The sequence below is a fragment of the Borostomias antarcticus genome (assembly GCF_949987555.1).
Source record: "Borostomias antarcticus genome assembly, chromosome: 9".
Lineage (NCBI taxonomy): Eukaryota > Metazoa > Chordata > Actinopteri > Stomiiformes > Stomiidae > Borostomias > Borostomias antarcticus.
In genome coordinates, this window is record NC_140242.1 from 9,969,548 (window position 1) to 10,041,636 (window position 72,089).

General features: G+C 44.7%; 1 long non-coding RNA gene across 1 annotated transcript; it reads right to left on the bottom strand.

Annotated features, from left to right (window-relative positions):
• Positions 1–30,373: 30,373 nt before the first annotated feature.
• On the bottom strand, positions 30,374–31,367 carry LOC311313027. Its single transcript, XR_014630588.1, has 3 exons — positions 31,228–31,367; positions 30,911–30,982; positions 30,374–30,485 (listed from the first exon to the last, which is right to left on the bottom strand). It is a non-coding gene; the product is annotated as an uncharacterized lncRNA (long non-coding RNA).
• Between the last annotated feature and the right edge of the window lie 40,722 nt (positions 31,368–72,089).

Genomic DNA, 72,089 nt, shown 5'->3' on the forward strand with positions numbered 1-72,089 from the left:
CTTCATTTCCTGAACTTATCTTTAGCTTAGCGTGCAGCCAGGTTATGGGTTACTGTTTACTTCAGATATAACTCTACATTTCAACTAGCCCTTCTCAGTCCCGTTGTCGCATTCTGCTTGCTCACGGGTCTATTTTAACAAATGCTGGGTTTTGAAGCCTTGGTGCTACCAATAAATAACTTATTTAGACGCGTTCTGTCCGAGTGAAATTATTTTTCTTCTGTGGTGGTAGCGGTGCTTTGAAGCTTCAACCCAGCATTTGTTAAAATAGACACTTTTGCTTAGGTAAGTGAAGTTTCATGTTTATCTCATACTTGTAAATGTGAGCGCCTCTCCTAACTAGGCCGACACCGATTTATTTTGACGGCAAAGTGAATGGACCAGCAAAGGACTGTTGTCTGGCATGAGCGAGCGGAATGCAACAACGGGACTGAGAAGGGCTACATTTCAACCAGACATTCCAGTGAAACCAGGTAGTCAAAATAACTTACCTGATATAAAATGGGCACCGCAAACGCAGGCATTTTTGATGATGTCCTCAGTCCGGTCCGTACCATGGATGTATTGGTCCGTACGCTTAATAATGGCGATATTGTCTGTCTTCCTCTGCTACTGTTTCAAGAATGCGCGCGCATACTTGTGCTGACTAGGCTGTAAAAGGGTCTATAATTAACAAATATGACCCACGCTTGTTACATAACTTCTACAACATCCAGTGACAAAATATGTCAGGTACCTTGGTATGTCCACACCAAGGATTGAATTCACAACCTTCGCGGTGATAGACAGCGCATCCACTCGGCCACCGCTGACCTGGGAAATCTGTGGAGTCTTTTTCTTTTGATGTTCTGGCACCACTGCCTCTTGTGGTAATAACATAGAACTGCAGGTCAACAACGCAAGCAGGGACCGAGGAAGGGAGGGACAAAAAGGATTCCCTCTTCTAGGTGTGTCGGCTTACAGCCAACACACAAAAATAAAATCAAAAAGAATGAGTTTTTTTCCCCAGTCTTATGAATATGTGAAATGTGTATTATTAGATTAGTAATAATGTCATCTTTTTACCTTGCTTCCGTCAAATTTTGAAGCAATGATTTTTGGTGCATGGTTGCATGTGGAGATAAAATAATCTTTAGTTTGTTAAATTTCAGGCATCTTTATTATGCTCCACCTAGTGGAGATAATAGATTACTTCCTTTCCACATGTGTAGCATTATGTTTTACCAAATGTATTTGTGATTATTCTTTTATTATATTATTTAATTTGATTAACCCCATTGTTGAGACTTTCATTTTTATTATAGTTGTGGATGGTTAATCCACAAAACGGGGGAAATTGTTAATGAAATTTCAGTCTCACTAATGTGTTACCCACACCATTTGTTTCTGTTTTCTTTCCTGACTGTACTCCTTCAGTTAATTAGTTTACAACTTCTGTGAAGGACTGAAAATCTTTCAGTCCGTTCTCATAGAAAACTACCATTTGTTTCTGTGTGACATCACTTCCCTGTCCTGTTCGTCCTGAAACTGATGTCACTACCTCTCCCACATTATAAGACAAAACTCCATCCTCCATTGACTCACTCTGTGCGTGGGAAACACATCTCCGTTCAGAGTCCGCTTTGCAAAACGTAACATCAGAATAAACCTATTGTCTTTGTTTAAACCCATCTTGACCGACCACTCAGCGTGTTCTTGAAATCTACCTAAAACCAAGTAAGAATTTCATCCATAGTTCTCTCCTGGTGTGTGTCTCTCTACACTCTTCTCACACAGATATACTGTACATGAGCAAGCATATACAGTGTGATGGTTGCTGGCCTGCCTCTGGGGGGGATGTTTGTACTTTGTCTCCCCCTGCAGGTAGGTGGGACCAGCAGACCATCGGGTCTAATCATGGCCTGATGTAATACACCTGACGCCGGTGGCAGTAGGCTACTTAGCCCCACGCTCCCCATTTCCCCGGCCTCTCTCCTCGCACTCCTTTGATTCATTTGTGGCATTTCATGTTTGTGGCAATTTTGGTTTTGCATCTAACAACATCCTGCCTTCATCTTACTATTCACCCATCCACTCACATACACCACACACACGACTGATTTACTGACGGACACACTCCACTTAATTTCTGTAACTACATTTTTTGGCTTTAGTTTGTTAGAATTAAAGCATTTGTTATATTTTTCCCTTCATCTCCGGCTTGGCCTCCCCTTATTTGTCATTTGTCCCAGAGCCGGGGCGTGACAACAGTAAGGTCATGACCACTGCCACCCTGGTCCAGAGGCACCCCGCAGCAAGCACATTAAACATGATTTACTCTTTCTAGAATCATTATATGATATGACTTTATTTTATGGTTCATTGAAGCACACACACATACTGTGTGGCATGCAGATAGCTGATGGACTATGATTTTAGTGAATTTGAGATGAGTTGTAGTGCTCAAATGCTGAAATAGTCATTGTACTGTACTCTATCTCTTCTAAATGATCCACTTTCACAAGGTGGTTTTAAGATTTCTTGATTTTCATCCAAACTGAGTGCTCAGTTGACATATACTTCTTTGAAGAGAAACTCTGCAGTTGCTGCCCTGTTAGCTTTTGATTTATTGAAATCCGCTGTCAGCCAGTGTTGAGTCACTACTCTGTGGTAAAAGCCAAACTGATTTTTTAGAGACCTTGTCCCCTACTCAGTCCACTTAACGGCGTCAAATTGTCAGACATCCTTGTGCGTCATTTATCAAGCAAACCGTCGACTGACAGTGAGTGTTTGGATACTGTGTAAGTCCCCGGAAATGACAGAGAATGCTTCCCTGCTCCAGGTTTTCGGGACGCTTGTTTTGTGCTTGTTTTCACTTAAAGTCCAGGTTAACCCAGTTCAAATTTTTGTTATGAGCTTCACACACCACAGGAAAACATGTCATTAACCACCCAGACAAATCTGAGTGATTAAAAATGTCGCTAAGTATATAAAATAAGGCTTCAAATCGGTTAAAAATCAGCAGCATTCTCTGGTCTGAGACTGTGGGGGCGTGTCTGCTGAAGGCACCGAAGCCACACCCAATTGCGTGGGGAGGGGGTGTGGAGGGAAGAACCTGTCAAATAGTACCGTTCTCTGGTCTGCATATTGTCACACTGGCACGCCGTCTCTTTTGTGGTAGGAAGGCACAGCTTTGTGAAAACAGAGAGGAGTTGAAATTACACTTGTCTAATGAGTCAAACGCACAGATGCTTCCTCCTAACCTACCTCCTGACAAACAACACAGGTAAAACTGTAGCTACTCTATACCAACGCGCCAGTGTTACTGCCCTTAGATGCAAAAATACAAAAACAGGCAACGAGGAATGTATGAGTCTGTCCCTATTTTCTCCCTGCCACCTCCGGACCCATCCCTATCCCTCCCAGGCGATCCTGTCGTCCCTTGGGATCAATGGAAAAAGTTGTTTAAAATGTACCTTTTAGTCACTGGTTGAATAGCGCTGATAGCGCGAAGAAGCGTACACTACCGGAGTTGATAATCGGGACAGACTCATCCACTCTCGTTGGCAATGTTATGTGTGAGAATAACGAGCACTCGGCTTCAACTTTCCCGCAACATATCCAACAGAACTGGAATGTTCAGCCAGTAGCCGCCGAGCACCGCTTCACTGGGAGAGGGTGCGTCTTTCTCCAGCTGCAGCTGGTCTACCTAACCATCCCCCTCGCTCCCGCCTCCCGGTCTCCCGCTGGAGAAATATACTGTCTGTAACCATTACCGGTGAACCCATACGCACATCAGGTGCCACAAATATGGCAGGCAGTTTCTGTATAGTTAACGCTTATAGTCATAATATATCATCCGTAACGTTATTTGGTGGGTGGTCGCCTGGTCGGTGCTGCTAGCTATGTTAGCTAGACTAAGGTTATATACACACTCCCATCTGCAACAAACTACATAGCTAATGTTAGCTATAATTCCTCCTAAGATTACATATAATTCATCATAGCTGACATTACCACATAAATGTCAAGACACATATTTTGTAGATTAACGTAGCAGTGTATTTTCCTATTGCTTACGTTACCTAGCTAACATTATAACGTTAATTAGCTATAAGCACACAAGGCAGCGGTGTCGGCACCAAAGGTTGATGCGACAGGAGGAGAATGGAGGCCGGGAAGAGAGATGGTTGGCTCCGCCGAATTCACCAGGACCAGTCGTGAGTCCGTGAAACCCAAAAGCCTCATATTATAATTGCAGAAGCTTTCGGGAGTGAAATGTTTGCTGCAGAGGCGGGCGCTAGCGGTGACAGACTTCTCTGTAACACCATGGCTCTTCAAAAATGCTAACCATTTGCTTCTCATTTCAGTTTTACTCGGGAGTTGAAAGAAGGAGACCTTATCATCCCATTCTTGCTGGCATCCAGGAAGGATGCATTTTCGTTTAGTTTTATGCATAGGCATTGCTAACTAAGAAAAACTAGCTAATTCTAGACTGCTGGTTAAAACTAGCTAATTCTAGACTCAAGATTGAGCAGGAGAACCGAAGATTCAAATCCGTTCTAGCTTTATATAGTGTTAGGGCGGGGATATGCTAAGAACACCGCTCTACGTCATCCGGTACCGTTTTAAGCCCGCCCAGAAAATCCAGAAATCAAAACTGGTCAAAAACACAAAACTGGTCTAACTTCACAATTCAGTACTACACATGGTTCATCCCATTTTTACATGTTATCAGCAATGCATCACTAACACATAGAATGTGTTTTCAAGCAAATCTCTGATTTTGGTTAACTGGGACTTTAAGGGGAGACACCCCAGGTGAATAGGAAAAAAAAATCCTTAATAGGTATCACCATCAAACTCCCCCAGTTTGTTAGGTACATTAAGTAGCATCTTTTTTGTATTACAAAAAATGGATATATATGCAAATTAGGCATTATATGCGCTAATTTGCATAATTTCGGGACATCCATTTTTTTAACTGGTTCAAGCCAGATTCAAAGTTCTTGTTTCATTTTGTTCACATATCCCTATTCAAACTTTGTCCAAGGGGGATTTTTGATATCTCTTTTCTTCACTTCAGAAATCAGAAAATACTGTCAACAGTCATAAAAAGACCAATTTTCACCATGTTTTAGGGATAAACTGTTATATAAATCAGGCTATGAATGAAATTTAAAAAATCCCCCTTGGCCAAACCCTTCAGAATATGGATTGGAACAAAACTGGAAAGTTAGGTGTATGTAGGTGCTACTCAAGTGGTGGTTTTGATGTCCCTAAGATGAGAAATAACTCTTTTTGAGAAAACGGGCTTTGAAAATTTGTATTGTAAAAAAACATACATTTGCATTGTAAACCAATATTTACAAACACAGTATCCAATCACATAATTAGTAACAACATTACACAACATCTGAAAACACATAGAAACTGAATAACACAGCATGTTGTGGATTCGGAATAGTCCAGGGGCCTCATTTATCATTGAGGTACGCCTTCTTTTACACGGTCTTTTTCGCGATTTCAGGCGTACGCCATTTGCCCCCCCCACATTGCGATTTATCAAGCCGAAAGGGCGGAAATTTAGTCGCCTTTCTCCGCGCTTTTGTAGGACACCTCTCAACTTGTCCTACCGATTTACACGGTGTTCTACGCCCTCTTTGAACACAGGGGGAACTGGCGACGCAGGTGGTGCGTCGGTGAATTACTATGTTTGACGGAGAGAATAAGAGCGACAGTTCATGAACGCACAAACATGTAGGCTAATAGCCCAATTCAGCACAAACATATATCGCAATGCAAGATTAGACGTGTCCTCTAACCGGCTCATTCATGCTCCGATATGGATTTGTTCCCCAAACTGAATCTATGCGCTGTCCCAAACCTTTCCGCGCTATATGTCCCACACCTAATGCAGGCACTCCATCAAACGGCAATAATTGACCAATTAGATTGTCAGTAATATGTGATCATGTGGACCTGTTTGCTGTTTGGTAAGCATATAAATGACAGTCCTCCTGTGCGTAATGCGAGCCTAAATGAATCCGGCGCTACTCGGCCTATAGAACTCCAAAGAGGTGACGGCGATGGCGACTGCACCCACATAAGGGCACCATCAGTGAATGAATACGTCTATGTGAATCGCTAAAATGTGCACACTATAAATACCCAAATCATATGTGACATGCTCATCACAAGTGTAGTGGCACGGTGGCCTGGCTCCACGCATGACTCATTCATCCTGGCGCACAGCAGGGTAGGGCTAGACTGGAGGCAGGCGCTGCGCGTGACGGCTGGCCTGTTGGTGTGTGCATAGCCAAGATACATATTCTTTGTCTTATTTACTTTAATCTTTATTAGCATTTTCCATCCATACAACGACAATACAATAAAACATAAAAACTTACAATAACAGCTTATGGGTACTTCCATCCATGCAGCTTTTTTTTCTTACTCAAATATGACAATTTTAATATTAGTGGTATCATCACACTTCCTTCTATAATCCATCCATTTTTCCCATCTCCCTTCAAACTTTCCTTCATGCATCCTCAATGCATGCGTGAACCTCTCCCTAACATACATCTCCTCCACAACACCCAGCCACTGCTCCTTGGTTGGGCGTTCCACCTTATACCAAGCCCTCGTTATTGTCTTTTTACTAGCAACCAATAGTACTTTCACTAGGTATCTGTCCCCTCCTTGTACATCATCCCGTGTTATGTTTGCCAAGATATATATTCAAAGCTGATAAGAAGGTGGAGGTCGTGGCGCTGGATGTAGAGGCTACAACTCGCGGGGGCACGACCGTCAGGTCAAGGACCACTGCAGACTCCCCCTCCTCTGAGTCCGACCCCACGTCAGAGTCTGGAGAAACAATTTCAATCATTTTCTTTGAGTTTGTCTGTGAACTTGATTATGCATTAAACATTTCATTGTGCAGCCATATTCATTTGATATGTTTTTCTGTTGGCAGTCAAATAAATGCTGTGATTTACCGGGTGATTTAGATGAGTCTTAATTTCCCAGAGGGGAAAATGTTTAATGTGTTCTAACATTATGAAGTGGTCATCTGCGTTATTGTTCCCTGTTTTTGGTCCTAATTTAATCATAGCCTACCACAGAATGTTTGCTTTCCTCACAGCCACATGTTACAGTATGTCCGTGTATGCCAAATCCTAGATGCACAAAACGTAGCTAAAGTAGGCTACTAAGCTGTAGGAGCAAACAGACAAAGGTAGGCTATTAATACCTTCCGAAGAGGATTGTCTTCCTCGCGTGGACCTCACCAACTAGCACATGCACCTCCGTCTCCGAGAAGTTCCTCTTCTTAGCTCTTCGTTCCATGTTTCATTGTCCCGCCTGGGTGCTCCACGCTACCTTTTTAAGCCGGTTCCTTCCGGGAAACCACGTTTGGCCACTCATGGTTTTGACCATATATGGTTGGATTAGGGCGTGGCGAGGGCGGAACACGGGGCGTGTGCGCGTACGCTCTCTTCCCCGCCAGTCTCGGATTTCTCGTGCAGAAAAGGGCGTACGACCTTTTTGATAGATCTGAAAAGCGTGTATACTCGTCGTACGCTCGATTTCGCATTTTCCGCGTTTTCGTCGTACGCCCTCTTTTACACCGGAATTTACACGCTCTTTGATAAATGAGGCCCCAGGAGTAGACATTTTGTATAGAGAAGCAAGACCTGTTTAGTTGGAAGCCCACTCACCACGTCAAGGTACAGCCCACGAGTGGGATGTTAGTAAGACGAGACTAGAGATGAGACAATGTTAGTAGGGAAGAGAACATTCCCTTTTAGAAAGCTTGTATTATTTTGTTAAACAGATCATGGACAAAGATAGACACATTTGATCAGGACATGCATGAGAAAACAGATTATCTTTTATTATATATTATTTACTTTTTGTGTTTTTTTAAGCGTTTTACATGGAGAAAACATGAATGAATGAATGAATGAACATGAAGAGTAAGCTGATTCATAAATACACAGGACAAGATGTGGTAAACAATGCAGGGTAAACACCAATAGAAGCTAAATATAGATTGCCAAACAAACAAGTGATATAACCATCGTCAAAAGCAACACCATAGGAGACATCAAGCTACGCCGTCATAGGTCTACAGAGTCACTCCTCAGATGGCACCACACTAGCTATCAACAAAACTGTTCTAGGCAGCTGGTTTGTAGAACCCACTCAGCTGCAGTCCACAAAACTGTTCTAGGCAGCTGGTTTGTAGAACCCACTCAGCTGCAGTCCACAAAACTGTCCTTAAACCACAATATGTTCCTGGTGCGCATGGGGTTGTCATCAGTGAAGCAGACTTCCCCATATTGCCGCCTTCATGTTGTCCACTGAACGCTGGTTATTGAGAATTATTGTAATAATTCTCAATAACTAATAATTTTGTAACATTTTGCATTTATTGGCAGTCAGCTTACCTACCTCTGGGTCCACACTTCTGTGCAAGGACTCCAGACCTCTCTCTATTTCAGCAACTGAAATTAAAACAGTTTATTTGGTCAGTTTATGGATGCATGTAGAAATGCCACAGGTAGAGAGAGGGAGACTACTGTGCATATGTATAGGCTTCTGATATTGGCTAGAGAGAGAGAGAGAGAGAGAGAGGGAACACGTTTCAATAGCCTACCTGTCACCCTCTTGTCACAAACTCACAAAATCACAAACCGCATATTGCACCTTTAAAGGACAATGCTCGTTTTTGACAACCTGGACCTTATTTACGACATATTATAAGACGTTTGACTCACCGAGATCACTTTGGTGTAGTTCGGAGGCATGTAGAAGACATTTAAAATCCAGCGCGAGCCAGTATATCCATGTAATGGCGGTGGTCGGGGCACTTAGAATGCAGTTTCTAAAAATCTATTGTCTGCCGCGAAACGGTTGTTTTCATCAATCTGTCTTGATGAATCGCTAGTTGTGCTTACATAGAGCATAAGCCTGTTGTGGTTTTCACATGCCATGATCTTTAGAAACGTCTTTCGAAACGAAATAGCTTCCTCACTTGCTCCAGCACAGCGCGCAATCGTTTCGTCCCCCTTGGACAAAGTTTGAATAGGGATATGTGAACAAAATGAAACAAGAACTTTGAATCTGGCTTGAACCAGTTAAAAAAATGGATGTCCCGAAATTATGCAATCGCAAGTGAGGAAGCTATTTCGTGTCTAAAGATGTTTCTAAAGATCATATTACAGAGGCATGTGAAAAACCACAACAGGAGTATGCTCTATGTAAGCACAACTAGCGATTCTGTCAGGACGGACAGCACTGCAGGAGAAAGGCCACAGCCTTTTCCTGTTTGTATACTGAAGCGTTGCTTGTTCTCTTGCACAGACTTGCCCACACTTGCACAGACTGCATTGTCAGACTATTGAATACTGAGCCGAGTACTGTTGTTATTACCTTTAGTATTGAGCTGGGGACTGTTATTACTTTGTTGTACACTTGATCACAATGAACACTATGCACCTTGTCTATAAAACAGACAACTGACTGTACACTTTAACACTTAGACTGTTGCCTTTTTTTGTACACTTTACTACTTATGCTTGTACTTTATATCATGTATGTGACAATAAAGAACGTTAAATTTGAACTTCATCTTATATTGTGTTGTGAATGCAGTTAAGAACAAGATTAATACTGACTCAAAGAGTGTGGGGTCATCAGTGAGAGAGCACCCCACTTGGCAGCCACTCTCAGGTAATACCCCAAGTTGACAGCCACTCTGACAGATAATACCCCAAGTTGACTGCCACTCTGACAGATAATGACAGATCGTCCAGTGGGGGAGTGGCTGGGGGTGCGGTTACCAGGCTATTGTTCACGCCCATTACCTGGCAGTCAGAGGTGTGAAAATGTTGGAGAACTTCGGAGGAGGATTTCTCAGCTAAGTTGATTTGGCAGTACTAGCATTCAAATAAGCATATCTTCTTCAACTATGTTCAGATTTCAATGTATGAGACCTCATTTGAAAGCTTACAATATGCACTTTCATAATCTGTAAAAAACTGAAAAATGACCTTTGCCTAGTTGAGGACCAAATTACCAGCGGCGGTCACAAATTACACTCGCTAAGCAGGTAGGTAGGTTGACAGGCAGTTATTTCCTGTTAGACTTAGGAAACATTTTGAAAGATTTTGAATAATGCAACAGACAAAATCTCTGCCCCTCGCTTCAAAAAAAGCCATTCCTCCAAACTGGGGGAAAACAAATTACACTCGCTAGGCAGGTTGAAAGGCAGGTAAACCATCCAATCATTTCAAGTTGGCAACTCAAAATGATTGGACACACGTATTACAATCCTGTGACTTCCGGATTAATTTCACTGTCATGTTAGAGCAATTTATTTATTGGTTGCTGTCGGGATGTAATAAGAATTGCCAAAAAATATAACAAAAAGTACTTCTGAGCCAAACCACATACTTCACCTTTAAGATACAGTAGGCTTATATATCCATATAGAAACTGTCGAGTGATATGTTCCAGGCCTACAGTAATGACTGTTCGCTGCCCTGAACAGAATGGTAGTGTGCATATGCTGGTATTGTGTAAGCTGGTATGTAGAAGCCCTCGTCTTCTGCCGAGCAGACCAATTTAATTTGGATGACTTGTTTAACCCACAGCCACTCGCAAACAGATGGAACCACGTTGTGCTTACAGTAATTAAAATGTTAGAGAATGTTCCCAATTCATTAGTTTTACCATTTTGAATACCAAGCTGTCGTGAGAACAGAATGTCCAACCAAGGAATCCTGTTCCTAAGCATGAGGCTAACATAGATTTACCATACCAGGGTGCAGGTGATGAACCAAAAGCTGTATGTAGCATCAAAGACCTTGACCAAACAAAATACCTAATGAAATATCAACTCAATTAAAAATGATCAAAGCTATACTTTGTTCAACATAAATATACAGTAAATGTTTATAAGTAATATTTATATTAATTTATATCCAACTAATATTTATAGTTAAAGAACTATATCCTATATTATATAGGCATGGTAGCTACCTACTGTATGCTACTGTATCATCATAACATATTGAGGCCTGAACTGTAGTGGTTATGTAAAGGACTCTATAGTCACTTTCCCTCTGCTCCGCAGGGCATGTGGGGCCTTTGCTAGTCATTGAAATGTGTCATGACTGTGAGTTTACTGTGAGATCTGTAACCAGACAAAAGAGGGAAAGAGACTCTGCAGATGGTGCTTTGTCTGTCTGGGCTGATTTTTTGACACTCCCTCTGAAGGGAGCTTCAAACGCGGGGATGACACCCTAGCTGTTCACTCATCAATGCTCCTGCATTTGATACCAGTAGCCTGCTGTGCCTATCGGTGCACACCTGAGAAGGCATTTTTGCATTAGGCCACACTTAAATTAAATAATAAAACTATTTTCCATCAGTGAAAAGCCATTGCAGTGTGAGGAGGGCTGGTGGGGGGTTCTGTTCCCTGTGTAGCCTGCTGAGAAACCTCATCTAAAACGAGAGACACACATTTGAGTTTTTGTTGTTTATTTTTTTGCATCACGCCAGTCAGCAACTTGGTCACGATTTGATTAACAACCATAACATCACACTCTCCAGATAAATTTAAAGGAAATCCTAGGGAATCTAATACTCTAAATATGGATTGATTTTCGGCTTTGAGAAAGTGAATTATGCTTCGATAAAGTTATGTAGTTTTGACTCACATTTAACTCTCAAGTTATTTGTTTTGATTTATTCTCTCCAAGAGTTTGCGTTTAGCTTGTCCATGAGACAGACATTTGAGGCAACACCATCATTGTATTTACTGATAAAGTCTAGGCTGATGTAGCGCAGTAACTTATTACTCCTTCCCAGGAACTCAGATTCCACCACGATCGCTGGATGGATGGATGGATGAGCAGCTTTGTGTATCTACCTCATCCCTCTGGCATTTTGAATATTAATAGAGATGGCAGAGATTGGAGGTTGTCAAGTAGCTATAGTATGAATAGGCGTGTGGTTATATTCTGAGCTCATCTTGCTGTCATCTGGCCCTTTGATTGGATATTTGTCACTCTGCAGGTCTTGAATTCTGACGTCTTATAGGCCCCAGCTTGTTCAACTTCCCCACACCTTTGTCAGGCCTTCTTTCTGCATCTTAATCCTACAGCTACGTTCTCTTCCTATCTGTCTCCGTGCCTTTCTCTCCATCTCCATCTCGTTCTCTCTACAGTGTAAGGCAAGACATGACACCTACAGTTGAAGGGTAATAAAAATACTTCTTTTTTTTTTAAATCCAGGGATGAATCATGTCAAAACCCCACTGGATTGTCTGCATGAAGAGACGGTCTACATTTTCTGATCATTCTAGTAGTGCGTTAGACACCATCAAGTCCACGTTGCCAGTTTGATTTATAGGCTGGTTCCAGTAGGAAACGCTCTGATCCATACGTCTAAATTTACGTCCAACTGATCCGGGATAATGACTCATTTCCTGGCTATAGGATAAATCCTTAATCTTACAGCCAGGAAGTAGGAACGCCTTGCTGTGATTGATCGCAGTTGCTAATAGCTAAATAAATAAATAAATAATAAGAAAAAAGAAGCAATCGGCAGCAGATGAACTCACCCTTCACTTGCTTCAGATTTGCAATACTTTGCAACTCAGTATGAGACTGACTTTATCTCAAGTTATGCTTTTCAGAGTCTATGATGAGACCGCAACAAATCTTTCTTAAAGGCCTAATAGTCTGTAGGAAAGTCTGCCCAGAGAGAGAGGAGGAGAGAGAACTGTCCTTCCTCCTTGAGAGACTGGTACAGCAGCACCCCCTGCAATTTGCATACCAGGTCCAAATCAATGTGGATGATGCCATCATCTACCTGCTTCACTGAGCCTACTTGCACCTGGAGAGTATAGCGTATAATGGAGAGTTTGGACTTCGGAGGAGATACTACTGTTACAAGATGGGAGAGTATTTAACTCTCCCTTTCGTTATAAAAGATGGTTAGCAATATCTAAAGTTAAAGTCCCACTGATTGTCACACACCTGAGTGTGTGAAATTTGTTCTCAGCATTTGACCCAACCCCTGGGGGAGCGGTGAGCAGCAGCGGTGCCGCGCTCGGGAATCATTTGGTGATCAAACCCCCCAATTCCAACCCTTGATGCTGAGTGCCAAGCAGGGAGGCGATGGGTCCCATTTTTAGTCTTTGGTATGACCCGGCCAGGGATTGAACCCACAACCTTCCAGTCTCTGGGAGGACACTCTACCACTAGGCCACAGTGCTGGTTAATCTGAAAATGTGTATTTAATAATATTTATGTAAGGTAATTTATGTTAAATTTCCTCAGGGAACCACCCTGCTTCATACAGGTTAAAGGTATAATATGTTTGTATGTGGATTATTTCCCCCATCTAGTGTCTAAAGATAAGAACTGCAACAACACAACGTATTGGTTGCCAAAAAGCCAGAGAATGCACTGTTTCAGTCATACTGTGATAAGATCTTCACTCCCAGAGGAACATAACGTTACACTAATCAGTAATCACAATCAAGTATTTCAGAGTACCATGTAATAAGTTACGTAAGATGCTGTAGTGTGGAGATAACGTTAGGTCTGGCTATGCAGATTCCAAGAAAGATAACGATAGCTAGTTAGCTAGCTTACCGGTCTAGTAGAAAAGTAGCCATGTCACCATGCGACTTTATCTAATGAAACTCCATAAACTCCGTCCAACGAGCAAAGGCTGGCCCGATATTTATCCGACTTTTGCTCCTTCTTCGGTCACTGAGCTTTTGAGATTCGTATCGCATGGTTCACCGGGGCTCAGGCGGAGAAGCAGGACGACAAAACTCTACCATTTTACCAAATGTTTAGCTGAAAAGAGTGAGCGGAAGTGGATGGAAAAGCTGCCGTTTTATAGCCGCACACACACTTGATGCTAACCAACATCTATAATGCTGCTAATTCATGGAAGTATAACGTTTGCTGGCTACTGCTACTCTCACAGTGGTCAAGCTAGAATAGTACCTGGCAACCCAGCGCGCAGTACCAACGCTGTAATACTATTGGCTGGTATGATATCAACAGAGTTGTCATTGTCGGGCCATCAAAATTTCATAATGTAATAATTTCTGATAAAATATCATTTTTTATGGAAAACCAAAACTTTTACTATGCAGCCTTCGCAAAGCCCTATGGATGTATTCTTTTAGAAAAAATGTTTATTTTAATCGACATATAACATATTATACCTTTAACTTGATAACCTTTATCACCATCCATCCATCTTCATCCGCTTATCCGGGGTCGGGTGGCGGAGGCAGCAGCTCCAGCAGGGGGCCCCAGACATCCCTTTCCCTAGCAGCATCAACCAGCTCTGCCTGGGGAATCTTTAGCCGCTCACAGGCCAGTGCGGAGATGTAGTCCCGCCACCTAGTCCTGGGTCTACCCCGCGGCCTCCTCCCAGCCGGACACGCCTGGAACACCTCCCTAGGGAGGCGCCCAGGAGGCATCCTCACTAGATGCCCGAACCACCTCAACTGGCTCGTTTCGACGCAAAGGAGCAGCGGCTCTACTCCGAGTCTCTCCCGGATGACTGAACTTCTCACCCGATCTCTCAGGGAGACCCCAGCCACCCTCCGGAGAAAACTCATTTCGGCCGCTTGTATCCGTGATCTCGTTCTTTCGGTCATGACCCATCTTTCATGACCATAGGTGAGGGTGGGGACAAAGATTTTTGCCTTTTGGCTCAGCTCTCTTTTCGTCACAACAGTGCGGTAAAGCGACTGCAGAACCGCACCAGCTGCTCCGATTCTCCGGCCAAACTCCCTCTCCATGGTTCCCTCACTCGTGAACAAGACCCCCAGATACTTGAACTCCTTCACTTGGGGTAAGGACTAATTTCCTACTCGGAGCGGACAGGCCACCGGTTTCCTGCTGAGAACCATGGCCTCAGATTTAGAAGTGCTTATTCTCATCCCAGCCGCTTCACACTCAGTTGCGAACCTATCCAGAGAGTGCTGGAGGTCGCAGGCAGATGATGCCATCAGGACCACATCATCTGCAAAAAGGAGCGACGTGATCCCCAGCTCAACGAACTGCAAACCCACCTCCCCACGGCTACGCCTCGATATCCTGTCCATGAAAATCACAAACAGGATTGGTGACAAAGCACAGCCCTGGCGGAGGCCAACCCCCACCGGAAAGGAAGACGACTTACTGCCGAGGACCCGGACACAGCTCTCACTCTGGGTGTACAGGGATTGGATGGCCCTAAGTAGAGACCCCCTCACCCCATACTCCCGCATAACCCTCCACAAGACCTCTCGAGGGACCCGGTCGTAAGCCTTCTCCAAGTCCACAAAACACATGTAGACAGTTTGGGCAAACCCCCAAGCCCCCTCCAAGATCCTTGCGAGAGTGAAGAGCTGGTCGGTAGTTCCACGACCAGGACGAAATCCACATTGTTCCTCTTCGATCTGAGGTTCGACTATCGGCCGGACGCTCCTTTCCAGCACCTTGGAGTAAACTTTCCCTGGGAGGCTGAGTAATGTGATGCCTCTATAATTCGCACACACCCTCTGGTCCCCTTTTTTGAATATTGGGACCACCACCCCAGTCTGCCACTCCTTCGGCACTGACCCAGACTTCCACGCAATGTTACAGAGGCGTGTCAACCAAGACAGCCCCTCTACACCCAGCGCCTTCAGCATTTCTGGACGAATCTCATCAGTCCCTGGGGCTCTGCCACTGTGGAGTTGTTTGACTACCTCAGTGACCTCCTCCAAGGAAATTGACGCCCCTCATCATCTTCCGGCTCTGCCTCGATCGTAGAGGGTGGATTAGTCGGGTTCAGGAGTTCCTCAAAGTGCTCCTTCCAATGCTCAACAACCTCCTCAGTTAAGGTCAGCAGTGTCCCCTCCTTGCTGTATACAGCTTGGATGGTCCCCCGCTTTCCCTTCCTGAGGTGTCTGATGGTCTTCCAGAAACACTTTGGTGCCAACGAAAGTCCTTCTCCATGGTTTCTCCGAACTCCTCCCACACCCGCTGCTTTGCCTTGGTCACGGCCGAAGCCGCAGCCCTCCGGGCCAGTCGATACCCTGCAACTGTTTCTGGGGTCTCCCGGGCTAACATACCCCGATAGGCCTCCTTCTTCAGTCGGACGGCTTCCCTGACCACCGCTGTCCACCACGGTGTCCGAGGGTTACCGCCCCTTGAGGTACCTATGGCCCTCAGGCCACAGCTCCATGCTGCAGCTTCAGCAATGGAGGCTTTGAACACCGACCACTCATGCTCGATGTCCCCAACCTCCACAGGGATGCCTGAGAAGCTCCGCCGGAGGTGGCAATTGAAATCTCTCCGGACAGGCTCTTCCTCCAGACGTTCCCAGTTCACCCTCACTACACGCTTGGGTTTCCCAGGTCTGTCCAGAAGCTTCCCCTGCCATCGAAACCAGCTCACCACCAGATGGTGATCAGTGGACAGCTCTGCCCCTCTCTTTACCCGAGTGTCCAAAACACATGGCCTCAGATCAGATGATACGATAACGAAATCGATCATCGACCTTCGGCCTAAGGTGTTCTGATGCCAGGTGTACTTGTGGGCATCCTTGTGTTCGAACATGGTGTTTGTTATGGACAAACCGTGACTAGCACAGAAGTCCAACAACAAAACACCACTCGGGTTCAGATCGTGGTGGCCATGCCTCCCAATCACGCCCCTCCAAGTTTCTCCATCATTGCCTACGTGTGCATTGAAGTCCCCCGGTAGGACAGTGGAGTCCCCTGCAGGAGCCCCCAAAAGAACTCCACTGCTGTTCGGTGCATAAGCACAAACCACAGTCAGAGTCCCCCCCCCACAGTCCTAAGGCGCAGGGAGGCGACCCTCTCGTCCACTGGGGTGAAATCCAGCACAGAGGCGCTCAGCTGGGGGCTAGCTAGTATAGCCACACCTGCCTTACGCCTCATACCGTGAGCAACTCCGGAGAAGAACAGGGTCCAACCCCTATCCAGGAGTTTGGTTCCGGCGCCGGTGCTGTGCGTGGAGGTTAGCCCCACCAGATGTAATTGGTATCGCTCCACCTCCCTCACAAGCTCCGGCTCCTTCCCCCCCAGCGAGGTCACGTTCCATGTCCCCAGAGCCAGCCTTTGCCGCCCGGGTCCGGTCCGTCGGTGCCCCCCGCCTTCACCGCCACCTAGTTGGCAGCGCACCCGACCCCGACAATTCCTCCCGCGGGTGGTGGGTCCACGGGACGATGGAGGAGGAGATGGTGCTTTCACGTTGCTTATTCGGGCTGGGCCCGGCCGGGCTCCGTGGTAAACCCGGCCACCAGGCGCTCGCAGGCGCACACAAAAAGTTATCACAATAACTTTTAATTCAGTCTCATTCTCAGGGGAGTGTGTTATTGTCCTCTGTATAGAGACCACAAGATTCAAGCACGAAAAAGGTTTATTTACTGAATCTACATATTACTCAGTGGCGATTGCTCCTATAAGCCAGGGTAAGCTTAGACTTTCAGACTGTTTTTGACTTAAATGCGTCTTGTATTCTGCTATATCGCTTAATTTTCTTCCGTGTTTAGCGTTTTGGTAGTGCTCCGTCGCCCCCTACAGTCCTCATGAAAACACAGTCCACGTTACAGTCCGTTGACACCGGTCTTACTAGCTCGTCATTCACTTAACATTGTAGGCCAGGTAAAATGATTATGGCTTACGGAAATCAACACCAAATGAAAAGTCAACCAAATTAGCCCACACATACAAAATCGCAAACGATGTCGTCATCAGTCGAAATGTAACCTATCTGCAATTCGTTGAAATGCTTAAAAGTGGGCGTAGCCAGCTCTCGATGTGCTTACATTGGAATTCTCATTGACATTTTAACATTGGGACGGTTTATCCAATCAAAACTTGTTATGACTGTCCCGTCATTCACATCACCTGTCAATCACATCACCTGTCAATCACGTTACCCACTTTAGCTATCTAGCTACTGGCAGCATCAATGAACATCGAAAACGGAGATCTTGAGTATTTGTTGAAAGTTGATTCCAAAATGAAGTGGTTTAAACGAGTTTGGGTTACGATATAAGGTTGGTCTTTTGTGATTAATTACCAGTTGTTATGGCTGTGCGTTTTGCTTTGCCTAGATTTAATCAGCACTCAAGAGCGTAAACTTTGCTTCCTGGAGCGGTGGGCTAATAGGCCTAGTAGCCTAAACACTGATAAGTGAAGTAGGGGAGTACGCTATTGAGGGCTGTGCCCTAAGGGGGTGTATTTGATCGTCCTGTCATTCCTCTTCATGGTGCTTGGCCGTTGTTGTCATATAATGGCTCAGTAGCCTAGGCTACTGTAGTTTTCCTGTATGTTTTTACATAAAAATGCCAATGCTCAGCGCCCTTCTGGTGAAACCCCCCATCAGGGCATGATTTGAAAGCGCACACCCCAAAAAATTGTGTGCGCTTCGTTGGTCCTGGCTTCTTCTTCTTGGACCCACCAGACGCCGCTGATATTACTACAAATAAACCCAGCCATATAATCACTACTGCATGAATTAATACAATACAAAGCAAAGAACAACAAATAGATGATACGTGTACCTTTCATGACAGAACAAAATAAATAGTAATGATTGGATTGGGGTTCTGTGGGTTCACAGAGACCCCGTTTACACCTGGCATTAAAATGCGTTTTTGGTGATCAGATTGCAATCTGATCGTGCTAAACCACATGAAAATACAGGTGTAAATGCGCCCAAAACGTTTTGAGGACGGATTGCGATCCGATCGGCCAAACCACCTCCGGAGGTGGTCAGGGACACATTTCGACCACATTTAATAGAAGTGTAAATGGAAATGCGTTTTTAATCCACATATCAACAACGTGGGCGGAAATACGTAGCCGTTGGAACGCGCCGGTTCCAGACCAGCAAGGAGCAGGCTTCCATGGCAGCTAGCAAGAAAGCATTAAAATGGATCCTGGTAAGGTTGGAGTCCAGACCGGTCCAGACGAGACAAAAGTGTCTACTCTCAATTTAGTCAGACGAAAATATTCAAGAACAAACAGGATGTGACGTTCGATTGTCAGCTGGACAGAGTCGATCGGATCTCAAACGGATCGGGTTGAAGGTAATCGAAACGCATATTAATGCCAGGTGTAAATTTAATCAGGCTAAATCATTATCTAGATACAATCTCGATAGGAGACACATTTTAATGCAAGGTGTAAACGGGGTCAGAGTAAACAGAATATGGTCATCAAACTAATCATAGGGGAAGCTCAGGAGACATGGAAATCACCATGTTAGTTACATTATACATTCAGAAATCAACAACTAGCCTGTCAACTCACGAGAGGGTAATGCACCGTCTAGTTACGCTGTGATGATTGCTTCCTGGTTTGATGAAGGCTGTAGTCCTCATGCAAAAATATCCAATCGTACGTGTGTGTGTGTGGCTGGGAAAGATACTGGGGGGGGGGGGGGGGGGGGACAAGACCATTGAAGAGGTCTGGTGAGGAACTGTACTGTCACCCTTCCTGTTCACCCTCTACACTACTGACTTCAGCCACCACTCTGGAAAGTGCCACCCCCAGAAGTTCTCGGATGACTCCTCTATTGTGGGCAGCATCAGTGAGGACATAGAGGAGGTGTACAGAGCTGTGGACGGGAAATTCTTTAGATGGTCTGAGGAGAACCAGCTCCGACTCAACATCAGCAACACCAAGGAGCTGGCGGTGGACTTCTGGCAGAACAGGAAGCCCCCAACCCCTTTTACCATCCAGGGGGAAGAAATTGAGATGGTGGACTTGTAAAAGTTCTTGGGAGTGCACTTGAACAACAAACTGGACTGGTCAGATAAAACCAAGGCCCTCTATAGGAAAGGACAGAGCAGACAGGAGGCTAAGGTCGTCGACGTGTAGGCTGCTGCGGACATTCTATCAGTCTGCGGCAGCCAGCACACTGTTCTTTGCTTGCTGGGGAGGTAACATCAGGACTGGGGAGACCAACAGGCTCAACAAGCTGGTGAGGAAGGCCAGCTCTGTCGTGGGGCAACGACTGGGCCGTCTGGCAGTCGTGGAGGGTTAACATAACCACATGCAAATGTCTTCTTTTTTTTTTTTTACTATTATAGCTATAGCATGTACATAAGACACCCATGCCCCCCCCCCCCCCTCCAGGTATCTACTGTATATTATCTTACCCCTATCGGTATTCTGTATAGAAATGGCACTTATAGAGTAAATTGTAAATTTGTAACTTGTAAATTTGCTATTTGTAAATTCAGTATTGAAATGTATCTGTATTGAGCATAATCTTGAAGCCGGCAGCAACATTTCACTGTAACTGTACATGTACATTACATGTGACAAATAAAGAAATCTTGAATGTTGGAGAGGAGGATGAGGAACAAACTGAAGTCCTTCCTGGACAACCCATCCCATCCCCTCCATGACGAGCTGTGGCAGATGGGGTGCCTTCAGACCGAGCAGTGCAGGCACTCCTTTGTGCCATCAGACTATATACAACAGCGCCTGAGCCCCCCCCCCCACCACACACACACACACCTTATTCTATCCCTCTTCTGTTCTGTCTCTTCTACTGCTGTAACGCAATTTGCCCCCCCTGGGGATTATTTAAGTTATATCTTACCTAATGTAAATGTGTGATCCCACCAGAACTGGGTTATTATTATTATATTAGGAGAGAGGACAGAGTGTGCCATGCGGCTAAATATGTTTCATCCTGCCACATCGACAGAACACTTTTCAGAACAGTTTCTTGTACGATTGATTGATTGTCCTGCTTGACATTTGTTTTGTTTTTCAGTGTTTTTTTTTATAACCCAGCTTTTGCAATATTTACTGTGTACAGAATCTCATGCAACCAATTTAAATGGTTATGACAAGAGCTTCAGGCACTTAAGGATCACGTTAGCGCACAAATTGGGTCTGGCGATGCCAGGTTATTAGGTTCCTCCTGAAAAATGTCACCAGAAAATGTCACACTACCCTACCTGAAAAAGGAACCTAACTACAGAGTGTAAAAAGAAAGCCTGGTTGCCCTGACCCATACCCCTCTCTTAAGTAGATGGGGTTTTACTAAAGACAATTTGCCTTTATTGCCCTATAGTGTTGACAGTCTTTCACCTCCGTGGCACAACCCAAGCCTCCGGTGAGGAGGAGGTGGATTAGCATGGCACTGGTGAATGATGCAAACAGGATGTCAGCGTCATGGAGACAAGGAGGTTTTCTGCTGAGAACAGCAGGTGCCTTTCATCACGACACATCAGAACCAGGCGAGGCGCAGTGGGGAGCTCAGCGAACAGAGAGGGAAATAGAGCGCACATGCGTGTGTGTGTGTGGTGCGTGTGTGTGAGAGGAGGAGAGAGAGAAGAATGAAAACAAAAAGTTCAATCCATCCATCCATCTTCATCCGCTTATCCGGGGTCGGGTCGCGGAGGCAGCAGCTCCAGCAGGGGGCCCCAGACATCCCTTTCCCTAGCAGCATCAACCAGCTCTGCCTGTGGAATCTTTAGCCGCTCACAGGCCAGTGCGGAGATGTAGTCCCGCCACCTAGTCCTGGGTCCTCCCAGCCGGACACACCTGGAACACCTCCCTAGGGAGGCGCCCAGGAGGCATCCTCACTAGATGCCCGAACCACCTCAACTGGCTCCTTTCAATGCAAAGGAGCAGCGGCTCTACTCCGAGTCTCTCCCGGATGACCGAACTTCTCACCCGATCTCTCAGGGAGTCCCCAGCCACCCTCTGGAGAAAACACATTTCGGCTGCTTGTATCTGTGATCTCGTTCTTTGGGTCATGACCCATCCTTCATGACCATAGGTGAGGGTGGGGACGAAGATAGACCGGTAGATCGAGAGTTTTGCCTTTTGGCTCAGCTCTCTTTTTGTCACAACAGTGCAGTAAAGCGACTACAGAACAGCACCAGCTGCTCCGATTCTCCGGCCAAACTCCCTCTCCATGGTTCCCTCACTCGTGAACAAGACCCCCAGATACTTGAACTCCTTCACTTGGGGTAAGGACTAATTTCCTACTCGGAGCGGACAGGCCATCGGTTTCCTGCTGAGAACCATGGCCTCATATTTAGAAGTGCTGATTCTCATCCCAGCCGCTTCACACTCAGTTGCGAACCTATCCAGAGAGTGCTGGAGGTCGCAGGCAGATGATGCCATCAGGACCACATCATCTGCAAATAGCAGCGACGCGATCCCCAGCTCACCGAACTGCAAACCCACCTCCTCACGGCTACGCCTCGATATCCTGTCCATGAAAATCACAAACAGAATTGGTGACAAAGTGCAGCCCTGGCGGAAGCCAACCCCCACCGGAAAGGAAGACGACTTACTGCCGAGGACCCGGACACAGCTCTCGCTCTGGGTGTACAGGGATTGGATGGCCCTAAGTAGGGACCCCCTCACCCCATACTCCCGCATAACCCTCCACAAGACCTCTCGAGGGAACTGGTCGTAAGCCTTCTCCAAGTCCACAAAACACATGTAGACAGGTTGGGCAAACTCCCAAGCCCCTTCCAAGATTCTCGCGAGAGTAAAGAGCTGGTCGGTGGTTCCACGACCAGGACGAAATCCACATTGTTCCTCTTCGATCTGGGGTTCGACTATCGGCCGGACCCTCCTTTCCAGCACCTTGGAGTACACTTTCCCTGGGAGGCTGAGTAATGTGATGCCTCTATAATTGGCACACACCCTCTGGTCCCCTTTTTTGAATATTGGGACCATCACCCCAGTCTGCCACTCCTTTGGCACTGACCCAGACTTCCACGCAATGTTAAAGAGCCGTGTCAACCAAGACAGCCCCTCAACACCCAGCGCCTTCAGCATTTCTGGACGGATCTCATCAGTCCCTGGGGCTTTGCCACTGTGGAGTTGTTTGACTACCTCAATGACCTCCTCCAAGGAAATTGACGACCCCCCATCATCTTCCGGCTCTGCCTCGATTGTAGAGGGTGGATTAGTCGGGTTCAGGAGTTCCTCAAAGTGCTCCTTCCAATGCTCAACAACCTCCTCAGTTGAGGTCAGCAGTGTCCCCTCCTTGCTTTATACAGCTTGGATGGTCCCCCGCTTTCCCTTCCTGAGGTGTCTGATGGTCTTCCAGAAACACTTTGGTGGTGCCGACCGAAAGTCCTTCTCCATGGTTTCTCCGAACTCCTCCCACACCCGCTGCTTTGCCTTGGTCACGGCCGAAGCCGCAGCCCTCTGGGCCAGTCGATACCCTGCAACTGCTTCTGGGGTCTCCCGGGCTAACATATCCCAGAAGGCCTCCTTCTTCAGTCGGACGGCTTCCCTGACCACCGCTGGAAAGTTGAAAACAAAAAGTTGAAAAATACAATTGAAAATGATTCCTCCGTGGGGAAATTACCTGTAAAATGTGGCTTTGACATCACTTTACTGATAGAGGCTTAAGTGTGGAACATTTTCACTGAAATGGAATCAAAGGGGTAAATTGGGTTTGGTCCAGTGTTGAACAAGAGAGTTTGGAATTTAAATGAAAAAACGAAACAAAAAACATTACAGTAATAGCATGGGCTCAATAGAGAATAATACAATACAAAAATATAAATACATTCAATGGAAAGACTATTATGAAGTACTACATTTCCAAAATTGAGAGGTTTACTGGTTGTCATGCTCTGTAACTTGCCTTCAAAAGTCATCCTATGATGCAGATTTAAGGATTCAGTTGAACTCACTCTTGCAATTCAGAGTGAGAAAGAGAGAGAGACCATGACTTCTCAAACAAGGATTCTCACAATTAGATCTGCTGCTGCTCTTATCTCAAATGACCTAACCTTAGACTAGCATGATTGCCTTTGAAGGTTGCTGCCTCACAGGCAAGATCAGATGTGCTTCACAAGATGAAAGTATGCTTCACAGGCAAGATCACGCTAACGGTTCATGCTCCAAGGATATGGTGGTTTATTCACAATTTGTCTTGTTTTTTTCATTTCCCTCAGAAGTTTCATGATTGAGTCTGATTAAGCTAATGAAGAAATGTACCCAAAATCTACAAATGTGCAATTTCTCATTTCCACTCAGAATTTAAGGACAGCGAAGGACAGTGCAATCTACACCTTCTGAAAACAATCACAAGCAGTTCAGGATCATCTTTAAGGGGAGACACCCCAGGTGAATAGGAAAAAAACAATCCTTAATAGGTATCACCATCAAACTCTCCCAGTTTGTTAGGTACATTAAGGAGCATCTTTCTTGTATTACAAGTTTTCTGAAATCTTATGGATAAATATGCGCTAATTTGCATAATTTCGGGACATCAAATTTTTTAATTGGTTCAAGCCAGATTCAAAATTCTTGTTTCATTTTGTTCACATATCCCTATTCAAAACTTTGTCCAAGAGGTGTTTTTGATTTCTCTTTTCTTCACTTCAGAAATCAGAAAATACTGTCAACAGTCATAAAAAGACCAATTTTCGCCATGTTTTATGGATAAACTGTTATATAAATCAGGCTATGAATGAAATTTAAAAAATCCCTCTTGGCCAAACCCTTCAGAATATGGATTGGAAGAAAACTGGAAAGTTAGGTGTATGTAGGTGCTACTCAAGTGGTGGTTTTGATGTCCCAAAGATGAGAAATAACTCATTTTGAGAAAACAGGCTTTGAAAATTTGTATTGTTAAAAAAACATACATTTGCATTGGAAACCAATATTTACAAACACAGTATCCAATCACATCATTAGTAACAACATTACACAACATCTGAAAACACATAGAAACTGAAAACTGAATAACACAGCATGTTGTGGATTCAAAATAGTCCAGGAGTAGACATTTTGTATAGAGAAGCAAGACCTATTTAGTTGGAAGCCCACTCACCACGTCAAGGTACAGCCCACGAGTGGGATGTTAGTAAGACGAGACTAGAGACGAGACAATGTTAGTAGGGAAGAGAACATTCCCTTTTAGAAAGCTTGTATTATTTTGTTAAACAGATCATGGACAAAGATAGACACATTTGACGAGGACATGCATGAGAAAACAGATTATCTAACTTTTTAGTTTTTTACATGGAGAAAACATGAATGAATGAACATGAAGAGTAAGCTGATTCATAAATACAGAGGACAAGATGTGGTAAACAATGCAGGATAAACACCAATAGAAGCTAAATATAGATTGCCAAACAAACAAACAAGTGATATAACCATCGTCAAAAGCAACACCATAGGAGACATCAAGCTACGCCGTCATAGGTCTACAGAGTCACTCCTCAGATGGCACCACACTAGCTATCCACAAAACTGTTCTAGGCAGCTGGTTTGTAGAACCCACTCAGCTGCAGTCCACAAAACTGTTCTAAGCAGCTGGTTTGTAGAACCCACTCAGCTGCAGTCCACAAAACTGTCCTAAAACCACAATATGTTGCTGGTGTGCATGGGGTTGTCATCAGTGGACATACAGTGAAGCAGACTACCCCATATTGCCGCCTTCATGTTGTCCACTGAACGCTGGTTATTGAGAATTATTGTAATAATTCTCAATAACTGTAATAATTTTGTAACATTTTTAATTAATTGGCAGTCAGCTTACCTACCTCTGGGTCCACATCTGCATATGCCTGCCTAATCTGCTCTCTGCTTCTGTGCAAGGACTCCAGACCTCTCTCTATTTCAGCAACTGAAATTAAAACAGTTTATTTGGTCAGTTTATGGATGCATGTAGAAATGCCACAGGTAGAGAGAGGGAGACTACTGTGCATATGTAAAGGCTTCTGATATTGGCTAGAGAGAGAGAGAGAGAGAGGGAACTTGTTTCAATAGCCTACCTGATACCCTCTTGTCATGTTTCTGATACGTTTTCAGATGAAGCCCTGGGATCCCTAACACTTTACTAATCTTTTTAAGAGCTGCATACCCCAACCCTAACTCGTGCGCTAAGAGGACCATCCTCACATTGACATCAAATGCAACATCATTCTTAGTTGTATCATGAAGCCGAGTCGATGTGTAGACACTTTTGCGATAGCCATTTCTCACAAAGACTGCACTCTAAGAGCAAAGTACTACAGAACCCACTATTCTGAGGATCTATGTTAATTTTAAGACCAGTCCCTGCACAATTAGGACAAATCAACCCAGTTATCAGCTCATTCAAACGCGCCGCATCTCCCTGCTGCTCACTGGACATGCTAACGCTAGCCTCATCTCCCTGCTGCTCACTGGACATGCTAGCACCGGCTAATGACAACTTGCGTGAATAGGCACTTTGTGTCTCATAAATGTAATCCTTTCCATTTAGTTTCTCGTTTCCTGTTCAACATTGCGAGCAAACACTGTTGTCGTTGTTGCTTAGTACGCTTAGAACGCTTCACGCTTAGAACGCTTCACAGACGGCATTTGGGTTTGAGATCAGGAAGTGGAAAAGTGTCACATGATCACATCTGAACCAATCACGTTCTCAGAAATCAACAACAGCCAATGAGATTTCACGCTTAGCATCAAACCCGCCTTTGTATTTCCACGATTGGTTGCTGATACAAATGAAACTATCACGTTTGGTTGCGATAACATTGTGCTAGATAGAGAGACCTTTCCAATAACACCTTGGATGTTATGGTCCAGACAATGGTCGTGGTATGGCGTAAGAATGCTAACTTTTGGTGATTTTAGGAAGAATCTACAGACGCAAACAGACTAAATGAAGTAAAATAAACATCTTAATGCGTATTTTTTATGTTTTATTTCCACTAGTATGAAAGAAGACATGTTATGGAAGCAAACTAGCACAAAATCTAAAATTTGACCAGGGCATTGAAAAACTATGTTTTCACCTACTGTGTCTCCCCTTAAATGTGATACCATTTATGAGACGTCCTGATTTCATTAGCAGCAGCATCAAGAATATAAAGCCAGAGATTAAATCACTGGAATTTGGATTTCTTCAAAATACATTAACCTGTTGCATACAATATTTTTTCATTTTTAAAGCTCAATGAGATAACTTTTTTATAGTTCAATATTCACCTTTACTTGCTATTAGTTTATGAATTGGCCTTATCAAGACCCCAAAAATAATTTTTGTGACATGAGATAGCATGAAACCCTGTGAATTTATTATTTTATAATTCCGGTGTACTGGCTAGTACACTGGCAGGAAATCTTGCCGTGGAAACAGAAGTGATGCGTTTTGCGTGTCGCAATAAAGACAACAACGCTTCACCCCGCGAAACGAAATCTACATGCACATAAAATAAAGAAGACTGGTATTTACCTGCTTTGAAGCCATCCTTCCAGAAAGTAGCTCCAATCTTCCAATCTAGTCTGCTCCACGCGTGTTTGTTATCATCCCCCCCGCCCATCATTACAGCGAGTGAGTGGGGGATTGTGGGAAGTGTGGTTCTTAATACGCAGTGCCAATTTTATCACATCTAGAGGGGCCGCCAAAGTGCCAAGTTCCCTACTAACACACGCAGGTTGCGCAAACGTTCTACATACGGCCGCTATAGGTGACGATTAATCTGCGCCACGTGCGGAAATTACGCGGCCATTTACGGAAACGCGAGATCTGCCGATTAGTAGCCGCTACGTTAGAACGACACGTCATTCAGAAGTTGCGGCCGCGTGCAAAGAACGCACGTGATCACGTGGGCAGGAACTTCCGTTATGAACTCACTTGGCTGACACTAGATTTACAGGTATTTATATGACTTGGTCTGCACGTCTTTTTCGCACGGTGCAAATATGGTTGCGGCCGCGTGCAAAAAACGTGGGCAGGAACTTCCGTAATAAACTCACTTGGCTGACACTAGATTTACAGGTATTTATATGACTTGGTCTGCACGTCTTTTTCGCACGGTGCAAATATGGTCACTTACTTACTAAACCCTGACCACTGGCTATATTTAGCATTTGCAGTACCACTGGCTATATTTAGCATTTGCAGTACCACTGGCTATATTTAGCATTTACCAGTACAAAAACGAATTAATGCTATATGGGGATATAGCAGCAAGCATTATGATACAAACCAATATAAGACTGAACACCATTAACAGTTTAGAACATTTTATTACACAAAGTACATTACAAATTAAAAGTATACATATTTACAAGGATGAGGTTTACGGTCTGTCACATTACGCATAGCCAGAAAAGCAAAGAAAAAGTATGTACAAGCTCTGGCTAGCAACCCATTATCTGACAATTGCAAAAGTTCTAAAAACAAAAATGAAACAAAGTGCGCATTCTGTGGCAGGCAGACCAGGAACAGACCGTTGTATCCCACAAAAAAAGGTTAAAATTTACAAAAACTATTTACAAAAAAGGCATCCATCCTGGCAGGCTGGAAAGGCAGGTTTAGGGAGATGGGCTGGGGGTCACCCACATCTGAATCGAGGGTCTGGGCAGAAGAGGTCATCCTCATCTGAATACTCCACTGTGGTCAGGGCTGGAGCTGCGGTCAGGGGCTGGGCTGGGGAGGTCAGCTGGGCTGGAGCAGATGCCTAAGGACATAATGAAATGGCTGTAAAAGCAAGTCGCATACGTTCATTGGAAGCGTGCCATGTCACTGGATACGAGAAAATTAACTGCCTGACATCACATACCTTTTTGCATCGAGCAGGGGCATGTTTCAGCAGCTGGGCAGACACCTCCGTCACAGTGGTGCTTGGCTTACAGGCCATAACTGCACCTTTTAACCAAAAAGGGAATGGTTTCAATGCACATGGCATGAAGCAAAGACAATGTATTATTTTGCGAAAATATGAACAATCCCTTACGTAATATGACATTGTAGAGGGTCATATTCTTAAGAGGCTTCTTCCCCCTCTTCCCATGGATGCTGTAGACACACCACACTCTGTGTATGGCAATGGCTGACAGCACCCGCCGGACCACATCTGGCAGATCTTTGCCGCCAATGGAACTCAGATATCGTGTCTGCAAAACATAAAGACAATCATTTACTTTTACATTTCCTTAACACTTCCCTGCAAAAATAAGGAACAAAGTTCTGCCCTGAAGTTACTCACCATCTTCCTTTGATGATCCTTGTCCTTCAGCTGCTCCTCCAAGACCAGCAGCTCCTCCTCCGTTTTAGCAGGGTGCAGGTCATCCAGTACTGCTCCCCGATAGCTGTCTGCAGACTCGCCGGACAGTCTCTGCTCCAGCCTCTGCTCCAGCCTCATCATTGTCTGTGCCATCTCCCTCAGACTCTGCATGACGCTGGAGAACTGCTGACACATCATCCTCTGGAAGTCTGGATATTAAACACAGATGTGGCTATAAGTAATTGTACGGTCCCATAATGGATATTCAACTCAAAGTATATCCCTACATGCAGCATGAAGTAGTTCACAAAATTCAGCATACCAGCATCTGCAGAGCTTGATGGCAACACTGCTGGAGCTGTTGGTCTCACAGGCGATGGCATCAGAGAACTACCTGAAAACCAGAGGATAAAGGGATGAGCAGGAAACTATGGTGCTGGCGGCGTAGTGATTCTGGCATAAGGGGAAGAATCAACTCGACATGAGACATGTCAGACCCTGACCTGGTCTGGCCGGGGTGTGTGAAGGATTTTTATCCTTATTTTAGTTAGATTGTCAAAGAACACGCTGAGTGGTCGCTCAAGCTGGTTTTAAACAAAGTACAATAGTTTATTCTATGTTACGATTCTGCAGAGTCGGACCCTCGCACCGGAAGTGATTCCAGGCAAGAGTGAAGAACGTGAGGAGGGGTCGTTGGTTTATACAGTGAAAGAGGAAGTGACAGTTTCAGGGGGAAGACAGGGAAGTGATGTCACACAGGGAGGGATTTGTAGTTCTAACAGACTGATCTATGAGAACGAACTACACAGTTTAGAATAACAGTCAATGGGAAAAACAGAACACTTTGTTGAGACTTGAAATTCATTCACAGGTGCTAATCGCTGATGCATGCTGCTCGTGCCTGGACGGCTGAAGGGCCTGGGCTCACAGCGCCTTGGCTCAAAGGACCCGGGCGATGAACATCTACTGCCGAGTAGTGAGATGTGAGATGAGCGAATTAGTGAACAGAGTACATGAGTCTTCAGAAAGTCCTGAGTTAACTGTAAGTGTGCAAATATGCATAGACATTTCACCAACACAAACATGCATGGATACCTGCATTGATAACTGGCAGAGCAGGCCTTCCGGCTCTGGCACCTGGCATAGCTGGTCTGGTCTGAGTTCTGCCGACCGGCTGCCTGGGCACTGGAACATATAGTAGAGGTAAATTAGCTCAGATTAGTCAACTCAAGTAGTAATCTTTTGGGACTGTTGAATGCACTTTATTATATTACCTTCGTCACTGGAGTCATAGTGCGTGTTGCGCTGTCTCTTCCTTGTGTCTTGGGAGTTAATCCATTGATGACTGCTGCTCAAACACCTTCGCCAAGGCACTGGCTACTTCATAATGCTCTGTGTGTTCCTCAGCAGAGACAGAGGTTGTCATGGCTCCTCTTGATGTGCTTGTGGAGGTAGATCTGGGAGGTATAGGAGAATGGGCACTCAGAGCAGGAGAACACCCAAGTCTTGCACAACTCTAACATCACAGCTAGGAGAGCGAATGAGAGAGACCATTAAAAAGGATTATCTCACCTGTAGTACAAGTTCAAATATAGAGTGATTATACGTCATTGTAAATGAGAGCTTACTCTCAATTGATTCACGAGGTTAAATAAAGATTGAATGAATATGTAGCTAGTGGGGGGTTACAACCACACAACTGTGGAGAGAGAATGAGACACTTGGTTCCCTCCTCTACTGGTGTTCATGGCCATGGCCACACACCTGGAATACTCCAACCCTGATTTAAAGGCATAAAAGTGGGGAACACATTCTTGAGACGGTTCCTAAAACTGGAGGGAAAAAAAACGGGAAAATGATCTTCCCTCTCCTCATCACTCACTTCTGCATGGGGCTGAGCTCTACCCTGTCAGCAGTGGCAATACATGGGATAGCGGCTCAGCACACAGGAGAACTGCACAGAGAGGAAGGAGGAGAGAGAAAACCAACAACAAAAAAGGCAAGAAGGGTTAATAACTGAGCGAATCTTGCAAGTTTGCACTACAGGGAAGCAATTGCTCAATTTCCCTGATATTGTGGCGTCACTGGCGTCAGTGATGCGTCTTATGAATCTCACATGTCTACCGCTAACATTAACTCAATATCAATATTCCCATTTGTTTATCCCGTCTATGGAAACGTATGTGCATTTGTACTTACGTGTGCCTGCCTATATTGATGATCAGGTGTTTCTCCACCTAAGGGCTGGCCAGACAGAACCATCAGAGACCATTGGGCTGAGCTGAGGAGAGAGCGACATGTTAGAGTGTATGTGTGCATATGTATATGGTGCTCTTCTGTTAATACTCATGAGGGCATTCAACTGAACAAGACTCACAGAGCCTGTGGTGCTGTCCCAGGACTGCCCCTGGCCACGCCTGTCCCCGTCTTAGCGCCTCTTCCTGTCCCGCTCACCTGCTTCTTGCTCAGTTCAAACAAGAACTGGGAGGTTGGCAACAGAGCATGGGAGGGGAGAGAGGGAGAGAGAGAGAGAGTGGGTGGGTGACCCTCTCGTTGGCTGACATGCACACTCCACAGGACCACGTGATTTCTGACACGTTTAGAGGAACAGGGCAACATGTCTACCACCCTTCACACTCAGTAATTAAATAGATTTTGCAAGACACTATATTAGTAGTCCACATCATGAGTACCTATTATGCAAAATTTGGATTTGTATGCGAGTGAAAACGTAGTACACAATTCTTTACCCGTTTGACAGAATTAGCAACCATTTCAACAGTTAAGAGTAACATGAAATCCACCAAGATGGCTGCTGTAACCAAAAAAGCCAAGATGGCTGCTATAACAAATCCTGCTAGCTAGCCTAGCTCCGTTGTTGGGGCTTCTAGTATTCTGTTAACGTTAACTTCGGAAAAATGAATGCCTAAAAACAAACAAATACTAACGGTGTCGTGGGTTAATGCGAAATCAATGAGTAAGCTAATTATCGCATTTTATTCCAAGCGATGAAACAGTACGAACGTGCAGGAGCTCGCACGAGCCTGCTAGACTCGAGAAGACTCCACCATTGCCCGTAATTAGGAAACAATGGCCCACGACAACACTTCATAAAAGTTATAGTGTACACAACTGAAATATTCTCAAGTTGCCAAGCCAACATTATAATTTAAGCTACAATTACACAAAAGCGAAAGTTATAACAATAATTGCGACAGAGTAATTTTACGTAGGCTACTTAGCTAGCCATGATGTACAGAAAAAGGCTAATCACGTTAGCTGGCTAGCTAGTTAGCTAACATTGGAAAGAGAGCATCTGCATATAGATAATCATTACAAAAGGGTAGCTTGCACATAACGTTGGTGTTTTATCTGGGACGATACCAAAATACATAGCTAGCTATGTATACATTGAAATTGAGATACTTACAGGATCTGTGTTGTCGCGGGGACAAAGACAGCGTGTTGGTCTTTCTCAATCGTTTCTGTTTCAAACGGAGCGGAAGTTTAACCCGTCGTCGTCTTCTTCTTCTTCGCTGGGTTTAGTGGCGGATCGCAAACAACTTTAATGTGCATACAGCCACCTACTGTACCAGAGTGTGTAACTTGTTTGTCTAGTTCTTCAATTGTGTCACCTAAGAAAGTAGCCCAATGCCTAGCATTCTACGTTCACTGCTCAGCGTTCATTGCTCACATTTAGGTTGCAAAATTAGGACTTTATTCATAGGCATATTTTTTATCATTATTTTTATTAGGCCTAGACTGCAAATCTTTAGTGTTAATATTAACTGTAAATGAGAAATTACACACATGCAGGATTTCTCCTCATTATTACAATTCTGTAACTGTATGACTTAATACAGTGTATGACAACTGTATGACTTAGTAATTTACAAATGTTCTGACCCACTGTGACACATTTCCAATAAAGTCAGATTGGGACTGTGATGTAACCACATTGTCACGTTATTTAATTACATCGTAGTTACGGATTTAAGCAGCAGTGGCGGCTACGTTCCCTTACAGTGTCCTTGAGGACGGCTATTTTGGTTATTTTGCGACTGAAAAGGCAAGTGTCAGCTAGGTGTCAGCTAGGTCCGCTGCTGGTACCGTCGCAAAGTTACCACAATTACACCAATGTGTCCCGTCAGTTTTACGTACTGTGTTAGTAGGGTTATCTCATGTAGCTTTAATTTAACCTTCATTTAGCTAAGTTAATTCTCATTGAGATTAAAAATCACTTTTACAAGAGAAACCTGGCCAAGAAAGCAGCACAAAAAACACAAACTACAATTAAAGATTAAAAAAGAAAAGACACATCAAGTTACTACTCATTGAAGGCAGGCAAGCTTATTTCAGCAATGTCACCACTTATGAGTCAAAACTTTTACAGACCTGGATTTAATTTTCCTCCATAATTTTTATTCCAGTTAAAAATGTTTAGTTAGACAACCTGCAGTTTCATAGTTTGAAGCTCATTCCATGGCTAAGGGGCAGACAGCTGAAGCTTTTTTTGCTGAACTGTGTTTCCTTAGACTTAAAATGAAAAAGACATTAACAACCATCAGTTTAGTCTGCATTTAAAACAAGCTTCAGCTGGGCCTGATCCATAGTAAAAGCAGTTTGGAGTTCATCAAAAGCCTTTTGTAATTTTTGCTGCACATCCATAAACAACTGTGTAGTCTGCATAAAAATTTAAACTCACTTTTGGTTATTTTTCCCCCAACATTGTTAATGTAATTCTGGCGAAGCAAGGCTATCAACCCAACTCATTATCTTTGAAATTGCATTTATTATAAGGAGTAAATACATGTTTTGTAGGCCCCAGTGCAGGTTTGTAGGCCTTGGTGTAGACCTCCGACTTTTTTTTCTTACTTTTTTCCCCACATGCGCCTAGGAAGCTCCCTAGTATCCCTAGTTGGTTTCATGAATTTTAATTTCTTACATTAAGATATCAAAATGATATTGTGATCGTAAAATAACTGATCTAGTCAAAAGGATTTACCAAGATTCGTTCAAAAGGTTAAGTCTGGTTTATTGTGAAAAGCATACGAGCGCAAGGACTTCCTGAAAACGCAACAAGGGTGGTTTATTCAGCGAAGTGCCCGTTTGGTCTTCTGCTGTGCCTTATATGCAGTCAAACCACAGGTAAGGTCCTTCCAGGATGTGATTGGCTACTGCATTGTACATCATATGAAATGGCAGGTGTGGCCAAGAGTACAGACATGTGACATGAGAAAAAGGGCGGCAATTGGGGACAAAGGATGGTTATTCTGTTGTAGACAGATGGCTTCTCTGGAAGCCATTTTGTATGTTAGCACAGCTATGTGAATATTTGGGGGAGGTGATGAATTACAAGAGAAGTGAGAGGACAAAGGTTTAAGGTGTTTGGATGTAAATTCCTGAACAATCCCCCATTTGTGCCTGAACAGGTACACAAAAATAAAATATAAAATCCAAACACAAAGTTTAAACATTCAGCTATGCTATACATGTGGAAAGGAAATAATCTCTCCACTAGGTGGAGCAAAAAAAAAAAAAAAGATTATTTTCTTTCCACGTGCAAAATCACGCACCAAAACCCCTTGTTTCAGAAATATGACAGGAAACAAGGTAAAAAAGATGACATGATTATATACTATTTATAGTCTAAAAGTGGACAACCATTCACCAAAAAACCTTGATTTTAAAGTTTGAACAAGGCAAAAAGATGAAATGGTTACCAGTGTAAGAAGGGCAAAAAACCTCTTGGTCAATTTAGAGGAAAAACCCAAACTTATTTATCAACTCATGTTTCAACCATTGTAACTCTTGTAAACAAATATGATATTTTTTTCAAGATAATTTCAAAGTTCATTCACTCTTGTTGTGAATAATCGCATGTAATTTCCTCTGGATCATAGCTTCCATGTTTGCGTCTCTGAATGTTTTATGTAGGTTCCAGTGTGTGCGGTTAGAGGTGCAGTCATTGCTGTTGAGATTGTTCACGTTGTCATACCACAACCACGAGAAGGAGGTGACCGGCAAGGTCAGTCTCCGATTGCTCATCAGAGGAGAGGAGAGTGTGGCGGTGACCGTCAAGGTCACTCTCCGATTGCTCATCAGAGGAGAGGACAGTGTGGCAGTGACCGCTTTGCCCTTGAGATCTCTGGTTCGGCTGCATGGACCGTCCTCTCAGCTACTTTTGACAGCTATTCCACACAGGCCAGAATGTCCTGGTGCTGATTGTTCCATCTTTGACGGGTAGGTTCACCCCGCAACATCTACTTCTCTTCCATGTTTTCTGGCCTGTTCTCAGGCTGCTCATCTGCTCCTGGTAGTCTCTTGTCTCCCCATTGGGCAGGTCTACATAGAGCGGTCAGCCAGCGAGCTCTCGGAAGGTGAGGAGGGAGTCCCTGTCCTGGTTCAGCAGGGTGAAGGTGCGGTGGGACACGGTGTCCGTGTGGACACCACACAGCCAGGGCGCCAGCAGCACGTACAGGCTCTTGAACTGAGCCCGGTCCACACGGTACTGCTCCACGTAGGGCCGGCCCGGGTCGTGCTGCTGGAGGGCCACCTCGGCGCTCCCGCTCCCCCAGTACAGGCTGATGAAGTGCTCCGTCTGTGGATCCACAGATGAGAGACAACAGAGACAAAACAGAAGAGCAAAAGGAGAGTCCTCTGGTCTGGTTTCCCTGTTCCCCTCTTTGGTCAGGAACGGTTATCAGCAGTCTGTTGGAGATACTCAGAAACATGGTTAAGTGCAAGCTCCTGCTTTGGGGAAAAATGTTGTTATTCAGTCAGGAAAACTTAAACAGGGTGTCTGTTCAAGTGTCATTAGAGCCAGTCTGCAGTAGCCTACAGTGACATCAGGGGCAGTGTTAGAATGACTTTAACACGCCCAGTCCCCAGTCATGATCAAGGCAATTGGATTTGGCTCTAGAATTTCTCTCGCGATTTTATGAAATAAAAACACATTCTCGTCTCAACAAAATAACGTCCTCTAAGGGTAGAAACAAATTCCCTGAAGTCAGGATAAAAACAGAGATGGGGGAAAAAAATGCATCACTCAAATAAAATGACACTAAAATGAAACTGGCTTCATTTACAATTAACAAAACATCAATTATCAATTAATCAAAAATAAATCAAAGCTTCATTTGTATAGCTAATTATTTAATATTGTATATCTAAAACTTCCCTCTTCTGCATTTGAGGACAGAGTATTGGGCCCGCTTCGGACAAAAATGGTCTCTTCCCTATGTCATACTTATCTGTCGCTCCCAGTGAGTCGGTGACATGGCGTTGGCCCTGCATCCCACAAACCACAGATCGCCCATCTGTAGGGAAACAGGCCGGTAACCTCCATCTCCACCTCCGGTCCTGTGTCGTCTCCTGGTTCGGCACTCACCCATCACTCCCGGAACGACAGTTGTCTGTAAAACACTCAGAAAAACACTCAGCCCCGATGAATGTGCCTCAAACTATAAACATGAGATATTTTAACAAAAACATTAAACACATACAAATAACCAAATCATCACACAGCAACAAAGCAAATCGGGGGCCAGAGGTTACTAGCACATAGCCCCATCGAAAGAGAACAGCCCTCAGCGCTGTCTCATATCCTCTTTCCATGCTGGAGCAATCTTCAGACATCAAACCCCCCCGTGTCGCAGTCCTCTCTGACACCCAGAGAGCAATGTCCGTAGCAAGATGGTAAGCTCACCCCGTCTGAAACAGGGAGAACACTCCAGAAATGTCCAAGAATGACCCTCAAGTCATTCGTGACTCCACACAGTTCATAGCTTCGTGCTGGCGAGGGGCAACCACTCCTTGGTAGCCCACACAATGCACTCCAGGATAATCTGAAAACATCAACACAAAACTACACAAAAACAGAACATCCTATAGAAATAGACTAAACCTAAATTACTACAAAACAGAACAATCTAACCAAGGAGACGTGTACACACACCTGAATCAAAAACACAGGTGAAATGTAGGCGACATCCTCAAGCTTTATCGAACAAGACCGCTTAAACAGAAATGACATATAATGCTAAACATCCAGTAACCTCATGTTCCTACATATATCAGAAAGAGATAGACAAGACAAACAACAGTTAACAGACAAACAACAGGTTCCAGGCAGTCCCCAGGAAGGCACGATCCAGGCTCCTCAAAGACCTGCCGCCCAGGGTCCATAGCACCTGAAAGATAACACTCAACACAGACTTGGGTCAATAGCAGAGGGGAAAGCCTAAAGCCAACTCCTCACAAACACATCATCATTATGTGAATGAAATTCATACAGTAGAATGCATAAACGAACAGCTTATGGCCATTCATTGACTATTGAAACATAAACTCCTGAATCAAAGCGAAAACCATAACCTAAACTCAAAACCTATTCAAAACCCTGTCAGACTTTTGAGTTCGCACCAATACCTAAAAGATCATCCTCCCACCATCATGCACAAACCTTACGTCCTCAGCTACATCTGTCTTCTCCTGTTTATTTACCTTAAAAAAATATGGCTCTATCTTGGCTAGTTAAAATCTCCCTTGTGGGTTGTTCAAGGGAACTCCAGCAGGTGGCGCTCGACCCCAAATCGGAGGCTCCTCCTTTTCATTCAGCTTGCGGTAACTGTGACACCGTTCAATCCAGTGGCCATACTGACCACAATGGAAGCATGAATCGTCTCTATCTTCACTTCGATTATACCTTTTTCCTTGCCTAACCCTACCAGAACGCTTCCTATTGTTTCTCTGTCGCCACTGTGGTCGTTGTTGGTTCCACCTCGCACCAGCAGTTTGATTGTCCAGCTGTCGTAACTGAGCAGCTTGTAATCTGGCTGCACCTAGCTTCATTTCTTTCAACTCCCTCTTTTCAATGTGATCACTTAGATGCTCCGCATAGCGGAAATGGTCAACAACTTCTTCGAGAGAAGTCGATTCCCAGGTGTGGCACATCAACCTTACTTGGTCGGACAAAGAGGAGAGAGAGTTATTCATCAATTGTTGTTTCAAAATCTTTTTATAATCGGCGTTCGCTTTGTCCATGCCACTGTGTGCGGCGAAAACTGATTCTAGCCGTTCCCAAAATTTCTCGAACTGTTGATCGGAATTTTGTTTGCAATATGTGATACGGTCCCAATCCATCTTTTTAGGGAATCGAGTTTTGATTCTGTTCAACAGCGCAGTGTTTTGGTCGGCAAAATCGGCATGAGAAAAAGGCAACGTAATGTCAAACGGATCTTTCACATCGACCCATTTTAACCCAAGGCATTGTCTCATGATCATGGCGATTTCCTCTGCGTGAGGCTCATACATTCGAACTAAACTGTTAAAAAGATTTTCAAACTCGTCAATGTCTTTGGTTGGATCGGGCAAGGTTCTAGCTACATCACGCAGTTCATCAGAGCGCCACGGTCTATAAACCGTAATCTCTGGAGTCCAGGCCGCATAACCAGCTGCATCATTTATTTGTGAAGGGCGAGGAACAGGGTTTGGGCAGCGTATCAGTGGCGCTTGTATTTGCGGTCCCTCCAGACTATCACTAGCCATTTGCAGTTGTTCCAAATTAAACTTAGCCTCAGATATAGCTCTAGCCAATTCTTCCTTCCTGACCTGTTCTTGTTCGGACGAATACCTCGTAGAAAGGGGCGCGCTTAACTCGTATTGTAGAGGGGAGAGAGAAGGGGCGTGGCTAATGGCGGGAGCATGAAAAGGGGGAACAGCAACAGCCTGGTTGGGTGTGAGCACGGGGCAACGAGTCGAGGGGGAAAAATCTAATTTTAAATCAGAGTTATTCTGCTGGGGAAATTGCGGAGAGACTGTCTGCTGAACCTCCTTATCTTTCCTTCCTGACCTAAATAAAAAACCCTCTCGTGCTACTCTCTCCCAAATCTTAAAAGCAGACCAGTCTATAGAATTAACAGGCTTTTCCCTTAACCTAGACATCTCAAACACCTCTAGCTGAGCCCGAATCTTAGCTAAAAATTTAACACTAAATGTCAGATGGGGATGTAAGAAATCGAAAATGCTTTAGCGCATAACGAAATCTCATCAGGGCTAGACAAATTGCAAGCTAGCAGTAGAATCCTGTTGCATATAGCATATGTTAGTAGCCGGTGTTACAGGGACACCTAGTGGTGCTCCCAAAATGTTGCATGTAAGACCCGGATGTTGTATGTGGGCGTGCGCGGGCAAATTCAGTTTAATAAAAGCTATACTGAAACAAATCCCTAATAAACACGACGCAGCCTAAAACCCCAAAACAGCAATAAAAGGAAACCTTATAGTTAACTCACGGCGGGAAAGAATACAATTTCGAAAGAAACAAAGACACATTAAACCGCTCTATAACTCACCCAGTCAACTGGTCCTTTGTTCTCTGGCTCGATGGCGGATCACCGGGAGAGCGGAGTGGTGTTTTCCTGAGTCTCCCAGACAACCAGCTAGCCTACTGGAAATCTAGCAGTTACGATTTAACAGTGTACAAAATGTGAACAATACCTACCTGGATAATAGGCGCGCTTAACAAACAATACAAGGCAAGAGCCGAAGCTCAAAAATGCAATCAAAAATCCCACTGAGCCGGCGAAAAAAGCGCTAGACAAACACAAAGACAACACAACAACACGACAAAAACAGACACTCCGGAGATTAGCTGGTAATCGCACTCACTGTGAACTTCAACCCATTTGGAAATCGCACTCACTGCGAACTTCAACCCTGTGGGAATCGCACTATCTGCGAACTTCAACCCTGTGGGAATCGCACTATCTGCGAACTTCAACCCTGTGGGAATCGCACTATCTGCGAACTTCAACAATTTGGAAATCGCACTCACTGCGAACTTCAACAGGTTCCCTTCTGTGCTAATTCTGGAAAATCGAACTAAAGCAACCCAAAACGTTATCCTAGAAGTGCACTCTCACTTCTTAACTACAGCCGAGCCGACAAACAATCTAAACTGTAGTCTACATCAACTGTAAGGGAGCGAGTCCCAAACCCAAAATTACACCTCTTCTGAAGAGAACCCCGGTAGCCTAAACAAGGACGAAGTCAGAGAACAATGCAATATCACCAATCCTAAACTGCCACTGTTAAAAACAACGCCTTTCGCCACCACCTTCCCCGGGGAGTTTTGCTTTCAACAATACACCAGACCCACACAATCCGAAACTAAAACAAGGCAAATACAACTCAGAACCATAAGAGGGTTCGTTTAAACGTACCTGTGAGCTTCAAGAATCCAGTGGAAGAACTGAGGAAATAATCTCGGCGTGCGCTCTGGCGCAAGAGAGAAGATTGACTTTCCAACGCCCACTATAATGGACCGACACGTCTGTCTATACCAGTTCATCCACTGGAATCCCGAAGCAACACGCAGGCAGTCCTCCCATTTTCATCCGCGTCGCCAACTGTGATCGTAAAATAACTGATCTAGTCAAAAGGATTTACCAAGATTCGTTCAAAAGGTTAAGTCTGGTTTGTTGTGAAAAGCATACGAGCGCAAGGACTTCCTGAAAACGCAACAAGGGTGGTTTATTCAGCGAAGTGCCCGTTTGGTCTTCTGCTGTGCCTTATATGCAGTCAAACCACAGGTAAGGTCCTTCCAGGATGTGATTGGCTACTGCATTGTACATCATATGAAATGGCAGGCGTGGCCAAGAGTACAGACATGTGACATGAGAAAAAGGGCGGCAATTGGGGACAAAGGATGGTTATTCTGTTGTAGACAGATGGCCTCTCTGGAAGCCATTTTGTATGTTAGCACAGCTATGTGAATATTTGGGGGAGGTGATGAATTACAAGAGAAGTGAGAGGACAAAGGTTTAAGGTGTTTGGATGTAAATTCCTGAACAATATGCACTAGGCTACTGATTTAAGTAGCGTGTGCCAATGATCTAAATCCAAAATTTTAGCCTGCTTCCGATATTGCGCAAACAGTTGGATTGTATAAAGGCACTAAAGAAACACTGTTTTCAGTGGCCTAATGGTTTGGACAGGTGTTTGCACTGCAGTAGACCAGGGGTCAAAACCACCCCTGTGCAATAAAAAAAACAAAACACTGCAGACTATTTGAAATCGATCGCAATTGCATCGCCAGCCTTAATATCTCATTAGTAAATGCTGTGTAAAGCATAGATAGTTTACACTTTAGATCATCTCCCACATAATGCTTTACCAACGGCCTAGTAAATGCTTTATAACTACTTGAATTCATTATGAATTACAGTATTATTAAGTGTTTATAAAGCATATATTAACTCACTTACTAACCATCTGTGCATGTCTAATTCCTTACATGGATAAATGCATGCATTAACAACTCATGAAAAACCTGTTTGTAATTTATATGATACGTAATTTACAAATGGTAAAAACATTGTTCATAAAGTATGAAAAAACATTGAATAAACACCTGGTAACGATTTACATTAACTGGCCATACATAACACATCTATAGATGTGTAATGTAATTTCCATGACTAAATCATAACTCATGCATAACCTATGCATAACACTCATGACTCATTCATAACATATCCATGGCACATTCATTACCAATCCATAGGCACATTAGAAACAACATCATGTCACTTTCATAACGTGCTCATGAAACGTCTATAGATGTGTTGTGTAATGTGATTTAAACAATCATAGTGTAACCCAGGTTACCAGAACACTGTAAATGCACAATAGCTGTCTAACATAAGATAGTAGAAAACAACTGTGAATATATGTCTACTTGTAGAAAAAATAGAAGACAACAAGCTAAATTGCTTATGGGTTAAATAATATTTTAAAACCTGCAAGGTGAATTTATGGTTGGAGGACTCTTATTTTGAAACGTATTTTACAGTCAGTGACGTTACACAGGTGCACTAGAAGAAAAAAAAAAGAGCACAAAAGCACGCCCTGCTTGGGTCATGAGACGGTATGGGAAAACAGCATTTCCTTTTGCTATTTGCGTGGCTATGAAGCAGATGCATGTTGAGGCAGAGAACGGAGTAACACGTGTAAGTAAAATATATGTGTGTGGTTACTATCGGTAAATCCATTATAGCTTTCTAAAAATATTCAGTAAAGGAAATATCTTCCCCAACCAGATCCACCGAACCTTGAAAGACCTGTAGGAGTTACAATTCTGCTGATATTTGCCGAAGGCAAAGTCTCGGTGAGTTCTACTGAGATGCTAAGGTGTTATTGAACCGTGTATGAAAGGTGTATGGAAGGTGTATGAAACGTGCTGTGCTGATAAAAAGAGGCTATCAACCTGTTGGACTGACTGAAATGATGTGATAACGTCCTAAACGTAAGCATTAGCAACCGTTAGCTCGTTAACATTTGCCGCGCTAGCTCGTTAGCATTAGCCGCGCTAGCATTAGCCGCGCTAGCTCGTTAGCCGCGCTAGCTCGTTAGCATTAGCCGCGCTAGCATGACTTATACAACTATTTACCTCTAACAATATTGTTGAGGCTTGAGGCCTGCCAATGTTAAAGCTTGCTGCTAGTTGGTTGAAGTCAGAGAAGAAGAGAACGATGAGGAGGAAGAGTTCAACAACGAACTGGTAATTGAGGAGGACGATGATGAGGAAGATGGTGATGAGTAGGCAAGGACATCATAGCGTATAGCCTACATTATTATCTGCTACTCCTACTGTGTTCAGTTAAATTATTTGTTAGGTAGGCCATCGTTAATGCAAGTATAACTGGTAGCCTACAGCATTCAGCAATGTGCCGTTGTTGCTTAAGACGCTATAACATAACTAGCCTAATGCTTTACGAGTTTTGTCTATCATATTTACTTTTTTTCAGGCAGCTGGTTTGTTAACATAATTTTCAGACGAAATAAATACAGGTAGGCTTGAAATAACCTTTTGCAGCTTTCATCCTTTAGGCTGGTATTTGGTAGGCTCTAGGCCTCTCTCTCCTGCATGAGGTTGGCCTAGCCTACTGTAGATGCGCTGTCGAAGCCAGATCAAATTAATGATTCATATTGTTTCTCGATAGCGTAATTTTTACACGGGTAATATGGTTTAGCGCTATTTATTGATTGTATATCATAGTGTCGTTACTCTGACTGCAACGTTGAAAATTGTCCGGTGCGCATTCCCTGCTTTCAAAATAATCTGGAATCCAAGCTGTAATTGTAATCTCTATCTGCGCTGCTGTGATAATACTATATTATAGCCTATTATTACTAGGCTACTGTTCACATTATTATTTATTTATTTAGGTAGCCTACGTTATTGTAAATGCAAACCAGCCATTTAACACAAACAGAGAGGGAAGTGTATTTGTTGGTTACAGTATGGACCACTGTGCACACAAAGTTGGATGAATGGAAAATAGCTTCAGATGAAGGAACAAGTTTGTGCAACATGCAACCGCAAGGAAGCATAACCTGTTTGATGGTGTTTTTGATAACTGGTCAGTTGATATATGTGACCGCCGCTGGTAATTTGGTCCTCAACTAGGCATTTTCATTTTTCAGTTTTTTACAGATTATGAAAGTGCAGATTGTAAGTTTCAAATGAGGTCTCATACATTGAAATCTGAACATATTTGAAGAAGATATGCTTATTTGAATGCTAGTACTGCCAAATCAACTTAGCTGAGAAATCTCCCTCCAAAGTTCTCCAACATTTTCACACCTCTGACTGCCAGGTAATGGGCGTGAACAATGGCCTGGTCAAATTATGAAACAATGATGAACAATGAAAATAATGAAACAGGACAGCAGTCGCTGACCATCTTTCCTTTCGTCACAGGCTCAAAACTCATCTCTTCAAGAAGTACTACAACAATCCTCCCTCTTATGCACCTATTGCATTTGAGATTGCTATTCTTGCACTTTCCCAGCACTAGATTCAGCACTAGATTATGCTCTCAGTCACTTGTTTTAGAAAGGAGATGCACTTGTGAGTTCTGGCAAGTAGTAGTACATTGGCTTTTTCTATGTTAAATGCAATTATTGTTAGTCGCTTTGGATAAAAGCGTCTGCTAAATGACTGTAATGTAAATGAAACATCAGTGCAAAAAGGTTCGAGCCAAAATGAGAACTATGTACAAACTATATATGATAACTATGTACAAACTATAAACAAACTAAAGTTTGAGCCAAAATGAGGACTATATACAAACTAAATATGATAACTATGTACAAACTATATACAAACTAAAGTTTGAGCCAAAATTAGAACCATGTACAAACTATAAACAAACTATATACAAACTATATACTAATATAAAAATTTTTTGGGGGGTGGGGTAGGGGGGGGATTGGATGCGTCGTCGCCCTTCAGTGGCTGCCATAGACCTTGGCTGTCCAGTGCTGATGGGGATAGCGAGGTGGTCCCGGCTGGGGGTGGTCAGAGGCGTGCTGTGGAGGGGAACTCCGAGGAGCTGGGCAGAGAGCTCCTCCTGGAAGGCCTGACGCGTGTGCCTCTGCTCAGGATAGAGCTCTCTGTACAGGATGTAGCTGTTGGTCACAGCGATGTCCACGCAGTGCTGGAAGACGGTGACCGGCCATCTCATGGTCTTCCTGTGGACAGAGTTGGTGCCCAGCATTTGGTCGGATGTATCGACGCCGCCCATGTACTATTGTACTCCAACACAACCGTTGGTCTGGGGACAGGGATCCTCTGGTATCCCTCACCTGTCTTCCTCCAGCGCAGCACTGTCTCCCCACTGTAGACAGAGTGAACAGTGGTGCACAGGGAGACCTCCTTTGTGTCCATCCACTTCACAAACAGAAGGTCATCCCCTCTAGTCCACCGGATGGAGCCCCTTGGTGACCTTTTGTGCAGTTCATTCTCCTGCGTGGTAGGAACGCCGACTCTCCCCTGCCTGTAGGTGCCACAGGCCCCGAAACCCTGCTCGCTCAGATGACGGAAGAGCTGTGGAGAGGTGTAAAAGTTGTCACAGTAGACAATGTACCCAGACCCGAGGAAGTCCTTGTTGACAAGCTGTGACACCACATCAAAGGACAGCCCCTTCCCCGACGCCTCCGCCGACTTCCCTTGGTACAGCTTGAAGTCAATTGTGTAGCCGTTGGCATCTGCCAGCACAAAAAACTTCAGCCCCCGCTTAGTTGGCTTGGCCCTCATGTATTGCTTGATCCGGATCCTAGCCTTGGTGGGAACCATCCTCTCATCCACCGAGATGTGCTGTCTCGGGTGGTACAGAGACATGCACCGGATCCTCAGCATCTCCAGAAGAGGTCTGACCAGCTGGAGGAGGTCATGGTCGTCAGTGCCCCTGCACTGGTCATTCATGGCATCCTCTTCTGGATTGCTGATCTTGATGTTGGAGGAGATGGCCTGGAACCACTCCTGGGGCATGATGGTGGCAGGGAAGGGCACGCTGAAGATGTTGTTCTGCCGCCAGTAATCAGAGATCTTCAGGAGATGGACCACAGACATGTAGAGCAGCAGACCTATGTAGCGCCTCATCTCCTTTGGGGTGACATCCATCCACATGAACTTGTTCCCAGCCTCTTAGCTGCATAGTGGTTGGTGTTAGCACACATGGCCTGGAGAACCTCAGCGTCGAAGAACCTGGAGAAGATCTCATCAGGTGTTGGCTTCCCCACAGTGAGAGGGGGCTGCACGCCTGGGGTACGCTTGGGGTTGAACCTCAGACGTTAAGGGACCCGATCGTCTGGATCTGCCTCCGTCTTCCATCCTGAACATGAGTGGCTTTGGCATGCATCTCCAGCACGGCCAGCACCACCTCTCCCACGACGGAGCTGAAAACCATAAACAAGTGAAATCTTCTCTAATTTTTATGATTCTGAACACACACACATACATATTTTCATTTACTACTATATTACAGTCATTTAGCAGACACTTATCCAAAGTGACTTACAATAACTAGGCCTACATTCACTGTAGAGGGTCAAAAGAACTAATAGTTGCTAGAAATCACAGATGTATCCCTGCTTTCACACACACACACATGCGCTCACACACGCACACAGTGCAAGACATGTTGAGCTGGTATTCTAATCATGCAGCTAGCTATCGGTAGGCGCATAGGCGCAACAAGCCCACAGCAGCAATGTTGACTTGTCACCACAAAAAAAAAAAACGTACACTCAAAAGTTACCTCAGAAACGTCAAACATGATGCATACAAAGTATGTACAGGCTAGCCTAACGTTAGGTTACATAGCATTTGAGACATGATATGGCTAAATATAGCTAGATACATCCGTCTGCATTCATCCGTCACAATACAGCTAATATGCAGTCATTTACCTTGACAACGGACTCGGAGCAGTTGCCTGTTGTTCTCCCAGCTCAGGCAACTGGCTGTCATCCTCATCCGTGTCCATCTCCAGAAAACGCTGGGGTAGCCTAATTGTTCTTCCTGACCTGCTTCTTTCCATTTTGAACAAAATAAGCACTCAAATGTCGTTCTCTCTCACTCTGCTCGTTCTCTGCTTCGCGCGTCGCTCGCTCAAAAAAAACCCTGGACAGAAACCCCGTCTATGCGTTGCTGGGGAATTTGAGCTGGTGGGGTTTACCGTAATGCTAATGTACTAAAAAGAGCAATTTCTCAGCTTTCAGGAAGTGTTGAATTTTTTTAGATAGCGCAAACCGTTCAGGAGTTATGGTAATCTGAAGAAGAGTACCGCGGATGTCTTTTTTTCGTCTCGCCGGCGAGACGGTCGTATTCAAAGGGTTAAATTAGACATTAGGCCTATCATTGAAGAATAATGGGTAGCCTGCTATTTAGGGCTGCTCGATTATGGCAAAAATCATAATCACGATTATTTTGATTGATATTGAGATCACGATTATTTAATACGATTATTCATTAAAAAAAAAATTATAATCAAAAGTTGTAACATTGACTTTGATAACAATTAATTTATTAAATGTTGACTGGCTTTTCTTTTTAACAATGTTCTTTGGATTAGATACATTTCTCCCATGGGAGACAAATAGTTAACCTTGACCTTGATAAATAAATAAAAGTGCCCAAACTGATAAATAAAGAAGCTTCAAAGCCCCGCCACCACCACAGAAGAAGACTACCTCGGAAAAATAATTTCAATATGACAGAACGCGTCTAAATAAGTTATTTAATGGTAGCGCCGAGGCTTCAAAACCCAGCATTTGTTAAAATAGACCCTTTTGCTTAGGTAAGTGAAGTTTCGTGTTTATCTGACCTCTCCTAAATAGGCCGACACCGATTTATTTTGACGGCAAAGTGAATGGACCGGCAAAGGACTGTTGTCTTGCATGAGCGAGCGGAATGCAACAACGGGACTGAGAAGGGCCTACTTTGAGGGGCAGCTACGACTGCGTAGCAAATTTTACACACCGTGTCCACTTGGTCCAAATCTGTCTCAGCGAACCCATAGTGTTTCCACACCACTGACGTGGTTTTAGCTGTCGTCCAGCAGCAGCTCTCTTTCTGCTGCCATAATCTTCTTGTCGTGTTTTGTTCGAGAGGAGCATGCGTGCGCCTCGCTTGACAACTCGTCTCGCTCTGAACCAAAGTGTTTGTTTTGGGGCTTTGGGGGGTGGGGGAGAGGTCAAGCACAGTATAGCTCTGCAGTGTAGGGTGCACTTGATTTGTGCAAAATCGTTTTATGGCGATTATTTTGTTTAAATGATCGTTGACAGCTGTAATGGAATTACTGATCTAGTAAAAAGGATTTACCAAGATTCGCTCAAAAGGTTAAGTCTGGTTTATTGTGAAAGCATACGAGCGCAAGGACTTCCTGGACAACGCAACAAGAGTGGTTTATCCAGCGAAGCGCCGGCCCTGGGTTTTGCTGCACCTTATATTCAAGCAAAACACAGGTACGGTGCCTCCAGGATGTGATTGGCTACTCCATTGTACGTCATAGTAAGGTGACGGATATCAAACAGTGGTCGAGGGATGAAAAGAAAAGCGCGGTACACTTTGAATATAGACAAAGGAACAAAAGGCCTGAGCCAGGATGGGAAGTGTGAGGCCCTTCCTGTCTTGGTGAGGAGGAAGACAATCTTAAAAGAGAAGTGAGGAAGACAGAGGTTTAGGAGGTGTTTGGAATTACAAAAGAGAGAGAGGAACAAAGGTTTAAGGTGTTTGGATGTAAATTCTATAACACAGCCCAGATCTTAATCTAGATTAAAATCCAATTAATCGAGCAGCCCTACTGCTATTCTAAATCCTAGTTCAATCCAACAAGTTCCTATTCTATTCTCACTTATTGCATGCGTCATGCTTTTCCTTATAATGTTAACACTGTGGGTTGCAATAGAATAGACTGTGGTTACCTTTCCTTTTCCTTATGCTTTGTGTTATTGCTGGTATTCACAAATAGAGGGGAGGCTTGATTAGCCTAGCCTACTGACGAGCCACCGGTGCGCCGCTTGCTCTCAGCACAATAAGACCGTGATAGCCAGTTAGCTCACGAAAGCAATACGTGGCTACAAAGCAGTTAACGTCACAACGATTATTCCTGTTGCTGTTGGTTCAACTTCTGTTTCTCAGGCAGTTTCGATAAGACTGACTGGGTTAGACATGCAAGTGCTTGACTGTAAATTGCGCATGGATGGCTGCCTATGTAGAAATTTGTAAACAGCAAGCAAGCATAACCTGCAACCAGGGCCGTTGCTAGGAATTCTGGGCCCCCTTAAAGAATATTGGTGTGGGCCCCTGCCCCTCCGACTTTTCGTCACCACTTTTTTCGATCCTTTTTTTTATTTTTTAAATGATGTATCATTTTGTAATTATTTTTCTGTTTCTCTATGTTCTTTTTCCAATTAACCTCTCCATAGACATTTACTTGTGTACTTCCGGTGCTTGGACTGTCTCTGTCTGTAGCAGTTTCACGACTGGAACTACTATGAGCCTCTTCACTCCCTTCACTCTCTGTTTCTAACTGGCTAGGACCTGGCTCTCTTCTTAATGTCTTGCTTTTTGTTTTAATGCTTTTAATGTCAGCACCTTGAATTGCCCTGTGGCTGAAATATAAATAAACTTGCCTTGCCTTAAGACTTGGGAATAAATCTATGTAGCACTGTAGAGTTTAAAGGCAGCTGGCTAGGTGGCTTTTGAGTGGCTAATAAACGCCTCTCTTATTTCAAGAGCAAATACCCTCTCTAAAATAACAAAAATGAACTGAACAAATCAGCATTTAAACTGAAATCAACTATATGAATTTCTATGAATTAACAACACTATTTATTTTTTTATGTAATGTAACTGTTTCATATGTAGGCTATCTTAATCTGGATTACATCTACAGATGTGGGAAGTTAGAAATGTCACATGCTGCAGCATTTCACCTTCGCGGTATTTGGCAGGGAAATCCTGTTGGAAATCTCGTGGGATTTCAGACGGGTGTTATTTTGTTTTAGTGATGCACCACCGCCAGGTGGCGACTTTGAGTAGATTTAGCAGACTGGGCTCAGTGTTTTTCTCCTATAGTCTACGAATGAAGCATCATTAAGTTTCACATTCTTTAATTTAAATGCTCTGTTGTAAAGCACTTTGAGCTGAATTTATCTGTATGAAATGTGCTATACAAATAACGTTTAATTGTTATTATTACCTTGTTCTCAAACACATGTTTTCTCCATCTGGATGTAATTTAATTATTACTGTTACGTCCGTGTGTATGTTGTGCTCTCCCTGCCCTGTTGTGTCTGTCTGTCTCCCTTCCCAGGTGTTCGTGATCTGTCCATTACCCAGAGTGCTCGTTACCCTCATCCAGTCCACCTGTGTGTTTCCTGTCGTCCAATCATCTGGCTCCGTGTCCCCTATATATATACCCTGTCTTGTGTTGTTTGGGAGAGAGAAGGGGGGGATAGTTTGCTTAGGATGCTGGCTGTGATTTATGTTTGGTTAGTTTTGTTAGTCTGTTTCTACACTCTGTTTGCCTTAGTTGTGGTTTTGGGTTACTGCTGCGTGTTTGGGTCCTGGGTCCCCCTGTCTCTCCAACAGGAGAAGGGCTAGGTAAGATACCCTGGGGTTTACATCTTTCATCACGTAGGTAACTTTTGTCTAAACACACTAGGTTAGAGCGAGCGGGTCACCTGGTGTATGTAGCAGATAGGTAAGGTTCCCGGCAGGTTAGTTAGCTAGCTGTTTGTGTTTTAGGCTAGGCGTTTAGAGGTGTAGGTCAGGTAGGGCTTTGTTTGGTGTAGTGACACCGCTCGCAGCCCTTCTCCCACCCTCTGTTGGTCCTGTTCCGGTTAGTTCTCTTTTGTATTACTGTGTATTTGGTTATATATATTTTTCCCCCTGTCTTGTCTTTGTTTATATATTCTGGAATATTGTAAATTGTCACATGTCACCATGTAAATAAAATCCTTTTCTTTTAAAAGGAACAGTTTGGTTGTCAGTGTGGCAGTATTTTGAGCACCCCACTTGTAGGCTAGGTTACATTTACCAGTGTAAGCATATAGGCTCTGTTGCATTTTCTCCCTCCCTCCCCTAGACTACATCTGAGGGAGGTTTGTAACAAATGGGGGCTTGTCCGGGATCCTTTGATCCTTGAGTTTGTATGTTTTTGCATTAGTTGGTTAACTGTCTTGAGTGGGGTGTTTGCAGTTTTGTGTTTTGTTTGGTTTGGCTATAGTGTTAGGTTCTGGAGATGGCTGCATCAGTGGTTGAGTTGTTTATTGAGACTCCTTCTCTTGACCTGTTATATCAGTGTCGTGTACCTGATTTAAGTGTAATAGCAGAGCACTTCTCTATTACGGTTCCTCGGAACGTAGTGAAAGCAGAGTTGAGACGCATCATTTGGGAAGCGCTGGTGGAACAGCAAGTATTGCTCGCTGTGCCTGTGTTACTCGCTCCTCCTACTATGTCTGATTTGCCTGAGCTGCCAGAGGCCGAGCATGCCCAAGGGCCTGAGGTGGTAGTGGAGAGTGGATCTGTCACCCCAGTGAAGGCGGAGGCCCGCACTGAGGAGTCAGAGAAACCCCCATATACCCTACCTCGGTTTGATCCCCAGTCTGTTACTTCCTGCCCTTGCCTGGTGCGAGCAAAGAAACTCAGGTGCGCCTCCGTATGGCTGGTCTCGAGGCCGAAAAACAGGAGAGAGCGAGAGCGCGACAGGCAGGCAGAGTCCAACTGCAGAATAGAGATTCGAAGAATGGAGCTCGAGGTCGAACTTCAGCTGCGGCGTTTGGAGATGGAGGAGAAATTGGCCTTGGCAAAGGTTCACCAGTTGTCTGCACCCGTAACTCCTGTCCCCATGCAGCCTCCACGCTCATCTGATCAGTTTGACATTTGATGTGCGGAAGAATGTCTCATTAGTTCCACCCTTTAGAGAATCTGAGGTAGATTCATATTTCGCTGTGTTTGAGCGCATAGCCGCCTCTCTTAAATGGCCTCGAGATATGTGGGCCTTATTGCTACAATGTAAATTAGTTGGGAAAGCCCAGGAAGTTGTATCTGCCTTGTCTTTAGAAGATGGTTTGAAATATGACTCTGTGAAGGCCGCCGTGCTCCGGGCGTACGAGCTAGTGCCAGAAGCCTACAGGCAAAAGTTTCGGACTCATAAGAAGAGTTCCCACAAGTCATTTGTTGAGTTTGCCCGTGAGAAGGAGGTTATGTTTGACCGATGGTGCGTTGCCAGTAAGTGCAAGGATTTTGAGACTTTACGTGAACTAGTGTTGTTAGAGGAGTTCAAAAATAGTCTCTCAGAGAGAATGGTTGTTTACCTCAATGAGCAGAAGGTAGCAACTCTGTCTTATGCAGCAGTCCTTGCAGATGAGTTTGTGCTCACTCACAAGACCACATTCACAGTGCCCCGTGTGGAGACACGGAGAAGTTCGTCAGGGCATGACTCAGCGCCTACTCGCCCCTCGCTTATGCCTAGCTCTAAGGGTAAGGAGGAGCGCGAATGTTTCTATTGTCATCGCCCTGGTCACGTGATAGACGACTGCAGGAAGCTAAAAAGTCGAAATGATCAGTCTGGCCCCTCTCCTCCCAACCCTAAATCGGTTGGGTTAGTAAATGCTGCGCCTGTTGCTTTAGATCCGCCCTTGAATACTTCTTGTCTGTCGCCAGATCCCAGTTATGCTCCTTTTCTTTTCTCTGGTTCTGTTTCCCTGGTGGACAGTGATGAAGGACAGGTACCAGTCCGTATCCTGAGAGACACTGGAGCAGCACAGTCTGTGATTCTTTCCGGTGTGCTGCCTTGGTCTGAGAACTCATACTGTGGTTACAATGTCCTACTGCAAGGAATTGAAATGGGACATGTGTCTGTGCCCTTACATTCCGTTTACCTGCGCTCTGATTTGATCACTGGTCGTTTCAGTGTTGCTCTCCAGCCCTTCCTGCCTGTGCATGGTGTTACTTTAATCCTGGGGAATGATATTGCTGGAGGATTAGTGAGGCCAGTGTTGGAGGTCCTCAATGTCCCTGCACTTCCTCCTGATGAAGAAGAGGTTGAGAAGCATTTGCCTGTGTTCCCTGCCTGTGCAGTGACACATGCTCAATCTCGTCGGTTGGGTGATGTTGTCAGTTTGTCTGATACAGTTCTGGCCCCAGTGTTTAACATTAGTGATGCATCTTGTCTCCCCCATGTGACTCCCACCCCAGGTGGTGAGAAAGTAACTGTTACTAGTCCCCCAAGTGAGTTTGTCTGGCCAGTTACCCGTGACAAGTTGATTGTTGCTCAGAAGGAAGATCTGAGCTTAGCCAAGTATTTTGAGGGTGTGGTAGCTCGTGGGGAAGCTACCAAACATCCCACTGCATATTTTCTTGAGGATGGCTTGTTGATGCGCCAGTGGAGGTCCCGTAGGCCTAGTGGGTCGGATGAAGTTTGGGCTGCTGTGTTCCAAATTGTAGTCCCCAAGCCGTTCCGAACCCAAGTGCTGTCCTTGGCTCATGACATTCCGTGGGCAGGTCATTTGGGTATCACAAAAACCTATGACCGTGTCCTCCAACATTTCTTTTGGCCCGGATTGAAGAGTGATGTGTCTGAGTACTGTCGAACTTGCCATACCTGTCAGGTCACTGGGAAGCCCAATCAGATCATCCCGCCAGCTCCTCTGTACCCGATTCCTGTGATGGGGGAGCCTTTTGACCGTGTCATTGTTGACTGTGTTGGTCCACTTCCAAAAACAAGGTCAGGATATCAGTTCCTACTCACTATAATGTGCCCTGCTACAAGGTATCCAGAGGCTATTCCTCTGAGGAAAATCACTGCAAAAGCCGTTCTGTCAGCTCTGACCAAATTCTTTTCAACTTTCGGTCTGCCCAGAGTGGTCCAAACGGACCAAGGTTCAAATTTTCTTTCCAAGCTGTTTGCTCAGGTTCTTCAGACTCTGAACATAGAACACAAGGTCTCTAGTGCATACCATCCTGAGAGTCAGGGTGCACTGGAACGGTGGCACCAGACTCTCAAATCCATGCTCCGTAAATACTGTAGGGATACTAGCAAGGATTGGGATGAGGGGGTACCTTTTGTTTTGTTTGCTATCCGTGAGACCGTTCAAGAGTCCCTGAGGTTCAGCCCTGCAGAGTTGGTGTTCGGCCACACTGTGCGTGGTCCGTTAAAGATCCTTAAAGACCAGATGTGTGGTAGCTCTAGTCTTAGTAATGTGCTAGACTATACGAGTAGGGTGAGACAGCGCCTGCATGATGCCTGTGCCTTAGCCAGAGAAGCCCTGGTTTCTTCTCAAAAAGCTATGAAATCTCATTTTGACAAAAAGGCAGTTCGGAGGACTCTCCAGCCGGGTGACAAAGTCTTAGTTTTACTGCCCATTCCAGGTTCTTCTCTCTCGGCTCGTTTTTCTGGTCCTTACGTCATTGAGAAGAAATTAAGTGATACAGATTATGTGGTTCAGACTCCCGACCGTAGGCGACAGTCTCGTGTCTGTCATGTAAAAATGTTAAAGCTGTACCATCCCAGAGAGACTGTTCCAACTACTGTCCCAGTGGTTCCTGTGGTTAACTTTACTTCTCAGGTCAGTGACGAGGCTGATGATGATGGCTTTGTGTTGCGAAATCTACCCCAGCAATGCGCCAGGCTCCGTAACTCAGAGATGCTGGGTACACTGCCATCTCTGACCCATCTAGATCCTGTCCAACAATCTGATGTTGTGAGGTTAGTGCGTGACTTCCCTAGTCTATTTTCTGATGTGCCTTCTTGTACCTCTGTGCTACATCATGACATAGATGTTAGAGAGGCTGCTCCCATCAAGCAGCATGCCTACCGTGCTAATATGACTAAGCGGCAGGTGATGAAGGAGGAAGTCACTTATCTATTGGAGAATAACCTTGCTACCCGTAGTGCTAGTCCGTGGAGTTCACCCTGTCTGCTTATTCCCAAGCCTGATGCCACTTTTCGATTTTGCACAGATTATCGGCGAGTGAATGCTGTGACTGTACCTGATTCGTTTCCACTTCCTCGTATCGATGACTGTGTTGACACCATAGGTGCTGCCCAGTTTGTGACCAAACTCGACCTACTAAAGGGGTATTGGCAAGTGCCAATCACGCCCCGTGCATCTGAGATTTACGCCTTCGTTACCCCCGATAGCTTTCTCCAATACACTGTTATGCCGTTTGGGTTACGGAACGCCCCTGCCACCTTTCAGCGCCTCGTCAACCAGGTTTTAGATGGAATCCTCACCTGTACAGCCTATCTGGATGATCTGGTGATCCATTCTTCCAGTTGGGCTGATCACCTGAGGTCGCTAAAGGCGGTGTTTGAGCGTCTGGCCACCGCTCATCTAACCCTAAACCTGGCCAAATGCGAGTTTGGAAAAGCTACTGTTACCTACCTGGGTAAGGAGGTTGGCTGTGGTGTGGTGCGCCCCGTAGCTAGTAAGGTGTCCGCAATCACCTCTTTTCCGGCCCCTACCACTCGCCGTGAATTGCGTCGTTTTCTTGGTATGACTGGCTATAATAGAGGGTTTTGCCGAAATTTTTCTACTGTCATTTCTTCGCTAACCCATTTGCTTAGTCCAAAGGTGCCATTCATTTGGACTCCTGACTGCCAGAATGCTTTTGAATCAGCCAAAGCTCTACTGTCCAGTGCCCCTGTTCTGTCTGCTCCAGACTTCGAGAAGCCCTTTAAGCTAGAGGTGGATGCCAGCGCCGTTGGTGCGGGTGCCGTGCTGTTACAGGAGGGTAGTGATGGAGTTGATCATCCCATTTGCTACTTCTCACGTAAATTTAATCCAGCTCAGACACGTTACTCGACCATCGAGCAAGAAACCCTAGCCTTACTTTTGGCCTTGCAGCATTTCGAAGTCTACGTGGGTTCTAGTTCCCGTCCAGTAGAGGTGTTTACAGATCACAACCCCCTCGTTTTCCTGAGCCGCATGTATAACCAGAATCATCGTCTTATGCGTTGGGCACTGCTGGTTCAGGGTTTTAATTTGGTTGTCCGCCATAAGAAGGGCTCTGAAAACGTCCTGGCTGATGCACTCTCTCGTGCATAATTTGTTTCTGGCGCCCCTTGGTTTTGGTTGACCATACATATTGTCCATATGTAGCTTTCTGAGTTAATGTTATTTGGACTTTTATTTTCCTACATTCTTTATTGCTTATTATATTATTGGTTTTAATTTCTGAATATCATTGTGCACTTGATATGTCAAATTTTCACTTGATATTTTGTTATATTATTCCTGAGTTGTGGATTGTTGATGGGAGGTGGTACGGTATCACAAACATTTGTGTTTGCTCTTTATGGGGGGGAGTGTTACGTCCGTGTTACGTCCGTGTGTATGTTGTGCTCTCCCTGCCCTGTTGTGTCTGTCTCCCTTCCCAGGTGTTCGTGATCTGTCCATTACCCAGAGTGCTCGTTACCCTCATCCAGTCCACCTGTGTGTTTCCTGTCGTCCAATCATCTGGCTCCGTGTCCCCTATATATATACCCTGTCTTGTGTTGTTTGGGAGAGAGAAGGGGGGGATAGTTTGCTTAGGATGCTGTCTGTGATTTATGTTTGGTTAGTTTTGTTAGTCTGTTTCTACACTCTGTTTGCCTTAGTTGTGGTTTTGGGTTACTGCTGCGTGTTTGGGTCCTGGGTCCCCCTGTCTCTCCAACAGGAGAAGGGCTAGGTAAGATACCCTGGGGTTTACATCTTTCATCATGTAGGTAACTTTTGTCTAAACACACTAGGTTAGAGCGAGCGGGTCACCTGGTGTATGTAGCAGATGGGTAAGGTTCCCAGCAGGTTAGTTAGCTAGCTGTTTGTGTTTTAGGCTAGGCGTTTAGAGGTGTAGGTCAGCTAGGGCTTTGTTTGGTGTAGTGACACCGCTCGCAGCCCTTCTCCCACCCTCTGTTGGTCCTGTTCCGGTTAGTTGGTCCTGTTCCGGTTAGTTTTCTTTTGTATTACTGTTTATTTGGTTATATATATTTTTTCCCCTGTCTTGTCTTTGTTTATATATTCTGGAATATTGTAAATTGTCACATGTCACCATGTAAATAAAATCCTTTTCTTTTAAAAGGAACAGTTTGGTTGTCAGTGTGTGTAGTGCAGTATTTTGAGCACCCCACTTGTAGGCTAGGTTACATCTACCAGTGTAAGCATATAGGCTCTGTTGCATTTTCTCCCTCCCTCCCCTAGACTACATCTGAGGGAGGTTTGTAACAATTACGAACACCTATATCTAGGCCTACAGTAGCCTATCTATCTCGGTAACTGACGTCGGGTCAAGACGTGGTGGCTGTTAGGTCAAATGCGCAAAATAACAGTATTGTAAATATATTTGTTAGTAAAGATGTGGTGAACGTGGGGGTTTTGCGTTTTGTTTCTGGAACGCATTCAACTGGTAGGCTACTCGTAAACCCTGGAAGTTAATTTGAAGACGGGGCACCAGCTAATGTAGCCAAGTCTGAGCGCAGTAGGCTATATGGCTTCAGCACGATACAAAGAAAAAATAAGCTTGATCGACTTGTGGATCCATACAAAATATATATATATTCAAGATCATTCAAATAAGAAAATATCGTGTATGTTTTTATTTATACCGGCCGCCAGCTGTTCCATGAACGGCTATAGGGAATGCGCAGTTTCGCGCTGGCTACAGCCTATTATATGCACAGTTTCGAGCTAGGCTATTATAAATAAGTATTATTCATTGGGGGAGCTTGGACTCGCTGGGGACTGGTGGAGAGACACAGAGCCTCCCCAGACGTGACATCTCTAGTTGGCTGAAGAGCTGCGCGCTCTGGCGTCCAAACAGCCACCGGCGGCGCCCCTCGCAGTGTCCACAGAAGAATACCCCCACCAAAATACCTGCATGGTGAAGACAAGCTGCAGCAAGAACAGAACTGTCTACCAATGCATGAAGTGCACCTAGCTGTCTGTGAGAGGCTATAGCAGAGGATATGTGCGAAGTGTATTTGAGCTGCCGCCTCAACCGTGTGTTAGAGCAGAGCGCATCAACTCGTGTATAGCTACAACTAGTTGCCCGTAGCCATTAAAACGGCTTATTGTTTTATTCATATATCAACTAGATAATTCGATAATGAGTAGCCTAGTAGGCTATAAAAGGAATTCAATAGGGCCTAATAAGCCTTAAGTTGTAGCCTAGGCTACAGTACAATCACAAGACGCATAGGCCTAGCCTATCGTAAAAAGCGTTGCGTTCTCATAGGCCTATATTAACTTAGATAATTATTAATTATGCTCAGGTCATAATGTCCGTTGAAAATAATTCCCTCTAAGCAGAATTTGAATTGTATTAAAATAGGCTAAAATTAAATTTCCACATATTCTGATTCCTTCTAGGCCTATATAAAAAAAAACATTTTTTTAATGTGTAGCCTAGGCTATAGGCTTCTGCGATGAACAAAACAGCCACAATGTAGCCTGCTTCCCTACTAACACACGCAGGTTGCGCAAACGCGAGATCTGCCGATTAGTAGCCGCTACGTAAGAACGTCACGTCATTCATAAGTTGCGGCTGCGTGCAAAAAACGCACGTGATCACGTGGGCAGGAACTTCCGTAATAAACTCACTTGGCTGACACTTGATCTACACGTGAGCAGCAGGTACCGTCGTAGACTGACTTGTCTGACACTAGATTTACAGGTATTTATATGACTTGGTCTGCACGTCTTTTTTGCACGGTGCAGATATGGTCACTTACTTACTAAACCCTGACCACTGGATATATTTAGCACTTGCAGTACCACTGGCTATATTTAGCATTTGCAGTACAAAAATGAATGAATGCTATATGGGGATATAGCAGCAAGCATTATGATACAAACCAAGATGAGACTGAACACCATTAACAGTTTAGAACATTTTATTAGACAAAGTACATTGCAAAACAAATTAAAAGTATACATATTTACAAAGATGAGGTTTACGGTCTGTCACATTACACTGTTGTTTCTTCTTGTCGGCAGAATAATGTGAAAAGAATCTTCTGGAGAAAAATGCAGTTTAAACCAAATTTATTGAGCCAGCCTATACAGGTCGAATGTCGGCATAACTGATCTACAGTAGGTGGTATCCCAGTTAATATACTTTGGCTTCAGGCCAATGAACACACGACAAACAATTTTGCATACGAGGAGGTACATTTTAACACAGATCTGGTAAGCTTGTCTTTGTGATAGGTCAATTGGTGTCGCTGGGTTCTGCCCCCTCCGGACATGGGGCCGTCTTTGGGTTCTTCCTTTGTCCGGCACATTTCAACTGTACTTGAAACAACCTCAGAGGTGCAATCTCTTTTGTTCTCAGGAGCAAAGGAATGTGGCCTCAGGAAGAACATTTGTTGTCATTTAAATGTTAAACTGCTTGTAATTACAAAGGTCTATCTCAACTGGAGTTCATTTCTTGTTCTTAGTATAATGATATTCCTTCATGAGTAATACAATGTCTTGATGTAATACCGTATAAAAATATACTACATATCCCCCCTTCGAGGCGTCCTAACGCCACGACACAAAACATCAAATATAACAAACAATCCCCAAAACACATACAAACAACCAAAATATCACACAACAACAAAGCAAATCGGGGGCCAGAGGTTACTAGCACTTAGCCCCACCGTAGGAGAACAGCCCTCAGCGCTGTCTCATCTCCACGTCCCACGCTGGAGCCATCTTCAGACCTCAAACCCCCAGGTGTCGCAATCCTCTCTGACACCCAGAGAACAATGTTCGTAGCAAGATGGGAAGCTCACCCCGTCCGAAACAGGGAGAACACTCCAGGAATGTCCAAGAATGACCCTCACGTCATCCGTGACTCCACAAAGTTCATAGCTTCATGCTGGCGAGGGGCAACCACTCCGTGGTAGCCCACACAATACAGTCCCGGATAATCTGTAAACATCAACACAGAACTATACAGAAAACAAAGCACCCCAACCAAGGAGACGTGTACACACACCTGAATCAGAAACACAGGTGAAATGTAGACGACCCCCTGCAGCCTGACAAACAAGATACCCTTATAACAAAAATATCTCATACTGCAAATCACCAAGTAACCCCATATACCAACACATATTAAAGAGATAAAAAGGATTAAACAAGAAAACAATATACAAACAACAGATGACCGTCAGCCCCCAGGATGGCATAAATCAGGCATGGCTAGGGCCCGGCCCCCAGGGTCCGCGGTACCTGTAAAACAACACTCAACACAAACCGAGGTTAATGACAGGGGGCCGAAGGCCACCCCTCACAGGCAAAAACAACAGGACAAATGAAAAACACAGTGACAAAACATAAAAGAACAGCTTATGGCTGCCCATAACAATAAAAACACATAGACCCCCATAACAAAAATAAAAACATAACCTAAACCCAATAAATCCCAATCAATCCTATCAGATTAAGGACAAACTCCAACACCAAAAAGGTCATCATCAGAATCACTGCCACCCACACTCCCAGAACCCAAAAGGTCCCTCTCCATGCCCTCAGAGCCCTCAAAGGCCACCCCTGCTGTAGTAACGATAAGCTGTCCAGCTAAACTACCCACCATCTTCTGAACCATAGATCGGAGCAGGGGAATCACACAACATGTCAAAACCATGAACAAGAACAGAACCGATGAGAGTATCAGAGCAATCCTAATCAACAGGGCCTTCCACGTATCAAGCCGTAACCAGCTCCACCAAGAATCAGACCCACCAACAGTATTCTGGACATGCTCATCTCTCAAACCTTCCAACAACCGTATCACCTTTGTTAAATTACCCTCAGGACCAGAGTGCATCGGAATAACCGAACAACATTCAGGGCCAATTCTCATACAGACCCCTTGTTCCTCCGCCAAGATGGTGTCCAAGACAAACCTGTTCTGTAAAGTCATCAAAGAAGTAGCATGCAACTGTTCCTTAACCAGATCTAAAGCCCTAATGGTGAAATTAATGAATCTCTGTTGATTGTACCATAAGTAATTAATCCACCGACCATTAGACTCGGGAAAGAAGACAGGATTGTACGGCAAAGACACTTCGGACATCGCCAAAAACTGATGGGGTATATTCTCAGGCCCAAATGGTCCCATGACAACATCCTGATCATGTACGTACAACAAATCTTTAAGGTCTCTTTTTGCCCTCGTCGGCCCCTCATTCAAAGCCAGCACAGAGAGAGTACTTGATAACATAACCGGCGCACACACACCTAACCACTTGGGAGCTAAAACATCCTGAATCTGTTTACCTTTCCCACAATACCAAAAAACATCGGCTACCGAACGTGTACCCACTGCCAGATTACCCTGAGTCCCGAACCCATACCGAAGTATAGTCCCATTGTCCGCCACCCGAGAAATCACATAACTACCCAAACCATACACCTCTTTACACTTCATCGGAAGGTCTGTCCTATTGACACATTGTCTACCCGGTACATAATCAGAACACGACAGCAGATGCTGATTCTCCATGCGCATAAGACAGAAAGGAAAAACCAAATCTTTTGGGATCGTGACTATCGGTGGTACAAAAGAATTGCCTGCTAATGTAAGCAACGGCCAATTTCTACACCATGGGGCCACATAAGGTGCGAGAGTAGAGGGCCGAAGGATGGGAAGGAAGGCAAGGAAACAAAGGATATGACATCCTCCCCCTCCTTCCCTCCAGTTGTAGATACAATCGTCAGGCTGATAAGGAAAAGGGAGCACTCGAGGGGTTTTGTTGGCATTGTGGCAGACGATACACGTAGAATTGCTAACCTGTCTAGAAGTGTACCTCATCCAATCATAAAACAGATTTCTCTGTCCCCGTGCTGTGATCTGTTTACCCGAAGAAACAAACATTTCCATAGAGTACTGTTCCTTGTAGGAGACTATTGGTCCAAATGACCGGCTGACAACTGGACGGACACAACATAAAACACCCCACAGCCCACATATCAGAGTACGTAAATCCATCTCTACACCCTCACTATGTTCTTTCAGTTAAACCTTGAATTCCAGTGAATGTGTAGCGGACCTCTTCTGCATTAAGGTCTTGTCCACTATGGCACCTTTCACCTGGGAGGCAGGAGAAAAAGATTTACTCATATAACTTCTAAACGGGGGTTGTGTAAGTCCACAACTGAATGTCTCTACCATCATGACGAACTTCTGTACTGAATTTAAACAGCACAAACATTCACTCTTGTCTCAATATCACGCATCACCCAATTTCTCAAGACTGGAATATTACAACAAAAATCAAAGCAACAATAATCAGGCAACATAACACAACATATTCTATCTGAATAAAAATATTCCACGCTCCAGAGTATTCAGGAATTGAATGAACGTGAACAACCTCCCTAAACATTTCAGTAGGAGGCACAGTAACCATGGAAACGTTCCAAACTAAAAAGATATAGGCGTTGTAGCTAAACAGTCACATAGAAGCATGACTGTACTCCATAATTCAGCTTCAAAGGAAATCAGTTGCTGTTTCATCCGGTTCAGGATCACCGTTGCCATGCTAGGTGACATAGTCCTTCTGCCATTGAGGCTTTGTCCTTGTCCTGGCTGGCCTCAACTCTCTGGTCTCATCATCCTCGGATGCCGTGTCCATCTGATTTGGGGCAAATCGTAAGTCGACGTCGACGAACTTCCCGTCGGCATCACTGGCTGGAGTGTGAGTTTTGGCATGGCTTGGAGCAGGTGTATCCACACAATCAGCTTCATCATCATCATGAACATAGCTTGGCTCTTCATCTTGTTTCTCAGTTTGAGGATCTTTGGCACCCTCTTCATCACCAGAATCTTCTTTGGGTTTGGGTGAATCTCCATGTTCCTGACTTAATGGGGAATCTCCTTCGTCTTCGAACCCGTCATTCGGAGCTTTGACACAATGACTCAGGTGATACCAAGTAGGAGAACCTTCAACCTGGACTGCGTTCCCTATGGATCTGACCACAGTCCACGGTCCCTCTCGTCGACTGTTAAACCACTTTCGGCGAAAGACTTTGATGAACACTTTATCTCCTGGTACAATAGCGTTCTCCTTTTCCTTGATTAACTCCTCTTCCAGCACCTGGGCCTGTTTTTGAGCGACATAGGTGCTGATGTTCTTGTGAATGTTTGTCAGGTACTTCACATACATCTTCATATCATCTTCCAACAAAGACAGACTTGGACCTTTCCCACTTGTTCTCAAGCATGGCGTGGGCATGGTTCTTCCTGTGAGTAATTCATGTGGTGTCATGTTTAACTCCCGTAGTCCACTGGACCGACAAGCCATCAAGGCAAGGGGAAGAGCGTCCATCCAATTCAGTCCTGTCTGCTGACAAACTTTAACAAGACGGTTCTTCAGGGCTAGGTTCATGCGTTCCACAATTCCCTGGCTTTGTGGGTGATAGACACATCCTAGACGTTGTTTGATTCCCAACTTTTGTAGAATGAGTCTCACAGTTTTGTCCACAAATTCCTTTCCATTGTCTGATGAGATCCTATCCGGGATACCAAATCTTGGAATGACCTCACGACACAGAAACTTAGCCACTGATTGTGCATCTTTTCTTCTTGTAGGGCACGCTTCTGTCCATCTTGTGAATCGATCCACCACGACTAACATGTATCGTTTCCCTTCAATTCGATTTATCATATCCACGTAGTCGATAACAAGGTGTGACATTGGACCCTTTGGTGTAGGGATGTGCCCTGGAATGGTCGGCACTGCTCTTCTGACATTGTTTTTCAAACAAATCATACACCGTCCAATGACATGATCGATCCGTTCAAGTAGGTACGGAGCCCAGAATCCATATTCTTTCGTGATCTTTCTCTTCACCTCCCCCCTAGACACATGGGCAAGCCCATGAGCCTCCTGGATCAACAAGGTCAACAAATGTGGCGGGGCAACCACAAAACCTTCATGGTTTCTCCACAGTCCGTTTCCATCCTTACTAGCCCCCCTGGACACCCATAGGTTCTTGTCCAGCGCAGACACTTCCTCCTGCATCAAAACAACATCTTCAAGAGTGATCTTCTCCTCCAAGTCATATTGATAAGCCACCAGAAGGACATCACCTGGCTTGTCCGCCCCTGTGACAGCCTTCGCGGCAGAATCAGCAGCCTGGTTCCCCTGTGTCACTCTTGAAGCATCCGATTTGTGTGCTGCACATTTTGCGATAGCAATCTCTTTCGGTTTCATCATGGCCTGCAGCAGCTTCATGATTTGTTCCTGGTGTCGTATCGGAGAGCCATCCGTCTTCTTGAATCCTCGCCCCTTCCAAATTGCTCCGTAGAAGTGACAAACATTATGGGCGTACGCTGAGTCCGTGTAGATCGTCACCTTCCTACCTTCAGCCAGTAAACAAGCTTCAGTAAGGGCAAATAACTCAGCTAGCTGAGCTGAGCATGGCTTAGTAAGCACCTCAGCTCTCTCCGTCACAAACTCAAGACCATGAGCTCTGACAACGGCATAGCCAGCGCACAGTTTATCACCTATCCGGTAACAAGATCCATCTGTCCAGTACTCCACATCCGAGTTCTCCAAAGGGAGTGCCTGTAGATCTGAGCGAAGTTTGGAATATTTTTCAGCTTCTCTCACGCAATCATGCGGACTCCCATCTTCTGAAGTCGGCATCGTATCTGCTGGATTGATCGTATCACACCGTACCAGGGTAACATCTTCCTGTTCCAGTAGTCGATGATAGTCCCTGATCCTGGAAGCCGTCAGTGTGTACTTGCTAAAATTCAAGAGATTCCTAACACTATGATGAGTGAGAATAGTGACCGGATATCCCATAGTCAAAGCGGATGCCTTTTCATACATCAAGTAAACACCAACCAATGCCCTGTAGCATGGTGCAAGGCCCATCTCTACTCCAGAGTAAGCAACTGAATAGTACGCTATGGGTTGTGGGTTCCTCCCAATACCTGTGAGCTGGGCAAGAACAGCACAGGCATGTCTCTCTCCTTCTGATGACGAGACATACAGCAAGAAGTTTTTTGAATAGTCCGGGAGCGCCAATGCAGGTGCTTCCAAGAGACGACACTTGATAGTCTCAAAAGCCAAATGTCCCTCATGCGTCCATGTGAGAGAAACACTCAAGTTATCAGAACCCGCATTCTTCACCATGGCCCTCAAAGGCTCTGTCAGCCGGGTATAATCTTCAACCCACACAGATGAATAACCACAAATGCCCAGAAACTTCAACATCTCTCTCGCCGTACGCGGCTTCGGGGCCTGTTTGATGGCGTCCAGATGGTCATCAGAAATCCTTCGATGACCATGGGAGATTACTTGTCCCAAGTAGACGACACGGTCTTGGCAGTATTGCAATTTCTTTTGAGAAGCCTTATGCCCATTTTCAGCCAAGATCCGCAAGAGCTTCACTGAGTCTCTGTGACAGGTTTCCTCATCAGTTGCACACAAGAGAATGTCGTCAACATACTGCAGGACAGTACTATCGAGCTGACCCTTCAACCCGGCCAAGTCCTCCTTCAAGACTTGATTAAAGTGATGGGGAGAATGAGAATACCCCATTGGCAAGCGTGTATATTGAAAATGCCGGCCTTCATAAGTAAAACCAAAGTAGCCCTGTGACTCTGGACATAAGGGCACACTAAAGAAAGCTCCACACAGGTCTATTACAGTGAAATGTGTAGCCTCAGGAGGGACTGCGGAAAGGAGCACATGTGGATCTGGCACTTCTGCTGGAAAACTGACGATCACATCATTGACCGCCCTCAGGTCGTGAACCAGACGATATGAATTATCCGGCTTCTTGACTGGCAGCAGTGGCGTATTACTCTGGGGGTCCTGGGTTATCTTTAAGACCCCTGCCTTCAACAATCCATTGATCTGTGGCTTAATACCCTCAACTGCTTCATCCTTCAGAGGATATTGTGGTTTCCAAGGTGGTCTTGCTCCTGGCCGGAGCTGGACTCTGACCGGTTGGGCTGATTTCACAAATCCAATATCCGTACTGTGTTGAGCCCAAAGGTGCTCTGGCACCTGTTGCAACATCTCCTCCTTAAAATCCCTAGCAGGATGGACGGAGAATACTGATTCGTCCGTCAGTGTCACTGCCTGTGGTTCTCCCATGCCTTGTGCAGAGATCATGACTTTAAGAAACTGTCGGTCTTCACTGATCCAGACAGACCGATTCTCCACCAATGGCACAAAGGTGGTCAGTTCAGCACGTCTCATCATCGTAGCAATATGCATCTGGCTACAGTCCTCAGAGACCAACAGAGTCACGTGTGGTATGCCATCCTCAACCGTGTATTCGCTGTTGAGGTAGTCGTTTGATGCTATTTTCATGGCTGCACCCTCTGGTCCCAGAATAATGCACCCTGAGCTGAGCTGAAGTTGATCTGGTTGACTCCTCAACCAGTCACCGGGGATTGGACAAGCATCACCCTTAAAATACTGAAGAGTACAATGTGGAGGGTAATCAGGTCGCTTAGCAGCAGGCAAGTTAGCCAAGAGAAATTTCTCCCAAACTCTTGCCGGTTCCATCAGGTCTTCACTGAGATTTCCTACCCAATAGACCATTGGAGGTCCAGATGTCACAAAGAATTGTCGTTTGTCTTTAGAAGGTACCTCCACTTGTAAGCCGTCAGCTGTGCATTTGATGGTTAGCTTTAATTGACACAGAGCATCTCTTCCAAGCAGACCAATAGGTGTTTTCTCTGATACAAGAACAGATACTATAGCCTGCTGATCCTTGTACTTGAGCACCACTGGAGTCGTAGTGGGAATGAGCTGTTTAATCCCTTCAAATCCGATTGTCCTAACAAATTGACCAGACTTTTGGAGGTGAGTGGCGTCTCGAGGCTGGACACAAGTATAGGCTGCTCCAGAATCCACGATCATCTTTGTTCGTCGACCGTTGATTTCTACCCAAATAGCTGGATCCTCATCTGGCCTCAACACCACTAGCTCACACCCCCTCTTCGGATTCTCCGGGCAGCCCTAGAGCCCACCGGGCTCTGGGCCTCCGTAGGGGTTAACTGGACCCCCAGTAGACTCCTGCTTTTGAGCACATGAAAAGTCAATACTATCTATAGGAACTGATACCCATCCTCCTCTATTGCCCTGACCGCCTCCACGAGTTCCTCCGGGACAATTACGAGCTAAATGTCCAGGTTGTCCACAGTTGAAGCACAATCCATCGCTTGGACGTTGCATCATTCCTCTTCCCCCACGACCAAAGTTCCCTCTTCCTCTAAAGAATCCTCTTCCTCCGCCTCTCCATGCCTGAGGCTGTTGAGAAGCAGGGAGTGGAGCTGGAGGCTGCATCATTGGCTGTTGCTGCGGTTGCAGTTGAACCTGTGATTGTGGTTGGAACTGCTGCTGTGCTTGGAGTTGTGGCTGCATTTGGAACTGCTGCTGTGCTTGGAGTTGTGGCTGCATTTGGAACTGCGGCGGTGCTTGGAGTTGTGGCTGCATTTGGAACTGCGGCGGTGCTTGGAGTTGTGGCTGCATTTGGAACTGCGGCGGTGCTTGGATCTGTGGCTGTGGTTCCTGTAGGACGACAGCTTGCTTCTTCTCCTTTTCTCTCCGTTTCCCGTCCATTAACTGTGTTTGGGCAAGTTTCCTCATCGTCTCTTCATCTTGGTCCTTCTGGGCCCGTTCCTTCTTCCTGTGATGCTCCACTAGATGAGCGATATGATCAATGTAGATATTCTTTACCATAGACCCAAGACCAACCACTTCCCCCAATTTACTCCTCACGGACTGCGGCAGGCCTTCCTGGAGCTTCAGTCGCAGCATAGCGCGTTCCAACTTGTGCTCCTCAGGATCGTTTCCCATGAGGTCTCTCCACTGTTGGTAAACACGTGCCACATATGCTCTGGGATTCTCTGTGTTACCTAAAGCGTCGAAGATAATGTTATCTGGGTGTACATTGGTAGGATACATCTCCTTCAGGGTTCTCCACAAACGTCCTCTATTGGCAGCGAAAAGTTCCGCATCATAAACTGCTGTATGAGCACATCTTCCTATTCCAGCCTTTTCTAGAATTTCCTCCATTGGCGGTACTCCTAGTACTGAAGACAAGATCCTCTTAATGTCACCCATTGCGAGTGAGATGCCTTGTGATAGCTGATCAATCTTCGTCGTCCAGGGATGAGCGCCATCTTGGAGAATTGGCAGTTTATCCAAGATTGCAGACATGTCACTAGCCTGCCAGGGCTGGTAGTTCATATGAGCACCCCTAACCACCACCGGAAACATCTTCCCGTCACTTTTAGTCTTCTTCTTGCTCTTCTTTTTTGTTTTACGTGTGCCTCCTGATCCACTTTTCACCTCAGTTTTGCTGGGTCTTGGACGAAGGTCATGCTTTTCCAGCTCCTTTTCCATCTGACGTGTTTGTGTCTGCACCTCCGTCCGAACTGCAGAGAGATCCCTCAATGCCTCTTCCAAGTGAGCCACATCATCACCCTTTTTAGCTGCAGATAGTTCAGATTCAAGTTCAGTCCTTGACGCGTTAATGGAATCCAACTTCTTTTCCATATCTCTCAGCTCCTTATTCACCTGTGCCTTGGCTCTCGCACCATCATCCGAGTCAGACTCCTCGCTCTCTTCTTCACTACTGCTACTAGAGTCTGTTTCTTGGTCCTTTCTCCCTCTTCTCTCAGCGCGTGCCATAATCTGTCTGATGCGCTCACTATATCCTCCAATATCCGCTCCTTCCTCTTCAGAAGAGCCACTGTCACTTTCGTGTCTGCCCTTTTTGCTTTTCTTCTTCTTCTTCTTTTCAGCTGATGCCGGAGGCTTATCTGCTTTCTTGGTTTTGCTCTTCGCATCAGGCTGAGTCACAACGGTCGTCCTGGCATTTCCCGTCTGCATAATGTCATTATTATCGTCTTTGATGACATATCTTCCCTCTGTATTTAGCACGGGTAGCTGTGGGTAAGCCTTAGTAGTTTCCTCCTGAGCTTCATAAGGAGGCGGAGTCAAGACTGGAGCCGTATGAGAGAATGGCGCATCAATTATACTCTGTAGTATGTCCGTCTTATCATTGGCCTCCTCTATTATGGTTAGAGCTGCGGTAGCTGCCGCCTCCACAGCTGCTTTCTGTCTCCTCCCTACTTTACCGAACAGTGTCAAGACTGCGAGTTCGGCATCTCTCTTTTCTTTTCGAGCCTTACCTCGTCGTCCCGTCTTCTGGTGAGCTTTGTACGCCTCAACCAGAACGCGCATGTTTTGAATGAGTCCTTCATCAAAGCTTCCTGAAGACGGCCAAGGCCGTGGTATGTCAGACCATCTCCGTGCCCAGCTTTTGGATATATCATCGATGCCCTTCAGTATTGGATAATCGCGTTTGAGTTGTTCCACTGGTGTGAGCATGGGCACATTAACGTCTGTGTCTGATGACATGTTGGAATCCACGAAGATCGATAGACCGATAAGACTCGAGACTATTATAAGCCTCTCAAGATTCCAACCGTGCACAAATAGACTCTATCAATTAGGCAATTGATAAAGAAACAAAAACACTCAATCACTCACGGACATAGGACAACCCTTGCTCTGACTAAACTTCCTAACCAGATATAATCTTGCTCAATCTCAACCCTAGTCTTCAGCACAGGGAGCGATCGGTCCCATTTAAGCACTTTTAATTGCTACAAATTAAAAACCACAAAGCCCGGTTTGACGCAAGCTTAGGGTATTGTGCACCAGAGGACAATCCCCTCATTAATCGCTGTATGCCAGAAAATAATAAATTAAAATAAAAAAGGTTTTGACGTATACATCGAAATGTACACACCACTTTGCCTGTCAGCAAGTTGAGTCCTACTGTCCGTTCACTCAGTCCTTTCACTCCACACACACACAATATGGAAAGCGTAATATATGTATGTACGTCTATATCACTATACTTAAAGCAAATCCATAAACCAATGCTTATTCTACCAAGGACAACCAAGACACCTCTAAACCAACTATCAAACAGACCATTAATTACTCAAAGACCACAAAAATCAACACCAAACCATCTACATCCATTAATAATAAAGCACCCTATAAACCATGTATCCTTATCACCAAATTAAGTAATCAAACCAAATAACATCACCATATAATACAACAGCAAGCCTTGAATAGATAGCAATAACTCAAAACAATTAAATAAGACAGCCAATCTAATTCAATCAATGAGTATTAACCAGCAATCAGGCTTACTTTTTGAAGCAGGAGACGGATGATATGCAAAGGAATCCCCCTTTGAATGGATTGGATGGATGGATGGATGGATGGTCTTGAGGTGGATTGGTCTGAGATGGTCAGTTGAATCAGGGCCAAAAAACCCTCCTTTCCAGGTTCAGCCAGAACCGATTTACTTGGGCAAAGGGAAAAACAACAATTAATAAAAAGCATTTATAATTAAAAATAAATGTGCTATTAACAACCCATTATTCTAAAGTCAAACTGTCATAAAACACACGAATACTCAAAACAAATATAGAAAGCGGTCATATCTAACAATGGCCACGCGATGGCAGCATAGGACAGCAGAATTAAAGAATCAACACAACCCAAACCAGCGTGAACTGCTACCTATAAATGACCACTAGATGGAGGCATAGCAAAATTAAAGAATCAACACAACCAAACCAGCGTGAACTGCTACCTATAAATGACCACTAGATGGAGGCATAGCAAAATTAAAGAATCAACACAACCAAACCAGCGTGAACTGCTACCTATAAATGACCACTAGATGGAGGCATAGCAAAATTAAAGAATCAACACAACCAAACCAGCGTGAACTGCTACCTATGAATGACCACTAGATGGAGGCATAGGACAGCAAAATTAAAGAAGAAAGAATGAAATATGAACTGTCCCTCACCTTAGTTACACTATTCCATCCACAATTTATTAAAGGATTGAGAAGGATCTAAGTAACAAAAGGGTATGATCGACTAGTGGATTGTTGCTAGGGTTTGAGTGCTGAATAACCGATTTCTCGATCAGTGTCCACCTGGCCCGGGTTCAACATCCCTCATTGATTTATAAATTAACTTTATTCTATCTAATCCAGTCGTCCCATACACCGCACGACCCACTGGATGAATTATCGTTCCCTAATTTCTAAAGATAGGAAAGAGAAAGAAGCAAGAGAGAAAGAAAGATAGAACAAGAAAGAGATAGAGAAAATGGTCACTGCCCGCCTCACCTGAGACTGAAAAAAACCTATTGTCTAGTGACCGCGTATCACAGACCCCCCTCCCCCCACAGCCAGCTGTGGTTTAATGAGGGCTAGGAATTTTTACAACTCAAGAGTACGGGGAGCAGCCTCACCCACAAAAGACAATTAAACAAGAAATATCAGCACAATATTATTTACATTAACTCAACTTTCAAACCTTACAATGTATAAAACCAACAAACACACAATCTCAACTTTTAGACTTTAAAGCACAAAACCCACAACGCACGCTCTCCTTTCACTCTCTCGTTCACACCTCAACTTTCACACCTCACACAGCCCGTCTCCTCACACAAAGGCTGCTAGCAGGCACACACACACAGGCCTACAATATCCAGTCCCACGTGGAGGAGAGAACAAAGACGCAGGCACACACACAATACAGGCCTTACAGTATCAATCACCCACGTGGAGGAGACCACAAGGAAACTTCCTTCCCTCAACCTTTCATTCAGAAAGTAAGATTAAACCAATCTCAAATATCTACAATAGACAATAAACATTTTACACAAGACAAATAGCAGACTGCTAAAAACGTACTTTAAAACGAGACAATACAGGACTCCGGTTTAGCCTGCTTTTACATACTGGTACCTCACACATTTAACAAAAATATGCAATCCTATGCATTTAATTTAACCGGTTTTTTTTTAGAGACACGGAACCCCACTCTGGAGCTCCCGTCTTTCTCTAACCTCTGCGCACTCGTATGCGTCTTTCTAAGACAATGCCCATGCCGAGTCAGCGCAACAATGCGTACACAATTTAATCTATTTCTCCTTATTTATTGGAAGTTCTTTATGGCGTAAGCATAAAATGATTTGCAAGACGGTTTACCTCGATCAAGACTCGCGAGGTCGTTCCCTCTTGTCCTCCTTGGCCGTTAGGTTCACAAAAAGTTTAGTTGATCTCGCTGTCTTTCAAGGGTCTTGGAAATCGGGAGCTATAAGCGCGCCATCCCATCCCCGTTGCCAATATGTTGTTTCTTCTTGTCGGCAGAATAATGTGAAAAGAATCTTCTGGAGAAAAATGCAGTTTAAACCAAATTTATTGAGCCAGCCTATACAGGTCGAATGTCGGCATAACTGATCTACAGTAGGTGGTATCCCAGTTAATATACTTTGGCTTCAGGCCAATGAACACACGACAAACAATTTTGCATACGAGGAGGTACATTTTAACACAGATCTGGTAAGCTTGTCTTTGTGATAGGTCAATTGGTGTCGCTGGGTTCTGCCCCCTCCGGACATGGGGCCGTCTTTGGGTTCTTCCTTTGTCCGGCACATTTCAACTGTACTTGAAACAACCTCAGAGGTGCAATCTCTTTTGTTCTCAGGAGCAAAGGAATGTGGCCTCAGGAAGAACATTTGTTGTCATTTAAATGTTAAACTGCTTGTAATTACAAAGGTCTATCTCAACTGGAGTTCATTTCTTGTTCTTAGTATAATGATATTCCTTCATGAGTAATACAATGTCTTGATGTAATACCG